Source organism: Elephas maximus, chromosome 16, assembly GCF_024166365.1.
Source record: "Elephas maximus indicus isolate mEleMax1 chromosome 16, mEleMax1 primary haplotype, whole genome shotgun sequence".
Classification (NCBI taxonomy): domain Eukaryota; kingdom Metazoa; phylum Chordata; class Mammalia; order Proboscidea; family Elephantidae; genus Elephas; species Elephas maximus.
The window spans coordinates 45083960-45156048 of record NC_064834.1 but is presented as its reverse complement, the minus strand read 5'-3'; the positions used below and the strand labels follow the sequence as shown (position 1 = coordinate 45156048).

General features: G+C 40.1%; 1 protein-coding gene across 2 annotated transcripts; it reads right to left on the bottom strand.

The window, feature by feature from the left end:
* Positions 1–41923: 41923 nt before the first annotated feature.
* On the bottom strand, positions 41924–52774 carry SLC35G1 (solute carrier family 35 member G1). Of its 2 annotated transcripts, none has more exons than XM_049855324.1 (3): positions 52516–52774; positions 47271–47451; positions 41924–44869 (listed from the first exon to the last, which is right to left on the bottom strand). In XM_049855324.1, the coding sequence occupies exons 1-3, from the start codon at positions 52727–52729 to the stop codon at positions 44128–44130; spliced, it is 1137 nt and encodes a 378-aa protein (XP_049711281.1). In that variant the 5' UTR covers positions 52730–52774; the 3' UTR covers positions 41924–44127. The 2 variants fall into 2 exon arrangements, with proteins under 2 accessions (XP_049711281.1, XP_049711282.1); XM_049855325.1 differs by having other exon boundaries at positions 47271–47448.
* Positions 52775–72089: the final 19315 nt, after the last annotated feature.

Genomic DNA, 72089 nt, shown 5'->3' with positions numbered 1-72089 from the left:
TTGAGCACCATTCCCTTCTGCATGGACCTGTGTGGGCCTATTTCAGAAGAATAGGCTCCTGTTGGAAGACTCCAACCATTTCAGCTGTGCAGCGGAGAGGTGGGTGTTTGATGTTTTTGACGTTGCTTTGCCTATTAAACAAGGTCCTCACCTACCCACATCAGGGACTTAAGGACTGGTAGCTCCACTCAGGTTACCCAGCAACCTGTGACAGGGGTCCAAAGATAACCGGTATCTCCCAGTCCTTACAACCAAAACCTTTGGGTGCCCATGGTCCTTCTGCAGAACCCACCCACCTGCACACTCTAGGAAACAGGGACGCACTTTCCTCAGAGACACTCGGGGATCGGTTCTCAGCTCCCTGCCTTGTTCAGAGTGTGACTCCCTGCTGCAATCAGATACCGGTATATACCCCAATCACCCCTGCCCCTCTAAGACTGTAGGACAGAGCCTGTACCACACACTTGATGATCAGCTACCTAGAAACCTGAGTTGAATTCATACAAGAAAAGTGAATGGACTCCTAGACTGATATACCGGATAACAGCTCTAGCCATCTGGGGACAGGACGTCAGACCTCCAAAGGCGAAAATAATCAAGCTAGCTTACTCAAGCAAACCATAGGGGTATACCAAAATAAAACAAAGCAAGAAGCTACAACACAGTAAGCAAGCATAAACTAATACAATAACTTATAGATGGCTCGGAGACAACAGTCAATATCAAGTCAGATAAAGACAGAGACCATGATCACCTCAACCGGCTCTCAAAACAAAGAATCCAGGGATCTTCTAGATGAAAGTGCGTTCCTGGAGTTACCAGAGCCAGAATACAAAAGTTTAATATACAGAACCCTTCAAGACATCAGGAAGGAAATGAGGCAATACGCAGAACAAGCCAAGGAACACACAGATAAAGCAATTGAAGAAATTAGAAAGATTATTCAGGAACATAATGAAAAGTTTAATAAGCTGGAAAAATCCATAGACAGACAGCATTCAGAAATTCAGAAGATTAACAATGTAATTACAGAAGTAGGCAACTCAATAGAAAGTCAGAGGAGCAGAATTGAGGAAGTAGAAGCTAGAATTTCTGAACTCAAAGATAAATCACTTGGCACTAATATATTTGAAGAAAAACAAGATAAAAGAATTAAAAAAAAAATGAAGAAACCTTAATAATCATATTGGACTCTATGAACAGAAATAACCTACGAGTGATTGGAGTGCCAGAACAGGGAGGCATAACAAAAAATACTGGGAGAATTGTTGAAGATTTGTTGGCAGAAAACTTCCCTGATATCGTGAAAGATGAGAAGATATCTATCCAAGATGCTTATTGAACTCCACATAAAGTAGATCTTAAAAGAAAGTCACCAAGACATATTATAATCAAACTTGCCAAAACCAAAGATAAAGAGAGCATTATAAGAGCAGCAAAAGATAAATGAAAACTCACCTACAAAGGAGAGCCAAAAAGAATAAGCTCAGACTACTCGGCAGAAACCACACAGGCAAGAAGGCAATGGGATGACATATTTTAAAAATTGAAGGAAAAAAATTGTCTGCCAAGAATCGTATATCCAGCAAAACCGTCCCTTAAATATGAAGGTGAAATTAAGACATTTCCAGATAAACACAAGTTTCGGGAATTCGTAAAAACCAAATCAAAACTGCAAGACGTACTAAAGGGAGTTCTTTGGTTAGAAAATCAATAATATCAGGTATCAACCCAAGATTAGAACACTGGGCAGAGCAACCAGAAGTCAGCCCAGACAGGGAAATCCAAAAACACAAAGCAAGATTATTAAAAAAAAAAAGCTCAAAACACAGTAACAGCGATGTTATTATATAAAAGAAGACAACATTAAAATAATAAAGAAGGACTAAGAAATGTAATCATATGCCTTCCATGTGGAGAGGAAGATACCTCTGTACAAAGAAATGAAAGTTAGTTTTAAATTTAGAAAAATAGGGGTAAATAATAACGTAACCACAAAGGAGACAAACTATCCTACTCATCAAAATAAAATACAATGGAAAAATAGAGACTAAGCAGAAACAAAATCAACAACAACAAATATGAGGAAAGGACAATATATATAAAGATAATTTACTCAGCACATAAAATTAAGTGGGAAAAAGAAACTGTCAACAACACACAAAAAAAGACATCAAAATGATAGCACTAAATTCACACCTATCCATAATTACCCTGAATGTAAGTGGACAAAATGCACCAATAAAGAGAATGGCAGAATGGATTAAAAAACAGGATCTGTCTATATGCTGCCTACAAGAGACACACCTTAGACTTAGAGACACAAACAGACTAAAACTCAAAGGATAGGAAAAAACATATTACACAAACAGCAATCAAAAAAGAGCAGGGGTGGCAATATTAATTTCTGACAAAATAACCTTTCAATTTAAATCCATCAGAAAGGATAAGGAAGGACAAGGGACAATACACCAGGAAGACATAACCATATTAAATATTTATGCACCCAATGACAGGGCTGCAAGACATGCAAGACATTAGTCAAAACAAACTCTATCAGCATGAAAAGTGAGATAGACAGCCCCACAATAACAGTAGGAGACTTCAACACACTACTTTTGGTGAAGGACAGGACATCCAGAAAGAAGATCAATAAAGACACGGAAGATCTAAATGCCACAATCAACCAACTTGACCTCATAGACATCTACAGAACACTCCACCCAATAGCAACCAAGTATACTTTCTTTTCTAGTGCACACGGAACATTCTCTAGAATAGACCACATATTAGGTCATAAAGCAAGCCTTAGCAGAATCCAAAACATTGAAATATTACGAACCATCTTCTCTGACCATAAGGCCATAAAAGTGGAAATCAATAACAGGAAAAGCAGGGAAAAGAAATCAAACACGTGGAAACTGAACAATACCCTGCTCAAAAAAAGACAGGATTACAGAAGACTTTAAGGATGGAATAAAGAAATTCAGAGAATCCAATGAGAATGAAAACACTTCCTATTAGAGCCTTTGGGACACAGCAAAAGAGGTGCTCAGAGGCCAATTTCTATGAATAAATGCACACATCCAAAAAGAAGAATGGGCCAAAATCAAAGAATTATCCCTACAACTTGAACAAATAGAAAGAGACCAACAAAAGAAACCCAAAGACACCAGAAGAAAACAAATCATAAAAATTAGAGCTGAACTAAATGAAATAGAAAACAGAAAAAGAACTGAAAGAATTAACAAGATCAAAAGCTGGTTTTTTGAAAAAATCAACAAATTGATAAACCACTAGCCAAACTGACAAAAAAAAAACGGGAGAGGAACCAAATAACCCAAATAAGAAATGAGACGGGCGAGATTACAACACACCCAAGTGAAATTAAAAGAATCATATCAGATTATTACGAAAAATTGTACTCTAACAAATTTGCAAACCTAGAAGAAATGGATGAATTCCTAGAAACACACTACCTACCTAAACTAACACAAACAGAGGTAGAACAACTAAATAGACCCAAAACAAAAGAAGATATTGAAAAGGTAATCAAAAAACTCCCAACAAAAAAAAGCCCTGGTCCGGATGGCTTCACTGCAGAAATCTACCAAACTTTCAGAGAAGAGTTAACACCACTACTACTAAAGGTATTTCAGAGCATAAAAAAGGATGGAATACTGCCAAACTCATTCTATGAAGCCACCATATCCCTGATACCAAAATGAGGTAAAGACACCACAAGAAAAGAAAATTATACACCTATATCCCTCATGAATGTAGATGCAAAAATCCTCAAAAAAATTCTAGCCAACAGAATTCAACAACATACCAAAAAAAAAAAAAAAAATTCACCATGACCAAGTGGGATTCATACCAGGTATGCAGGGATGGTTCAACATTAGAAAAACAATTAATGTAACCCACCACATAAATAAAACAAAAGACAAGAATCACATGATTTATCAATTGATGCAGAAAAGGCATTTGACAAAGTTCAACACCCATTCATGATAAAACCTCTGAGCAAAATAGGAATAGAAGGAAAATTCCTCAACCTAATAAAGGGCATTTACACAAAGCCAACAGCCAACATCACCCTAAATGGAGAGAGTCTAAAAGCATTCCCATTGAGATTGGGAACCAGACAAGGGTGCCCTTTATCACCACTCTTATTCAACATTGTGTTGGAGGTCCTAGCCAGAGCAATTAGGCTAGATAAAGAAATAAAGGGCATCCAAAAAATTGGCAAGGGAGAAGTCAAAGTATCTCTATTTGCAGATGACATGATCTTATACACAGAAAACCCTAAGGAATCCTCCAGAAAACTACTGAAACTAATAGGAGAGTTCAGCAGAGTATCGGGGTACAAGATAAACATACCAAAATCAGTTGGATTCCTCTACACCAACAAAAAGAACATCGAAGAAGAAATCACCAAATCAATGCCATTTACAGTAGCCCCCAAGAAGGTAAAATACTTAGGAATAAATCTTACCAGAGATGTAAAAGACTTATACAAAGAAAACTACAGTACACTTCTGCAAGAAACCAAAAGAGACTTACATAAGTGGAAAAACATACGTTGCTCATGGATAGGAAGACTTAATATTATAAAAATGTCTATTCTACAAAAAGCGATCTATATATTTAATGCAATTCTGATCCAAATCCCAACAACATTCTTTAATGAGATGGAGAAAAAAATCACCAACTTCATATGGAAGGGAAAGAGGTCCCGATAAATAAGGCATTACTGAAAAAGAAGAACGAAGTTGGAGGCCTTACTTTACCTGATTTTAGAATATGTTATACCTCCACATTAGTCAAAACAGCCTGATACTGGTACAACAACAGACGTACAGACCAGTGGAACAGAACTGAGAATCCAGACATAAACCCATCCCCATATGAGCAACTGATATTTGACAAAGGTCCCAAAGCAGTTAAATGGGGAAAAGACAGTCTTTTTAACAAATGGTGCTGGCATAACTGGATAACGATCAGCAAAAAAATGAAACAAGACCCGTTCCTCGCTCCATGCACAAAAACGAGCTCAAAATGGATCAAAGACCTAAATATAAAACCTAAAACGATAAAGATCATGGAAGAAAAAATAGGGACAACACTAGGAGCCCTAATACATGGCATAAACAGTATACAAAACATTATTAAGAATGCAGAAGAAAAACTAGATAACCGGGAACTCCTAAAAATCAAACACCTATGCTCATCCAAAGACTTCACTAAAAGAGTAAAAAGACTACCTACAGACTGGGAAAAAGTTTTTAGCTATGACATTTCTGATCAGCGCCTGATCTCTAAAATCTACGTGATAATGCAAAAACTCAACTACAAAAAGACAAATAACCCAGTTAAACAATGGGCAAAAGATATGAATAGACACTTCACTAAAGAAGACATTCAGGTAGCTAACAGATACATAAGGAAATGTTCACGATCATCAGCCATTAGAGAAATGCAGATCAAAACTACAATGAGATTTTATCTCACTCCAACAAGGCTGGCATTAATCCAAAAAACACAAAATAATAGATGTTGGAGAGGCTGTGGAGAGATTGGAATACCTCTACACTGCTGGTGGGAATGTCAAGTGGTACAACCACTTTGGAAATCGATTTGGCGCTTCCTTAAAAAGCTAGAAATAGAACTACCATACCATCCAGCAATCCCACTCCTTGGAATATATCCTAGAGAAATAAGAGCCTTTACATGAGCAGATATATGCACATCAATGTTTATTGCAGCACTGTTTACAATAGCAAAAAGATGGAAGCAACCAAGGTGCCCATCAACGGATGAATGGATAAATAAATTATGGTATATTCACACAATGGAATACTACACATTGATAAAGAACAGTGAGAAATCTGTGAAACATTTCATAACATGGAGGAACCTGGAAGGCATTATGATGAGTGAAATTAGTCAGTTGCAAAAGGACAAATATTGTATAAGACCACTATTATAAGAACTTGAGAAATAGTTTAAACTGAGAAGAAAACATTCTTTTGTGGTTACAAGAGGAGGGAGGGTGGGAGAGGGGTATTCGCTAATTAGATAGTAGATAAGAACTACTTTAGGTAAAGGGAAAGACAACACACAATACAGGGGAGGTCAGCACAACTGGACTAAACCAAAAGCAAAGAAGTTTCCTGAATAAACTGGATGCTTCGAAGGCCAGTGTAGCATGGGCGGGGGTTTGGGGACCATGGTTTCAGGGGACATCTAAGTCAATCGGCATAATAAAATCTATTAAGAAAACATTCTGCATCCCACTTTGAAGAGTGGCGTCTGGAGTCTTAAAAGCTAGCAAGCGGCCATCTAAGATGCATCAATTGGTCTCAACCCACCTGGATCAAAGGAGAAGGAAGAACACCAACACACAAGGTAATTATGAGCCCAAGAAACAGAAAGGCCCCATGAACCAGGGACTACATCATCCTGAGACCGGAAGAACTAGATGGTGCCTGGCTACAACTGATGACTGCCCTGACAGGGAACACAACAGAGAACCCCTGAGGGAGCAGGAGAACAGTGGATGCAGACCCCAGATTGTCATAAAAAGACCAGACTTAATGGTCTGACTGAGCCTGGAAGGACCCTGGTGGTCCTGGCCTCCAGACCTTCTGCCCAGGACAGGAACCATTCCCAAAGCCAGCTCATCAGACATGGGTTGGACTGGACAATGGGTTGGCAAGGGATGCTGGTGAGGAGTGAGCTTCTTGGATCAGGTGAACACTTGAGACTATGTTGGCATGCCCTCCCTGGAGGGAAGATGAGAGGGTAGAGGGGGCTAGAAGCTGGCAAAATGGACATGAAAAGAGAGAGTGGAGGGAGAGAGTGGGCTGTCTCATCAGGGGGAGAGTAATTGGAAGTATGTAGCAAGGTATATATAAATTTTTGTGTGAGAGACTGACTTGATTTGTAAACTTTCACCTAAAGCACAATAAAAATTATAAATAATGAAAAAAATAGGAACAGAAGGGAAATTCCTCAACATAATTAAGGGCATATATATAAAACCAATAGCCAACATTATTCTCAATGGAAATAGATTGAAGGCATTCCCCTTGAAAATAGGAACAAGAAAGGATACCCGTTATCACCACTCTTATTCAGTACTGTACTGGAAGTCCTAGCCAGAGTGATAAGGCAGAAAAGGGAAATAAACGACATTCAAATTGGTAAGGGAAAAGTAAAACTACCCCTATTCACAGATGACATGATCCTACAGATATTTGAAAACCCTGGAGATTCCACAAAAAAAGTTATTGGAACTAATAGAAGGGTTCAGCAAAACGGCAGGGTACATCAACGTACAAAAATCAGTCAGATTCCTCTACACTAAGAAGGAGAACTCTGAAAAGAAAATCAAGGAAACAATACCATTTACGACAGCCCCTAAATGGATAAAATATCTAGGAATAAATCTAACCAGGGATGTAAAAGACTTATACTAGGAAAACTACAAAACACTACTGCAAGAAACCAAAAGAGACCTACGTAAGTGGAAAAACATACCATGCTCATGGATTGGAAGACTTAACATTGTGAAAATGTCAAAATTACCCAAAGCCATCTATAGGTATAATGTGATCCCAATCCAAATCCCAACAACATTCTTTAATGAAAAGGAAAAACTAATTTCCAACTTTATATGGAAAGATGCCCTTGACCGAAGAAGAGCAAAATAGGAGGCCTCACATTTCCTGGTCTCAGAACTTACTATACAGCCCTGGTAGTCAAAACAGCCTGTTACCGGTACAATGACAGCCACATAGATCAATGGAACAGGATTGAGAACCCAGAAGTAAATCCATTCAGCTATGGACAGCTGATCTTCAACAAAGGATCGAAACCCATTCAATGGGGAAGGGAGAGTCTCTTTAGCAACTGGCGCCAGTAAAACTGGATATCCATTCGCAGAAAAATGAAAAAGGATCCATACCTCATACCTTCCACAAAAACTAACTCAAAATAGACCAAAGACCTAAATGTTTAACCTAAAACTATAAAGTTTCTGGAAGATAACACAGGGACAAAGCTAGGAGTCCTAATTTATGGCATAAATACATTATCAAACATAACTAAAAATATACAAAGAGCAGAGTATAAACTAGGTAACTGGGACCTCCTAAAAATTAAATACTTGTGCTCATCAAAAGACTTCACCAAAAGAGTAAAAAAAGATCCTATGGACTGGGGAAAAAAATTGGCAATGACATATCTGAAAAGGTTCTAATCTATAAAATATATAGAGAACTTCGACATCTTAACAGAAAGACAAATAACCCAAACAAAAAATGGGCAAAGGACATGAACAGACATTTCACCAAAGAAGACATTCAGGTGGCTAACAAATACATGAAGAGATGCTCGTGGTCATTAGAGAGATGCAAATCAAAACTACAATGAGATATCATCTCACCCCTGCAAAAATGGCACTGATCAGAAAAACAGAAGACTACAAATACTGGCTAGGTTGTGGGGAGATTGAAACTATTATACATGGCTAGTGGGATTGTAAAATAGAACAACCACTATGGAAAATGGCACTTCCTCAAAAAGCTAGAAATATAAATACCATATGATCCAGCAATCCCACTTCTAGGTATATATCCTAGAGAAACAAGAGCAGTGACATCAATAGACGTGCACACCCGTGTTCATTGCAGCATTATTTACAATAGCAAAAAAAAATGGAAACAACGTGTGTCCATCAACAGATGAATGGATAAACAAAATGTAATACATATATACAATGGAATACTACACAACAGTAAAGAATAATGATGAGTCTGTGAAATGGCTCATAACATGGATAAAGCTAGAGGACATTGTGCTGAGTGAAATAAGTCAATTACGAAAGAGTTATCACAGAACTGTATGATATCACTATTATAAAAAGTCAGGAATACATTTACCTATAACCCACCAACCCAGTGCCAGGAGGTAACATTTTTGATGGTTACCAGGAATGGGAGGTAAAGAGAATCATTTACTAGATAGTAGACACATGCTAATTCTGGTGAAAGGAAAGGTAATGCACAATATGGGGGAGATCAGCACAATGTGACCAAGGTAAATGAAGACAGTAAGGGGTACACAAGAATAAACGACCACTACTGTAAGTGCTATAACATATACAATTCTGTAACAACAGTAATAACCAAAAATCTGTGAGTGGTTACATAGGTAGATACGTATACTACTATACAGGTATGAGAGGTCATATGCACTTATAGGTATAACCAAAAAACCGAATCCATTGCTGTCGAGTCAATTCCAATTCACAGCGACCCTATAGGACAGAGCAGAACTGCCCCATACAGTTTCCAAGGAGGACCTGGTGGATTCAAACTGCCAACCTGTTGGTTAGCAGCCATAGCTGTAACCACTATGCCACCAGGTATAACTGTGGGCATGTGTATATATTTGTATATAGCAATGGGTTTGTTATGTATATATTTGTATGTACTGGATATATATTCATATATATAATAAAGCCCATAGGCGGCACGGAGATGAAACTTCTTAGACATATCCAAACACCTTATGGGACAGATTTACTGGGCTTGAGGGCTACGGACCATAGTCTCGGGGTGGGGTTTCATCTAGGTAAACTGGAATAACATAGTTCATAAAGATAATGCTCTACATTCAGTTTGGTGAGTAGTGTCAGGCCATCTAAGATACAACTATTGGCCTTTTCCCATCTGGAGCAAAGGAGAGTGAAGGAAAACAAAGACTCACGGAAGGAATTAGTCCATAAGACTAAAGGCCCACACAAACCACAGCCTCCTCTACCCTGAGACCTGAACTAAATGGCACTGGGCTACAACTACCTACCACTCTACAGGAGGATGCAATAGAAGGTCCCGGTTAGGATGGGAGAAAAATGTAGAACAAAACTCAAATTAATAAAAAAGATGAGACTTACTGGACTGATAGACACTGGAGGAACCCCCGAGACTCTCACCCTAAGAAGTGCCCTTTTAACCTGGAACTGAAGCCACTCCTGGAGGTCACCTATCAAATAAACAATGACACCCTTGTGGAATATGCTCCTCAGAACAATCAACTATACGAAACAGGCAACATTTGCCCAAAAGCAAAAATGAGAAGACAAGGTGGGGCAGGGAAACTGGAAGGATGGGAAGAGAGGAGGCAGGGTGGAAATGGGGAGATACTGACACATGGCAGGGATAGCAACCAATGCCACGGAACAATTCGTGTATGAATTGTTGGATGGGAATGACTAATTTGCTGTGTAAACTTTCACATAAAACACAATAAAATGTTCAAAAACAAAACAAAAAAATGATACTGAGGCCAGAGTGTCTGACCATGGACTGCTTTTTATTTTCAGACATGGGTGGAAATGCAAGTCAGATTGCTGCAGGTTGGTGGAAGAGCACATGCACGTTCAGACCTGCACGTTCACTTCCAAAGAGGGTGCGGTGGGCCTCAGAGGTTGAGGAGAACGGTGGAGAGGTCTTCCAGTTTGGAAATGAGAAGAAACGCTGTTTTACTCCCACAGTGATGTGGCTGGGCCAAGACTGGCCATGGCAACCAAACCAGGAAGGCTGGGTTTAGATGCCTCCCCTTTGTTGTGCTGATCTTTGATGCCATGGAATTCACACATTTCTCATAACATGAGGACCAGGAGTCATTTTTCATGAATGACTTAGTTATCTAGTGCTGCTATAACAGAAATACTACAAGTGGAGGCTTTAACAAAGAGAAATTTAATCTCTCACAGTCTGGCAGGTTACAAGTCCAAATTCAGGATGTCAGCTCCAGGGGATGGCTTTCTTTCTCTGTCGGCTCTGGAGGAAGACTCCTTGTCATCAATCTTCCTGTGGTCAAGGACCTTCTCAGGTGCAGGGACCCCAGGACCAAAGGACGTCCTCTGCTCCCGGTGCTGCTTTCTTGGTGGTATGAGGTGTCCAACTTTCTGCTTGCTTCTCTTTTCCTTTTTATCTCTTGAGAGAGAAAAGGTGGTGCAGGCCACACCCCGGGGAAACTCTCTTTACATTGGATCAGGAGTGTGACCTGGGTAATGATATTACAATCCTACCCTAATCCTCTTTAACATAAATCACAAAACGGAGGACAACCATGCAATACTGGAAATTATGGCCCAGCCAAATTGATACACACATTTTTGGGAGGACATAATTCAATCCTTGACAGTACTATTATACATTCAGTAGACAACTTTTGACCATTATTATCCTGTTGAGAAACATTTCCTGACTCTAGCTTCTGGGACTGAATGTCCTCTCTACAGCCTGTGATGGTTAAGGTTATGTGTCAGCTTGGCTGGGCCATGATTCTCAGTAGTTTGGCAGTTATGATGTAGTTTGACAGTCATGTTATGATGTAATCACTTCCATGATGAGATCTGATATAATGCAATCACCTCCATGATGAGATCTGCTTTGAGCAGCCAATCAGTTGAAAGGGAGTTTCCTGCACCCACTATATATGGATTTTCTGGCAGAGCTCACTGGCTTTTGCTCTGCTCTGGATCCTGCATTCTGCTCATCATCATCTGACCTCTGCTTCTTGGGACTTGAGCCAGTTGCCTACTGTCCTAGCTGCAGATCTTGGATTCATCAGCCTCCACAACCTGTAAGCCAGCAGTTTGCAGTCTGACCTGCTGATCTTGGATTTGTCAGCCCCTGCAGCTACATAAGTCAGAAGAAGCCTCTAGCCTGACACCTGACACACAGACTTAGGACTTTCCAGCCTCTACAACCAAGTGAGCCATTTCTTCGCTACAAATCTCTCTCTATATATATTTATATACACATGCTTCTCCAGCCTAAGACACAGCCCAGGAAGCTAGTTAAGGTAAGAGAGATGGGAATGGATGCAGGGCCACTAGGAGGTCTGGAGGCTGACGAATATTATTTGGTCCACGCAGCCAACCGACAGTTGATATCCTTACTTGTGAATTATGGATATGCAGGATGGAGGCCCTATGTTGCCAGCTGCCTAGACTGAAATACTTCTCCTTGTGCCACACCTGGGACCTTACACAGAAGCTGGAGGGTTAGGAAACATGGCTGCAGGCCAAGGATACGCAGTTCCCCTTCTGTTCTCTAGGACACTCCCTTCCTCTACATTTTAAATCAAGTTACTTTTTAAAAAAACACACCTTCTAAAGCATCCTATTTTTTGTGCGTGAAGCTTAAGGAATCATTTTTTTCTCTAAGGCTTACTCTGCTTAGCTAAATTCACAGTTGACAACCTGAATTTACTTAAAGAAATAATAGGGCTGCATACAAAATATTTAGACAGAATTGCTAACGGTCTAATTACTAGAGAATTATGTTGTGGGAATATGAAATGCCCTCTTGAATCCAGTCTTTCTCAGCATCTCAGATGACATTCAATAGGAAATCAGGGAATGCTACTTGAATGGAGGAGTTTAAAAAGTGCTGGGTAACGACTCCTATAAATGAGATATTCACAATGCAGCCAGCAAAACTGTGCACTCTAGAAAGAGACCTGATTAAGTAAAATGAAGAACTATCATAGGGAGATTTCTACCCTGAGTATGCTTGAGGGAGTTGAAACAAGTTTGGGGAAAGCAGAATCTGTGGCTGGTTTTATCAGGGTGGCCCAGGGGATGAATTCAGGGCATCAGTGACTAAATAGATTTGGTGTACCAGAGGGTCACAGAGTCAGAAGAGGGATGACATTTGCATGGATGTAAGATCAGTTTAGGGACTAAGGTTGTTTGGAGCCTGGGGAGTGAGCTGAATGAGGGAGTGGCTTTTAGACTTTCCCTTCCCACCTTTGACTGTACTTCTCGCTTTCTTTCCTGTTTATTCCTCTTTTCCTCTTTCTCATTTCCCTCCCTCTCACCCCATCCTATTTTCTGTCTCTCTTTCTCTGTGTATCCTATTACACTAATCTGAAGCCTATTTTCTATTGACTGTTGTATTTACTGAATAACAAACAAAAAACAGTAAGCTCTATGCTTACCTTAAAGGGTGGGCAACTTAAAATTTTTATTTTCTGAAGTGGATTCCTTCTTTTCAGTGGGTCAACAGTCTTTGACAGGAAACAAACAAGCATTGACTCTAAATCTACATGCAAGTACTAAAAAAAGCTTCCTGGGTTTGGTCAAGAAGAAAAGTAGTGAATTAGAAGAGGGGCAAGGCTAGCTTATTTATATAATAGATAGAAATTGATTTTTGATAAGGAAGTAAGCAGCTGCAAATGCTGAAGTTCAGCTTTCATAAGAAATGTCTTCTCTATTTTAGGGTATATGCCAAAGCTGGAACAGGTGCTTTTTTTTTTGAATCACTCATAGCTCACAGGGGTTTAACTGCCTAGAGGAAGACCGACATTCAATGGACATATGCCCAAATGAGCTGTTGTTCAGACAGCACAATGCTCCAACCAGCTTGATGCCCTGATACAATTCCCAAAGCCTTTCTGAAATAGTTGACTAGGCGGACTCCCACCCACATTAAAATTAGAATCACACCTGCCACATCCAGCATGTGCTAAGTTTCTGAAAATACTAGAGAAGGAAGATGGCAAAAATATTCATACCAAAGTCCTTAAAGAGACTGTAGTTCCAGGACGTTGAGCAGGAGGGGTAAAAGGGAAGGGAGTGGAATCATCAATTGACTTTGCTTCTGTTCTGATTAATGCAGGTCTACGGGAACTCTAGGGATTCTGGGTAGGACAAGCAGACTGGCCATTTGACTCCAACCAGAGGTTCTTTTGAAGGAAGTCCTGGTGAATTGGTTCTGTAAAGATTACAGACAAGAAAATCCAATGGAGCATTTCTACTCTGTAATACATGGGGTTGCCATGAATCAGAATTGACTTGATGGCAATAGGTTTGGTTTTTGGCTTGAAGGGAATTCTTTGAGGTGAATTGTGGTAAAACATCTTTCTCATCTCTATTTTATAGTTTTCAAACTTAAGCTTAGTTTCACCAAACTTTTTACTTCTTTATAGAAACTCACTTAAATGTTTTATTAAAGTTCTGCTGAGAATAGGAAGCTATGCAGAAAAATGGAAAGAGGAAGGTAGAGACCAAGAAGAGCTAAGGAAGGAGGAGCTAAGTGGGTTTTCAGAGGTAAATGTAGAAATTCAAGACCTGTAACTTGTCACAAGCTCAAATGCCTACAGAACCCAGCAGGTCATGTAAACGAGTGACCTGGGTGGAGTGTATGAAAATTGGGAGTGGTGGGGGCTGTGGTGAGCTGAAGAGAATGTTCTTTTTCTTACGCTACTCAGCTCCAACCAAATGTCGCCATGTGAGAATGTGGGCTCAGTGTTGCCAAATCTTCTGATTTTTTCAAGAGAAGCCAGAAATCTGGATGCTACTCGATGTCAGTGGGTATATAAAATTTCCCCATTTTTTAAAACATTGTGGAGGTCAAACAAAATAAATCTGTTGGTTGTATTTGGCCTGTGGGCTGATGTTTTATGGCTACTGTCCTATACATTTGTACCATCTGCTACTCACCAAGCTCCCCAAATTAGCTTCCCTTCTGTCCCAGTATGAATCACTGGTTCCAATCTGGCTTTGGCTTCGACCCATCCCTAGCCACTCCATGTCTACTCAGGCCTGCAGTGTACCTCCTTCTTCCCCTAAGCCTCTCCCTACCACCAGCCCTCCTTGCTAAGTCTTACTCAGTCTTCAAATCCTCTCCCACTTCCTCTGATGGCCTTTTCCGGGCTCCTCAGTCCATTCTTTCATTCAACACGTATTTATTGGTTCTTATTATGTGGCATGGAGTCTTTGGGTAGTGCAAATGGTTGACGTGTTTGTCTGGTACTTAAAGGTTGGAGGTTCGAGTCCACCCAGATGTATCTCGGAGGAAGGCCCTGGCAATCTACTTCCAAAAAATCAGCAATTGAAAATCCTATGGAGCACAGTTATACTCTGACACACATGGGGTTACTATAAGTTGGGATTGACTCGATAGCAACTTTTTTTTTTTTTAATGTGTCAGGCACTCTTTTAGGCATAGGGACATACCAGCAAACGTTGTTGTTAGGTGCTGTCAAGTTGATTTCGACTCATGGCAATCCCATGTGACAGAGTAGAACTGCCTCATAGTTTTTCTAGGCTGTGATCTTTAGAGGAACAGATTGCCAGCAACCTTAGGTTAGTAGCTGAGTTCTTAACCATTGTGCCACAAAAATCTCCACCCTTATAGAGCTAACATTCTACTCTTCCTTGATCTCTTTCCCTTGAATTTGCTAAATTGCAGGGACACATAGATCTTATCACTCCTTTGGCACCTAGAGACAATAGGTCCTTAGTAAAACTCTCCAGTGTGTAAATTCTTCCCCTGACTGAAATGGAGAGCTTCTTGATGGCAGAGAACCTGTTTTCTACTTCTTAGATAGAATTTCACAGCACTCCTCCAAATGATTTAAAAATGTCCACTGTTTGATTTATTAAACCGATTTTCTCAAACTGATGAAATGCAGCGCATAAGAGTAAGTAATCATTTCTCATTACTGTTCTTTGAAAAGAAAACTAAAGGGCTTTACTTTTTCACATTACAACTTTTTCGGGGAGGGGCACAGATTAATAATTGACCCCAGGGAAGAAATAGCCTGAATTTCAGAAATTCACTTTGGAAAGTTTGTGGTGTCTATTGATTTTCAGGAAACTCTGGTGGCGTAGTGGTTAAGTGCTACGGCTGCAAACCAAAAGTTTGGCAGTTCGAATCTGCCAGGCATTCCTTGGAAACTCTATGGGGCAGTTCTACTCTGTCCTATAGGGTTGCTATGAGTCGGAATCGACTCGACAGCAGTGGCTTTGTTTTTGGTTGTTTTTTTTTGTTTTGTTTTTTGATTGATTTTCAGGTAGTGAGGCTCATGGAATAGATAAAGGGTAGAAGAGAGAACCCAGCCGTACTTCTGCAGTCAGTGATAGTGCTCCCAGACTGAGCATGAGTTTGTCTTTCTGCTTTTAAAGATTTAAGGCTGCCGATTTTACAAGACATGTAGATCACACTTGAAAACACTATCCCCTCAGGATGTCCTTGGAGAATGAAATTAAGTGAAGAGCAGGTCTGGCCTTGGAGCTGGTGACTGTCTACTTTTGATTTGCCTTGGCCTGACCCAAAGATAGCTCAGAAGAACCAAGAGAGTGTTGGACTTCTTGTGTCTTGGTTCACACAGTGATTCAGTAGTGGACATCTGTGGTTTTTACTGGCCCAGCTTCCAGTCCCTGGAAGAGCACCCTGATCTTCCTTGGAGAATTGCTTTCACCTTACTCTTTTTTTTTTATATATAATTTTTATTGTGCTTTAAGTGAAAGTTTACAAATCAAGTCAGTCTCTCACATAAAAACTTATATATACCTTGCTACATACTCCCAATTACTCTCCCCCTAATGAGACAGCACCCTCTCTCCCTCCACTATCTCTTTTCATGTCCATTTCGCCAGCTTCTGACTCCCTCTGCCTTCTCATCTCCGTTCCACATAGGAGATGCCAACGCAGTCTCAAGTGTCTACTTGATCCCAGAAGCTCACTCTTCACCAGCATCTTTTTCTATCCCATTGTCCAGTCCAATCCCTGTCTGAAGAGTTGGCTTTGGGAATAATTGCTGTCTTGGGCTAACAGAAGGTCTGGGGACATGACCTCCAGGGTCCTTCTAGTCTCAGTCTGACCATTAAGTCTGGTCTTATTATGGGAATCTGAGGTCTGCATGCCACTGCTCTCCTGCTTCCTCAGGGGTTCTCTGTTGTGTTCCCTGTCAGGGCAGTCATCGGTTGTGGCCAGGCAACATCTAGTTCTTCTGGTCTCAGGATGATGTAGTCTCTGGTTTATGTGGTCCTTTCTGTCTCTTGGGCTCATAATTACCTTGTGTCCTTGGCGTTCTTCATTCTCCTTTGATCCAGGTTGGCTGAGACCAATTGATGCATCTTAGATGGCCGCTGGCTAGCATTTAAGACCCCAGATGCCACTCTCCAAAGTGGGATGCAAAATGTTTTCTTAATAGATTTTATTATGCCAATTGACTTAGATGTCCCCTGAAACCATGGTCCCCAAACCCCCGCCCATGCTGCGCTGGCCTTCGAAGCATCCAGTTTATTCAGGAAACTTCTTTGCTTTTGTTTTAGTCCAGTTGTGCTGACCTCCCCTGTATTGTGTGTTGTCTTTCCCTTTACCTAAAGTAGTTCTTATCTACTATCTAATTAGTGAATACCCCTCTCCCACCCTCCCTCCTCTTGTAACCACAAAAGAATGTTTTCTTCTCAGTTTAAACTATTTCTCAAGTTCTTATAATAGTGGTCTTATACAATATTTGTCCTTTTGCAACTGACTAATTTCACTCATCATAATACCTTCCAGGTTCCTCCATGTTATGAAATGTTTCACAGATTTCTCACTGTTCTTTATTGATGTGTAGTATTCCATTGTGTGAATATACCATAATTTATTTATCCATTCATCCATTGATGGGCACCTTGGTTGCTTCCATCTTTTTGCTATTGTAAACAGTGCGGCAATAAACATAGATGTGCATATATCTGCTCATGTAAAGGCTCTTATTTCTCTAGGATATATTCCAAGGAGTGGGATTGCTGGATAGTATGGTAGTTCTAGTTCTAGCTTTTTAAGGAAGCTCCAAATCGATTTCCAAAGTGGTTGTACCACTTGACATTCCCACCAGCAGTGTAGAGGTATTCCAATCTCTCCACAGCCTCTCCAACATCTATTATTTTGTGTTTTTTGGATTAATGCCAGCCTTGTTGGAGTGAGATAAAATCTCATTGTAGTTTTGATCTGCATTTCTCTAATGGCTGATGATCGTGAACATTTCCTCGTGTATCTGTTAGCTACCTGAATGTCTTCTTTAGTGAAGTGTCTATTCATATCTTTTGCCCATTGTTTAATTGGGTTATTTGTCTTTTTGTAGTTGAGTTTTTGCAGTATCACGTAGATTTTAGAGATCAGGCGCTGATCAGAAATGTCATAGCTGAAAACTTTTTCCCAGTCTGTGGGTAGTCCTTTTACTCTTTTAGTGAAGTCTTTGGATGAGCATAGGTGTTTGATTTTTAGGAGCTCCCAGTTACCTAGTTTTTCTTCTGCATTCTTAATAATGTTTTGTATACTGTTTATGCCATGTATTAGGGCTCCTAACGTTGTCCCTATTTTTTCTTCCATGGTCTCTATCGTTTTAGATTTTATATTTAGGTCTTTGATCCATTTTGAGTTAGTTTTTGTGCATGGAGTAAGGTATGGGTCTTGTTTCATTTTTTTTGCAGATGGATATCCAGTTATGCCAGCACCATTTGTTAAAAAGACTGTCTTTTCCCCATTTAACTGTTTTGGGGCCTTTGTCAAATATCAATGTTCACCTTACTTTTGTATAGTTTAGGGAACAGCAGTTTTCATCCTCTCTGACCACTCTAATCAGTTCAGTAAGATTTGGAGGTAGAAGTTTATGGAAGAAAGAATCTCCAATTCTGCTGGGTGAAGCCACCATATGGAGATAGCCAGCCTGACAGAGCGAGAGTAAAACCAACACAGAATAAAGCAGGGCTGAGAGAAAGAGAGAATGACTCCATATCCTGATGAATTGAACCCCTGGATCCAACTATACCTGTAGTTAAGCACGCCCTTTAACTTTACAGTTAAACTTATTGGCCTTTTCTTTATCACTTAGTGTGAATTGGATTTCCTATCATTTGCAATTAAAGGAGTTCAGAATGGACTTTGACATTTAATTTTAACATTTAATAAAAAATTATTGGGCACCTATTCTTTTCAGGAGTTATGCTGGGGAGTGGTGGGGATACAGAATTGGATAAAATTTCTTTATAAATTAAAAATGTTTTGAAAACATTTCAAGTCTTCAGAAAAGTTGCAAAAATATTACAATGAACTGTCAGTTATCTTTTATCCAGGTTCACCTTTTATTTCAAATACCAGCAGGGTCACTCAAGGTGGACAGGTTTCAGCTGAGATTCCAGATTAAGACAGACTAGGAAGAATGACCTAGCAGTCTACTTCTGAAAAAACTGGCAAATGAAAACCTTATGAATAGCAGTGGAATATTGTCTGGTATAGTGCTGGAAGATGAGCCCCTGAGGTTGGAAGGCACTCAAAATACCACTGGGGAAGAGCTGCCTGTTCAGACTAGAGTTGATCTTAATGAGGTGGGTGAAGTAAAGCTTTTGGAATTATCACTGCTCTTGTGGCACGACTCATACATAATGAGAAGAAACAGCTGTAAACATCCATTAGTAATCAGAATGTGGAATGTACGAAGTATGAATCCAGGAAAATTGGAAGTTGTCAAAAATGAAATTGTATAAAGATCCATAGCCTAGGCATTGATAAACTGAAATTAACTGGTATTGGCCATTCTGAATCAGATAACCATATGGTCTTCTATGCTGGGAATAACAAATTGAAGAGGAATGGCGTCACATTCATCATCGAAAAGAACATTTCAAGATCTGTTTTGAAGTAAATTGCTATCAGCGGTAGGATATATCCATACGCCTACTTTTTTTCTCTACAAGGAAGACCAGTTAATACAACTAGTATTCAAATTTACCCACCAAACACTAATGCCAAAGACGAGGAAATTGGAAATTTTTACCAACCTCTGCAGTCTGAAATTGATCAAACATGAAATCAAGATGCATTGATAATTATTGGTGATTGGAATGTGAAAGTTGGAACGAAGAAGGATCCGTGGTTGGAAAATATGGCACTGGTGACAGGATGCCAGAGATCGCATGAAAGCATTTTGCAAGACCAACAATTTATTCATTGCAAACACCTTTTTTCAACAACATAAAAGGCCACTATACACGTGGACCTCACTAAATGGAAAACACAGCAATCAAATTTACTATATCTGTGGAAAGAGATGAGAGAAAAGCTCAATATCATCAGATAAAAAAAGGCCAAGGGCTGGCTGTGGAATAAGCCATCAATTGCTCATTGCAAGTTCAAGTTGTTGAAGCTGAAGAAAATTAAAACAAGTCCACTAGATTAACCAGTGTCTTAAAACAATATGTGTAGTAACTATTTAATGAGAAACTAGTTTATTCTGTAAAACTTCATCTAAACTACAATAAAAATAATATTAAAAAAAGGTAAAAAAAAAAATCCACTAGAACCAAAATATGACCTTGTGTATATCCCATCTGAATTTGGAGACCATCTCAAGAATAGACTTGAGACGTTAAACACTAATGACCAAAGACCAGAGAAGTTGTGGAATGACATCAAGGACATCGTACATGAAGAAAGCAAGAGCTCATTAAAGAGACAGGAAAGAAAGAAAAGACCAAAATGGATGCCAGAAGAGATTCTGAAACTTGCTCTTAAACATAGAGTAGCTAAAGCAAATGGAAGAAATGATGAAGTAAAAGAGGTAAACAGAAAATTTCAAATGGTAGCTCGAGAAGATAACGTATTTTCATGAAATGTGCAAAGACCTAGAGTTAGAAAACCAAAAAGGAAAAGCACGCTCAGCATTTCTCACGCTGAAAGAACCAAAGAAAAAACTCAAGCCTCAAGTTGCAACATTGAAGGATTCTATGGGCAAAAAATTGAATGACACAGGAAGCATCAAAAGAAGATAGAGGGAATACATAGGGCCACTGTACCAAAAAGACTTGGTCAGTGTTCAACTGTTTCAGGAGGTAGCATAGGATCAAGAACCAATGGTACTGAAGGAAGAAGTCTAAATTGCACTGAAGGCACTGGCAAAAAGCAAAGCTTCAGGAGTTGATGGAATACCAATTGTAATGTTTTAACAAACGGATGCAGCACTGGAGGTGTTCACTAATCTATGCCAAAAAATTCAGAAGAGAGCTACCTGGCCAACCGACTGGAAGAGATCCATGTATGTACCCATTCTTGTCTTGGAAGAAGTACAACCAGAATGCTCCTTTGAAGCAAGGATGGCAAGACTGTGTCTTACAGTCTTTGGACATGTCAGGAGGGATCAGTCTCCAGAGAAGGACATCATGCTTGGCAAAGTACAAGGTCAGCAGAAAAGAGGAAGACCCTCAATGAGGTGGATTGACCCAGTGGCTACAACAACGGGCTCAAGCATAATGATTGTAAGGATGGCGCAGGACTGGGCAGTGTTTCATTCTGTTGTGAATAGGGTTGCCATGAGTCAGAACTGACTTGACGGCACCTAACAACAACACCCATTCCAAAGAAAGGTGATCCAATAGAATGTGGAAGTTATCAAACAATATCATTAATATTACATACAAGTAAAAGTTTGCTGAAGGTCATTCAAAGGCAGTTGCAGCAGTACGTCAACAGGGAACTGCTAGAAATTCAAGCTGGATTCAGAAGAGGATGTGGAACAAGGTTATCATTGCTGATGTCAGATGGATCCTAGCTGAAAGCAGAGAATACCAGAAAGATGATTACTGGTGTTCTATTGACTGTGCAAAGGCATTCAACTGTGTGGATCATAACAAATTATGGATAACATTGCGAAGAATGGAAATTTCAGCACGCTTACTTGTGCTCATGAGGCAACTGTACCTAGACCAAGAGGCAGTCGTTCAAACAAAACAAGGGAATACTTTGTGGTTTAAAATCAGGAAAGGTGTGCGCCAGGGACGTATTTTCTCACCATACTTATTCAATCTGTATGCTGAGCAAATAATCCAAGAAGCTGAATTATATGAATAAGAACCTGGCATCCGGATTGGTGGAAGACTCAAAAACCTGTGATATGCAGATGACACAACTTTGCTCACTGAAAACGAAGAGGACTTGAAGCAGTTACCGATAAAAATCAAAGACTTTAGCTTTTAGTATGGATTGCATTTCTACAAAAATGAAAACAAAAATCCTTACAACTGGGCCAATAAGCAACATTATGATAAATGGACAAAATATTGAAGTTGTCATTTTACTTGGCTCCACAATCAATGCCCGAGAAAACAGCGGTCAAGAAACAAAATGATGTGTTGCATTGGGCAAATCTGCTGCAAAAGGCCTCATTAAAGTATTGAAAAGCAAAGATGTTGCTTTGAGGACTAAGTTCCCCTGACCCAACCCGTAGTGTTTTCAGTTGACTTGTATGCATGTGAAAGCTGGACAACGAATAAGGAAGACCAAGAAAGAGTTGATGTCTTTGAATTATGGTGTTGGCAAAGAATATTCAATATACCATGGACTGCCAGAAGAATGAGAAACTCTGTCTTGGAAGAAATACAGCCAGAGTGTTCCTTGGAAGCAAGGATGGTGAGACTTTGTTCCATGTGCTTTGGACGTTATCAGGAAGGACTAATCCCTGGAGAAGAACATCATGCTTGGTTAAGGTGGAGGGTCATCAAAAAACAGGAAGGCCCTCAATGCAATGGAGTGGCTGCAACAATGGGCTCAAACATTGCAACGATTGTGAGGATGGCGCAGGACTGGGCAGTGTTTTGTTCTGTTATACGTAAGGCCACTATGAGTCAGAATCAACTCGATGGCACCTTACAACACACCTTTTATTAGTATTTTGATATATTTGTGGTTTGTTTCTCTCTCTCTCTCACAGGCACACACATTCTTTTTCATAATGAAAAATTTGAGAGTAAGTTGGAGAGATCAAGGCTCTTTTTTTATGGTAAATATATAGGTAAAAAAAAATTTTGCCATTTCAACAATCTTTACATGTACAGTTCAGTGACATTAAATATATTCAAACATCACCATTAACTGTTCCCAAATTTTCCATCACCTTTAACAGTAACTCAGAGATCAAGATTCTTCAACCCTAATGTGGATCTCCTTAGAATTAGAACAGTCCTTTATTACTGAATTTAAGAAATTTAACATTGATACATTATTATTATCCAATATACGGTCCTTACTGATTTTGGCTTACTTGTCCCAATATTGAGTATAGGATTTCCTCCCCTCTAATCCAGGATCTGGAAACCCTGGTGGCATAGTGGTTAAGTACTTTGGCTGCCACCCAAGAGGTCAGCAGTTTGAATCTGCCAGGCACTCCTTGGAAACTCTATGGGGCAGTTCTACGCTGTCTTGTAGGGTCGCTATGAGTAGGAATTGACTCGACGGCAGTGGATTTTTTTTTTTTTAATCCAGGATCTAATCCAGGATCACACATTGCATTTAGTTGTTCTGTCTCTTTGGTCTCCTTTAATCTGCAATGATTTTTCAATCTCTCACTATATTTTCATGGCATTAATATGTTTAAAGAGTACTTGCTCATTATTTTATAGAGTGTTCCTTACTTTAGGTTTTTCTGAATGAATTCTTATGATTTGATTAAGGTTATGCATTTTGGGCAGGAATGCCACACAAATCGTATATGTCTCTTTCAGTGCATCACAGCAGGAATCATCTAATATTCGCTTTTCCCATTATTGGTGATGTTAACTTTGATCACTTGGCTAAAGTGGAGTCAATCAGATTTTGGTACAGGAATCATTTTCCCCTTTGTAATTAATACAAAATCTGTGAGAAGATAACTTTAAGTCTGTATGAGGTTCCTGTTCCCCAACAAATTTTCATCCAATAATTTTAGCACCCATCGATAATTCTTGCATGAATCAATTAATAATACGGTGGTGGCAAAATTGTAATTGAAAAAAAAAAACTCTATCATCCCTTTACCACCACCTGTCTGACAGTTTGTTGTACTGTGGTGGCTTGCTTGTTGTTGTGATGCTGGAAGCTATGCCACTGGTCACAACAGAACATTGTGCAATTTGCTTGCTTTGGACATATCATCAGGAGGGATCAGTTGCCAAAGGAGGACATCATGTTTGATGAAGTAGAGGGTCTACAAGGGCAAGAGAGACCCTTCATGAGATGGACTGCACAGTAGCGACAAAGATAGACTCAAACATGCTGGCAATCATGAGGATGACACAGGACCAGACAATGTTCTGTTCTGTTGCCCATAGGGTTGCCATGAGTCAGGGCCTACTCAACGGAGGCTATCTGTCTATCTTTCTTTCTATATGTTTAGTTGGCAATGTACTGTAAATACGAGCTTTTTCTCTCCTATTTTTTTGTTTCTCTGTCCTTAGTAAAATTCTGGACTCATCCACAGACCACGTTCATGTTTCTCCAATTGTTCCTTTAATGTCCTCCAACCCATGAACATATGTTACATTTAATTGCCACATCTGTTTAATCTTTCTTTGATTTTTATGACATTGACACTTTTGAAAGTCAGTTATTTTATCCCTCAGATTGACTTTGTCTTATGTTTCCTCATGACCAGATTCAGGTTATACATTTTGTCAGGGATATCATAGAAGTGATGCTGTGTTATTCTCAGTGCATCTTGTCAAGTGGCGTACAATTTCAGTTTATCCTGTTATGGCGATAGTAACCATTGTTACTTGATTAAGGTGATGTCTGCCAGGTTTCTCTACTAGAAAGTTATTCTTTTTCTCTTTGTACTTAAAAAGTATTTTGTGGGAAGTTATTTTGTGACCATGTGAGTATCCTGTTCTTCATCAAACATTTAATCACAAATTTTAGCATTCATTGGTATTTTTTGGCTGAATTGTTTACTGTGATGGTTGCTGAATAGTGATTTTCTAATTCTATCTATATTCATCAGTTGACTTTCCAATGTAAGGAAAAGTTTCCTTCCTTCCTTTTTCTTTCTTTATGAGTATATGTTTAGGCATTTATTCTATCTTACAATACTCAGAAAACACTTTCAGAATTGTTACACCCATACCACTGCCAATAACAAATTCGCTAAGCAAAGTTCAAGATTTGTTTGCAGTTCTATTTATCTTTAGACTGTGTTTATACATTCACAGTCCTAATAATATTTTTTTTCCTATGTGGTTATATTATTCATTTGGTATACAACTCAATTCATTGTTTTTGTTTGTGTTCTATTTTAGTTTTTTTCTCCTCAACTTTGTTGATTTAATTTTTAAAATATGTAAAAACATTAATGTGGTCCCAAAAGTCTAAACTATATGAAAATATTTCCTCAGTGGCACTACTTCTCCTATACCTTTAACCTCTTTCTCGTGCACCCTCTGTAGAGAACGTTATCGTTAATTTTTGGCTTATGGTTTCTGTTTTTTTTTTTTTTTTTGCAAAAAAATAAGCTGACATATGCTGATTTCTTATTTACTCTCTTTTTCACAAGTGCAATATAAATTATACTCTTGCATATTACATTTTCTTTTTTTGCCTAACTTTATATACCAGGAGTCACACCTTTTAGTTTTCAAAAAAACTCTTCCTTATTATCATTATTTTTAAATAACAGTTTTATGGAGATGTAATTCACATACTGCAAATTCACTCACTTAAAATGTAAAATTCAATGGCTTTTGGTATCTCCACAGAGTTTTGCAACTTTCAATATAATCTCAGAACATTTTCATTGCCCCAAAAAGAAACTCCATACCCATTAGTAGTCACTCATCATTTCCCCCACTTCACCAGCCCTAGGCAACCACCAATCTACTTTCCGTCTCTATGGATTTATCCAATCTGGGTATTCCATACAAATGGAATCATACACTATGTAGTTCTTTGCGTCTGGCTTCTTTCACTTAGCCTAATGTCTTCAAGGTCTATCCACATGGTGGCATGTATCAGCACTTCATTCCTTTCTATTGCTGAATAATATTCCTTTGTATGGATATACCACATTTTATTTCTCCATTCATCAGTTGATGGACATTTGGGTTGTTTCCACTATTATAAATAATGCTACTATGAATACTTATGCACAAGTTTTGTGTGAATGTATGTTTTCAGTTTTCATGGATATATATCTAGGAGTTGACGTGCTGCATCATACGGTAAAAAAAAAAATATGGTAACTCTATGTTTAATTTTTTAAGTAATTGCTAGACTGTTTTCCGAAGTGGTGACATCATTTTACATTCCCACCAGCAATGCCTGAGCGTTTCAATTTCCCCACATGGGCTCCAACACTTGTTATTATCTGACTTTTTGATTCTAGCCATCCTAGTGGGTTTGAAGTGGTATCTCATTATGGCTTTGATTTGTATATGTCTGGTGCCTGATGAGTCTTTATTCTTTTTTTTTTTTTACTGCTACATAGTCCTCCTTTGTGTGGATGTACCATAGCAAATAAAGCAATTTTTTGCTTTTTGGGCAGCTCAGTGACCAGTAGGAGAGACAGTTAAACTACTAGTAGAATACTTCACAAATACATCTATATAAATATGAATGGAGCACTCCTAAAGTAGGGGGGAGGGAGTAATTCACCGTGTCTTGGAAGTGAAAGGCTTCATAGAGCGGTGAGTCTCTAAGGATAATGTGGAGGGAGGAAGAAAAACCTCTGCAAATGTAGAGAAGTTTGAAAGAGCTTGTGTGCTTGGGGAGCTAAATATTTCCTCCTCTACTTTGACTACTTATGAAAATACCTATGAAACTAGAATCTTTTTGTTTCCTGTACAGCTAATTTTTATTTATCCCAATCATACAGGAGGTTAGTGAAAGATTGGCAGGGACTTTGAATTTTCTGTGGTCATGTTGGCATGTCAATAAATGAAAACAAAATGAAACAAAACATTGAATGCTATAATATGTCTAAATTATAATTAAATACCTTGCAATTCATGCAAAGTTGTTCTCTTTGTGGGCATTATTACATAATGATAATCTAGATTTATTTTGCTGGCCTCTGACCATAATGAAATAAACTTGGATTGCTTTCATTTCCATAATCAGCTTCCAAATCCCTGCTAGGTAAGTCAGAAGCTGGCTACTATGTTTATGGCAAGAGGTTATAGGGTCCTGGTTTGTTCCCAGTTTGTATGTAGCAAGCTTGGCTGAGGGAATCACGTATCTCACCCTGATAGACCCTCTCCTGTTTTCTCAGAGGATCTGTCTGGGTGCCAGATGTGGGCCATTCAGAGCTTAGTTCATTCTACCATCCCAGGTGTCTGGTTGTGATAGGAAGAGATCTGGTTCCGGGTCTGGTTTCCAAGCCTTGCTCCTTGGACTAGCTGTGGGCATTTGTCCAGTTTATGATAGTTCTCTGTTTGGCTCTATCCAGGCGCTCTGGGAATGGTTGAAGTAAGACATAAACAGAAAAGCTATCACTCAGTCCCTCTGGCCCTACTGGGCCTTTTCACCATGGTTTGCTCATTTATTCCAGAATTTCATTTTCAAATTGTGTTAGAATGATGTCTGCTATTTCCTAGTCCTGACATTGGCCTCACCCAGAAGGAGGAAGAATACTTTTGTTCTCTTTAGCTCAGCATATTCTGACCTCAGATTTTACTAACGCTTTGCTGAGATTGTTCCATCGAAATCTGATGGAGGTGACTCCCAGAAAACCCAAAAAAAGTTGTTAAAACAGAGCAAGAAACCAGGACTGGAAGTAGTTGGAAATAGGAGACTCAACGTTTCGTTTCTCTGTTCTGTACAATTTTTTTTCTTTAACAAGTACACATATTACTTTTATGAAAAAGAAAGCCAAATAAATTCACCCTGAATTCTCAGCCTTTACACTAAGTCCTGCATTCCAATCAAGTTAGCATCAAAGCCCCTCTGGGTGGCTTTCCTCAGAGGCAGCAGCAGGAGTCTTTCCTCCAACTGTTATGCTTGCCTTTTCCGTTTTCCACGCAGATGTCAGTACAAGTGAGGTCATGCAGCGAAAGGGCTAAGAACTTAGGACACAGGAGTTAGGCAGACACAACAAGGAGATCCTGACAAGCTACTTGTGGTTCAGTGAGACCTCAGAGAAGAGCGTCTTTCACTGTGACATGGGTGGCCTTTGTTTCTCCTTTGTTTAAAACAATAATAATCCCTAAGGCTTATTCAATTAAGCATTGTGCTAAGCTCTTTACCTCCATCATCTCATTTGTTTCTAACAAGATCCCTGTAATATGGGGGCTAATAAACCCATTTCACAGATGAACAAACTGAGGCTCAGAAAGGTGATATTCCTTGCCCAAGGTCACATAGCTTGCTAGTGACGGTCTGACTCCAGAGCTGGAACTGTTAACCGCCATGCTGTACTGCTCTTCACTGTTTGGAGTAACATACTTTTCAGATGTGTATGCACCCTCACTTGAACAATTTCATATGAAAAGTCCTAAATAGTTCCTGAATTTTTTTTTTTTAACAACGCAGACCTACAATCTCCATAATCAGTTCACAGGAAGTTCGGATAATTGCTTCAAGATGGCAGAAATTTTGTTCCACATTGTTCACAAACTACTTAACCTGGCATTCAAATTAACAGATGGATGGCGTCTAATATATGCACACACACACACACAAAAACCAAAACTGTTGCCACCGAGTTGATACCGACTAATAGCGACCCTATAGGACAAAGTAGAACTGCCCCACAGAGTTTCCAAGGAGTGCCTGGTGGATTTGAACTGCTGACTTTCTGGTTAGCAGATGTAGCTCTTAAACACTATGCCACCAGGGTTTCCTACATGCACAGGTTGTTTAAATTACGGTTTTTAAATGAATGAGGCACCTCTTTATCTTCTGACAGGGAAAACGCTCATGATATACTGTCCAGTGGAACAGTAGGTACAGAGCACGACGTATAATATGGTTCTATTTTTTGTAAAAAAATCAATCATCAATCAAACAAAGAAACATATCTGTATGCATTACAAAAGAGGGGATCCACTACAGTCTGGAGCGATAAATTGGGCTATTGAGCCTTCTGGTTATACTTCATACATTTCTGTATTGCTGAAGTTTTAAAGTATCATTTCAAAACAGAAAAAGGCATATTAAAAATAATAAGAATATTTCAAGAGTTCCCAAGGACCTTTGAAGTCATTGATTTTCACAGCAAGTCTTAACCACCTAGATCCAAACCACAAGGGGGTGCTGTTGAACTTTTGCTGAGTCATATCATCTGGACCTCAGTTTACTTGGTTGTAAAATGAAGATAACACCCACTTCACACATTTGTGGTGAAGATGAAAAGATAGCAATGTGAAAGTGAGTAGATGTGTCCTGGGGTCTGCCTTTAATTTTCCTAAGTCTGAAAGAGGAGGGCAGGGCATGGAAGTAGAAGGAGACCAAAGAAATGCTGTTCTAACAGACTGTATTTACAAAACCAGAACAAGGAATTCAGTGCTGAATTTCTTCCTTTGACCCAAGTTTCTTCCCACCCTCATAATCACAGAGTGCTGTAGTGGGAGGAAGCTTGGAGGTCAGTTTTCTTGAGTCACTCTCTCTGTAAGAAATTGGACAAAGGTTATGCATCTTAATTGGAAAACTGCATGGAAGTCTGAATTTTGGATACAATTCCAGGAGACTCCCAGACCCAAGTTTAGGACACTTTCTTGAGCTCATTCAATCACCTTATTTCACCAAGTAAGAAACCGCGGTGCAGATAGATCAAGGCCATCCAGCCAACAGTGAGGGCTCAATCCTGTTTTCTCACTCCTGCCCTGGGACCCTCCCTCCCTTCTTTCCTCTGGTCCTTCCTCCTTCCCTGTTTCCTTCCTCCCTCCCTCCCTTCCATCCTTCCTTCCTCTTTTCTGTCCTTCTTTTCTTCATTCCTTTCTTAGTTATCTAGTGCTGCTGTAACAGAAATACCATAAGTGGATGACTTTAACAAAGAGAAATTTATTCTCTCACAGTTTAACAGGCTAGAAGTCTGAATTCAGGATGCCAGTTCCCGGGGAAAGCTTTTTCTCTCTGTCGGCTCTGGCAGAAGTTCCTTGTCATCAGTCTTCCTCTGGGTTGGGAGCTTCTCAACGTAGGGAACGTGGGTCTAAAGGACAAGCTCTGCTCTTGGCTCTTCTTTCTTGGTGGTAATGCGGTCCCTAGCTCTCTGCTTCTCTCTCCTTTTATCTCTTGTAAGATAAAAGGTGATGCAGGCCACGCCCCAGAGAGACTCCCCACATTGGACCAGGGCTGTGACCAGAGTAAGGGTGTTGCATCCCACCCTAATCCTCTTTAATGTAACCTAATCTTGCCTCATTAACCAGTCAGAGATTAGAATTTACAACACACAGAAAAATTACATCAAGTCACAAAATGGAGAACAACCACATAATACTGAGAATCATGGCCTAGCCAAGTTAACACACATTTTGAGGGATCACAATTCAATCAGTAACAACTCTTCTCCCTCCTTCCTTCTATCCTTCTTTCCTTCCCCTTCCTCCCTCCTTCCCCCTCCCTCTCTTCCACTCTCCCTCGCTTTCCCTGCCTCCCTTCATCCTTCCTCCTCCCTCTCTTCATCCTTCCTCCTCCCTCTCTTCCTTCCATCACACTTCAATTTTATTAAAAACATTGTAGTGACCATCTTTGTACTCACAGATTTGCACGTCCCTAGGATATAATCTTAGTCAAAGGATGCACACACTTATAATTTTAATGCATTTTGTCAAAACAACACCCTTCAGGAAGATTATATCAATTTATACTTATATGAAGAAATATTTAGGAAAGAAGCCTCTGTTTCCACATGTCCTGGTTATCACTGATTGTACTTTTTTTTAATATTTATTTTATTTTTTGGTGAAAATATATGCAGCAGATCATACACCCATTCAGCAATTTCTACATGTCCAGTTTAATGACATCGGTTACATTCTTCATATTCTGTCACCATTCTCGCTATCTCTTCCCATATTGTTTCACCAGTACTGACTTAGACCCATTGCCTCCCAAACTACTCACCTATGCTTTAGATTTATGCTTGTCAATTTGCTCTGATACATCCAAGACTCTTTCTGACAAAACTGGGCATCTCAGCTGCATTTGGGCTTTTTCGCATATCCACATCCAGGCTCTTGGTGGGCTCTGGCGGTACCTCAAACTCAGCTCCTCTGTGGGGGGTGGGGACACTCTCTAAGCTGAAGTTCTGAGTTTGACTAAAGGGCAGACAGTGACTGATGGAGAGGCAGCAGATGGCATCCTCACCTACTCAGGGAGTCAGATTTATCTATGTATTTATAACTAGGTGTGGTCTTTTGTCTTAATTATCTAGTGCTGCTATAACAAATACCTAGATGAGTGGCTTTAACAAACAGAAATTTATTTTCTCACAGTTCAGGAGGCTAGAAGCCCAAATTCAGGGCTCTAGGGGATAGCTTTCTGTCTCTGTCAGCTCTGAAGGAAGGTCCTTGTCTCTTCTGAGCTTCTGTTCCTGGGCGATCTTCATGTGGCTTGGCATGTGTCGTCCCCATCTCTGCTTGCTTGTCCTGATCTCTTTTATATCTCAAAAAAGATTGACTTAAAATACACCCTGCGCTAATCCTGCCTCATTAACATAACAAAGACACCCATTCCCAAATGGGATTATAATTATGGGTACAGAGACTAAGATTTACAACACATATTTTGGGGGGACATAATTCAATCCCTAACATCTTTAAAAATCAGTAGTCAACATTAAGAGTAACCAAAACTGGTGTTCATTGATGGTTCTTACGGAGTCAGGCATCCTTTACAACCGTGACCTCATTTAATCCTCACAATGGCCCTAGGTGGCTTAGTGGACATGATGGGACCAGCTCAGATCCTCTTTGCAGAGCTGCTGTGAACATTGGCAGTTAATGGCTCACAGATGTCTCCCAACCCCTATCCCCATCCCCAGCCAAAAACTGCCCTCAGGGAACTGGAACCTCCTACAATTCAATGGTGTGACTTAGGGTTTCAGAGCATACTCACCTGTCACCCAGTCAGGCCAAGAATATTTACCCGGGAGCATGTCCTCGTTCAGCTCTCCTCTCTCCCCTCCCTAGCATGCTTCTCTTAGGCTCTCGCAGGGTGTTTCTGAAGAGCGCACCCTCAGTAAATCACACACATCTGAATGCTTGTCTCAGGCTCCGTTTCTAAGGGACTCTAACTCAGTACAAGTGGTAAGTGTCATTGGTACCATTTTACAGTTTCCAGACAGGAAAAACTTATTGGAGACAATGCACCGGTAAGATACTAACAGCTCTCTTCACTTTATAGAATCAAACAGGGGCTCAGGGATCACTTAGTCATTTTATAGATGAGGAAATAGTGTCAGAGAGAAGTGACTTACCTAGAGTCATACTGCCTGGTAGTGGCCCTGCTCATTTTACACACACACACACACACACACACACACACACACACGATATATTCCCTCCTTTTTTCCACTTAATTATTATTTCATAATTATTTTCCTCTTTCTAAATATAATTTTGAAAAGATACATAATTCTCTAATATGAATGTCTGTGAATATGAATATGCGTGAATAGGAGAATATGAATATATGTGACTAGGAGAAGTTATTTACATTTTTACCATTGTAAATTATAAATACGAATATCTTCATGTAAAGGTTTTTTTCTGTGTTTCAGACTGTTTTCTTAGGAAAGAGTCCTAGAACCAGAGTTACAGGCCACAAGGTATGATACGTATTGAAAATTTATTTTCACAAAGGTTTTACCAATTCATATGCCCAACCATACCTACTGCAATCTGGCAATTGACCCTCTTGCAAATATTGAGCATCATCATTTAGAAAAAAAAAAAAAAAAAACCTGATCAAAAATGAAAAGATGAAATTATTACCCCATTCATTTACCTTTATTTGTAGTAAGATTGAATTTTTCTCATATAGTTATTAGCCATTTATGTTTCCTATTTTGTGAGCTGTCCCCCTTTGTTGACAGCTTTAAAAGTGAATTTATACCATTTTGAAGGTGACTCTGGAAAAATATAATTTACTAGCTATGGACTTGTTATTAAGCCCTTGATCTAGAGCTACGTCTCCCGTGATAACTCCAGACTTATCCCTTGATATCTCCAGAGCAACATTTTCTCCCTGCTCTGAATGTGTATGGGGGAAGGAAGATTTGAGCCTGAAGAAATTCCATTAGTAATTAATACTCAACCAAATTTATCTCCCACTCCAGAGGCAAGATGGAACATCTCAAAGAGGGGATTGCTAAACATAAGACACAATGAGATAATTAAAAAAACAATTTAAGTGGGGTGGAGGCAGAGACGAAAACATCCTGGTAGAGCAAGAAAATGTGTACACATTTATAAAGAAACACAAATTAGGCAGATGGCATTGTTCAAAATGCAAAGATTAGGGCTATCCAGCCCATGCACCTCAAAGATATTAACAAATACAGATGTCCCAAAAGGGTTAGGTTTGTCTTAGGATTTCAACGTGTGGTTTTGAAAATGTTTCTCACTTAGTTGTTTTCCTTACTTCAGGGGTTAAAAAAAAAAACAGTTGCCGTGCGGTTGATTCTGACTCATAGTGACCCCATGTGTTTCAGAGCAGAACTACACTCCATAGGGTTTTCATGGCTGAGACCTTTCAGAAGCAGATTGCCAGACCTTTCTTCCTTCCTTTTGGTTGATAGCCCGGCACGTACCCATTTGTGCCACCCAGGGATTCCTCTTCAGAAGTGACTGATTACTTATTGCCGTCAAGTTGATTCTGATTCACAGCGACCCTAGTCAGGTGACATTAAAAAAATGAAATCAAATAGATAATTAACACTGGAAGTCAATCAGCGTTTCAGCCTCGTCTTAATGTACTGGTATCGTTTATCCGTTTTCATGATACAAAATTCGTCAAGAGACAAGGCTAAATTCTGTACTAAAATTCTTTAATCTTGAGCTCTAGCCAGAGGTGAACTTTATTTTGGAAAAAGCTGAGACAATAAGCTCAACTAATTCTACGGAGTGGAAAGAAGGATCCTGAAATACCCCCTTGCTTCTGTAGACATGTTATTTAACCTAGTACATTCCTGGCTGCAGCTGGTCCAAATCTTCTCCACTTTCCCCAGGCCCTCCTAAGCTGTACAGAGAAGACCAAGGCTGAGTGACCTTCCTACCAAGCGCCTCCTCATCTCAAAATATCCCCGTCTCTTTTCTTCCAGTTGCTGTCAGTTGATTCCAGTTTATGGCGACACCATGTGTATCAGAGTAGAATTGTGCTCTATAGGGTTTTCGATGGCCGATTTTTCAGCAGGAGAAGCCAGGCCTTTCTTCCAAGGTACCTGTGGGTGGACTTCAACCGCCAAACTTTTCAGTTAACAGCAGAGCGCTCAGCCGTTTGCGCCACCCAGGGACTCTACCTCTACCCCTTCTCAATTAAAAGTTCTCTTAGGGTGGCCAGCTTTCTTGTTTTTATATTTCCTTTCTCCTACACAACAGGAATTTGTTTGTAGGAATGGATCCATAATTAAGATTTTAAAAATGATTGAGGCAAAACCAACTTCAATAACATGGACTTTTAGATTTTATCTGTGGTAAGTCCCTGGTGAAAGCCAGTTGCCCTGGAATGATGAACTAAGAAAGGAGCTTTATGTAGGCCTGGGTTTGAGCCTGGTTCTACCACTCTATCTGGGTGATCTTGGAGAAGTTGTTTAACCCCCCAAAGCCCCTCAGATACCTCATCTCTAAAATGGGGATAATAAAATTCCTCATTGAATTGTACATGTAAAATGTGCTTTGTTATATATAGTTTTACCACATACACACACACACACACACACAAATCCCTCCTCATAGAGTTCTTGGGAGCGTTAAAGGGAGCGTTAAATAGGATAAGGGACACGGCACAGCATGCCACTTAGTAAGTGCTCAAAAAAAATGTAAAGAGACCTCCAGTAACCTAAAAGTTGACATATAGAATTAGTATCAAATACCTCCACCACCCATCTGTCAGTTTGTTGTATTGTGATGGTTTGTGTGTTGCTATGATGCTGGAAGCTATGCTACCAGTATTTTAAATACCAGCAGGGTCACTCATTGAGGCAGAATTGACTCGATAGCAGTGGGTTGTGGTGGGGAGGGTCACTCATGGTGGACAGGTTTCAGCGGAGCTTCCAGACTAAGACAGACTAGGAAGAAAGGCCTGGCAATCTACTTCCCCAAATTAGCCAATGAAAATCTCACGCATCACAACAGAATATTGTCCAATATAGTGCTATAAGATGAGTCCTTTAGGTTGAAAGCTCCTCAAAGTACATAGTGGCCACAACAATGGACCAAGCATACCAAGGATTGTGAAGATGGCGCAGGCTCATGCCTGACCTAGGGCAGGATGCATTTGGTGTATAGGAAATTGAATTGCTTGAATCCTCATGCCCCTCTTCATGAATGGACTCAAACAAACACTTGTATGTCTAAACACTGTATTGTTCATTTTAAGAAAACACAATAGTCATCTAATAAATGTTCATTGAGTGATTAATAAACACTTAATAATTGATGTATATTAATTATTTTGCTTTGGAATCTTTGTGATTGAATTATGTTCTTTTGGGAATATCAGGGGAAAGCTTTAGTGTTTGCAAATAAAAATGATCTCTAAAGATATGAGCAGACAAGTTTAGAGGACACAGCTGTGGCCTGAGCCTATTCATTGCTTTTTTTTTTTTTCCCCCTTTATTTTTGTCCCCTGATATTCCTTAAACACCAATGAGGTCACTGTTTTCTTTGATTTTCTAAAATTTTTAGATGGCTATGGTGACATCTACTGGCAAAATTGAGCTCTACACCAAGGGAATCATAAGCATATAGACTCAAAGTTATTTTGACATTTCTTCTTTCCTTAAGGAAACCCTGGTGGCATAGTGGTTAAATGCTACGGCTGCTAACAAAAGGTCATCAGTTCAAATCCACCGGGCGCCCCTTGGAAACTCTGTGGGGCAGTTCTACTCTGTCCTATAGGGTCACTATGAGTTGGAATTGACTCGATGACAATGGGCGTTGGGTTTCTTTCCTTAAACAGTAGTGCAGGCAGATGTCCAAATTAGCATTCTTTAACAATGAGAACTCCTAAACTACTTCATTTAAATCACCTTCCTGTTAATGATTTTTGAATCTTAAAAGCTTTTCTGTTTGAAGTGAAGTAGCACTGCTGTCTTTGGGAGAATCTGAAACATTTGTACATCAGATAACAGCATTGTGTTAATGTTAATGTCCTGATTTTGCTAATTTTATTGTGGTTACTAACAGAATATTCTTTCAAAGGAATTATGCACTGTAATTCTTTAGGTGTAAAGAGCCATCATGTCTGCCGCTTACTCTCAAATGTGAATTCCTATTTTCTTGGCTGCAATTTTTTAATCTTTACAGAAACAGACCACTAGGTCTTTCTCCTGCTGTGCAGTTGAAAGGGTTCCAACTGCCAACCTTTTGGTTAGCAGCTGAGTGCTTAATCATTGCACTATCAGGACTCCTCTAGGGAATCTAGGGGAAAGGAAACGGGAATTCTTTGTACAATTCTTGCAATGTTTCTGTATTTCTGAATCATGTCAAAATAAAAGTTAAGTTTCTTTGAAAGTCAGTTTGAAACATGGCTTTTCTCTTGTACACAAGCATGTTAGGTTGGCTAAGTTCCCAACATAGCCGACAAAGGCCCCATAGAGTTTCCAAGGAGTGGCTGGTGGATTCAAACTGCTGACCTTTTGGTTAACAGTCAAGCTCTTAACCACCAGACCACCAGGGCTCCAAATAACACTTAGTGTAGCCAAACTGGAAACGTTGGTGGCATAGTGGTTAAGAGCTACATCTGCTAACCTAAAGGTCGGCAGTTCAAATCCACCAGGCGCTCCTTGGAAACACTATGCGGCAGTTCCACTCTGTCCTATAGGGTCGACGTGAGTTGGAATCGAATCGATGGTTTGGTAGCTAAATTGGAACTGGATGGCAAAGTAGTTAAGAACTTGGCTGCTTAACAAAAAGGTTGGCAGTTCGAATCCACCAGCTGCTCCTTGGAAACCCTGTGGGGCAGCTCTACTGTGCCCTATAGGGTCACTGTAAGTCGAAATTGACTCAACCGCAACTGTAGTTTTTTTTGGTAGCTAAATTACTTTGCCCTCCGAAATGAAAGCAAAACCCGTTGCCACTGAGTCAATTCTGACTCATGCCCTCCCAAGGGAAAGAAAGCAATACTTACTGTTTGAATACTAGTGATTCAACCAGAAGGGAAAACATTAAAATTGAATAATAGATTTTCATTCATCTTTACTTTGGTGTGGAGGAACTATTGCACAATTATTTAAGATTCAATTGCCAGTTTGAAAAATTGGGAGGAAAAACAGTTGAGGAAAAAATTGTAGTTAAAGAAAGGAAAACTTAGAATGTATTTAGGGAGGAAGGGAGGAGAGTTTAAGGAAAGTTTTATTTGCTTTAACTGGAAGAAATTTGAACCATTAGTATGCTTAGGGGATAGAGTTGGGGGAGAGCGAGTAGTTTAAATTACAGACAGAAACAGAAATTATAGACAGAAACGAAACTAAATGTATCTGAGAAAGGGTAAGATCTGAAAGAGTATTTTTTAAATTATTATTTTATATGACACTAACATTTTAAAGGAAACCCTGACGGTATAGTGGTTAAGTGCCACGGCTGCTAACGAAATGGTTGGCAGTTCGAATCCACCAGATACTCCTTGGAAACCCTATAGGGCAGTTCTACTCTGTCCTATAGGGTTGCTATGAGTTGGAATCAACTTGACAGCAATGGGTTTGTTTGTTTTTTTTTTTTTCCTAACATTTTAAAAAGAATAAAACTGGAGGACCAATATAAGGCTGTCAAGTTTTATATTTGCCATATGAGGACATTAAAAAACAAAGACAAAACCAACCAATGATGATCCATTACCATCATTTCATAAATAAAAGGTTTTTTAAACAGGAAATATGGAAAAGGAATAATGTACACATATACTAAATTTAGCATGATGCCTTCATTTCTTTGAGGACTGTTTATATGGACTCTAGCTTTTGGGGTTAGTCCTGTTATTGTGCATTATTGAGTCGATTCCAACTCATAGCAACCATATGTCACAGAGTAGAACTGCCCCACAGGGTTTTCTAGGTTATAATCTTTATGGGAGCAGATCACCACTTGGGTCAGCAGTGGATTGCATAGGGTTTCCGAGGCTGTAATCCTTACAGGAGCAGATTGCCACATCTTTCTCCCTTGGGGAAGCTAGCAGGTTCCATCTGCTGACCTTTTGGTAAGAAGCGGAGCTCTTAACCACCCCACCACCAAAGCTTTTTAAGTTAGTCATAGCTGAGTACATATAAATAAGCAATTGTCTCTCCTGGAATCCCATGCTGGGCACTCCAGAAAGGGCTGTTCTCATATACACACTTGAGATGCCTGCACATTCTGTCTCCTTCATTGAAACCTTGGCTCTTCCTTTGAATCTAGCTTCTCCTTATCTCCATAGTCTATCCTGGTCAACTTTGACCTGGCTCCAGACTCCATTTCCTCCTCTTCCTAAAGGCAACCTCATAGGTAGGACCTGTGGCACCCACTTCTATTCACTTTATTGAGATTGTATGTTTATCTGCCAAGTCTATGATAATTTTTTTATCTCACCAACTCTGCCCTTTGTTAATGTTCAAACATCTCTCTTTCCTTTTGTTTCACCTTGCTCATCACCTCATCATTGCTTCTCGTTGCTTTTTTTGTTGTTGTTGTTGAGGGGATGCTAGGGAAGTTCTTTAGTACATGGTTTCTGCTTCATGCATTACGTGCCTTTTGCCCTCACAGGGAATAGCCTGTTTGGCTACCCACTTTACCTGTGGGATTGGTGCTGTTCCTGTGAGCCTTGTTGAGGCCTTTCCCTTCTCCAAGGTCTTTAGGGTGAAGTCCAGAGCAATTCATTTCCTCATATCTCCAGATAGGAAGCATGAGGTTAATAACAAAGTGCTTTGGGTCGAATGACTCATGTGAGGTCTGCTCTGTCCTTTGTTGGCTATATGACTTGACGCAAGTCTCTTAAACTCTCTCTTATTTTTCTCATGGTTTTTGTTTGTTTAAGGGGGAAAATAACATCAACCTCATAAGGCTATTCCAAGGATCAAATAAAATAAATGCAAAGAGCTTTGCATGTACTGGCATATGACAGAGCTCAAGAGATAGTGGCTGTTATCATAACTCTCTTACCAGCAGTTTGTAGAACTGCGTTGCCCAATGTGGAAGCCCTGGTAGCACAGTGATTAAGAGCTTGGCTGCCAACCAAAAGGTTGGCAGTTCAAATCCGCCAGCCACTCCTTGGAAACCCTATGGGACAGTTCCCTCTGTCCTGTAGGGTCACTATGAGTCAGAATCAACTCGACAGCAAAGGGTTTTTTGGTTTAGTTCCACATGTGACTATTGAGTACTTGAAATACTGCTGATCCAAACTGAGATGTGCTGAAAGTATAAACACATGCCAGACTTTGAAGGTTTAATATGGCAAAAATAATGTAAAAGATCTCACTAATAATTTGTAATATTGATTACATCGTGAGATATTTTGAATATTGAGTTAAATAAAATATATTATTAAAATCGATTTCACCTAGTTCTTTTTAATTGTTTAATATGGATGCTAGAAGATTCAAACTTACATATGTAGCTTTCATTATATTTCTATTGAACAACACTACTATAGATTTCTGATTTTTGTCTGTGAAACAGAAAAGGTGGATAAATTATTGTCTGGGATTTTTAGACATCACTCCCCAATGTGATTCCATTGCCCACCTGACATCCCTGCTGAGGATGTCATGTTGTCTTTACCACTTATGTGGCCTTAAATATATGCTTTGTATTGCTAATTGCTTTTTTCATGTATGTTGAAAAGCAAAGACAGCAGATAATGACAGAGAGACGTGCCATCTGGAAAAGGTTGGTCAAAAACACAGACAGATCCTCAAAGGGAGGCAGCATCTCAGTGAAATGATCACAGTTTAGGGCCAAGTTCCCAGTCTTGAGAGGATGAGAAATTTGACTGGTAAGTTTATAGGCAGCAAATACTGGGTATTGATTAAGGTACAGGCATACCTCATTTCATTGTGCCTTGAAGATATTGTTTTTTACAGACTGAAGTTCTGTGGCAACCCTGCAGCGAGCAAGTCTATTAAAATATTTTTTTAATTAAGGTATGTATATTTTTTAAGACAAAATGTTATTGCACACTTAATATACTACTGTATAGTGTGAACATAACTTTTATATGCACTGGGAAGCCAAAAAATTTGCGCGACTCACTTTATTGCAGTCGTTTGGAACTGAACCTGCGCTATCTCTGAGGTATACCTGTAAAGTAAAACTTGGAATGGGTCTGTCTTTAGGGATCACAGAGCATCTCTGATAGGGCATCTTGCAGAATTCTAGGTGAACATGGTGGCTAAATTAGATTTGATGTAAGAAACCAAGGGGGCCACGTAACAGTATTCTTGGGGTAGTGCTCAGCCTTCACATGCCTAACTTATACCTCAATAACCAACTTCTAATATTTTATTTAATGCCCGCTACTTTTTTTACTGAGTGTAGGCTCCCTACACACCCAGATCAGAGGTCAGCACGTCATCATGCTTATTGGGTGAACAGATAAGAGGCTAGAAGAGCAAAGCTGGGTATAGGGAATTGGACATGGGAAACACACAGAAATCAGGCCCATTCCCCTAGCCAGAACGAAGTGCAATACCCACAGAGGACCAGAGCTGGAACTGGAAAGATGGCAACATCTCTGCATAACATAAAAGGACTGGTGACCATTGGCAGCCCTGTACATGCGGATTAGTGAGGAAATGAGAGGAGTTCAACGACAGAATACTGTGCTCTCAGAAGGGCACCAAATGGGATTTGCATCCTGGTCTGTCTGCTCAGGAGTAAAGATCCTGGGGTAGGCATAATTTTGAAGAGGAGAGTGAATGCTCAACTCTAGAGTATTAACCACAGTTCAATGTTTTTATCCTTAACGTTTTTATCCTTTTTTAGTTTACAAGTCCTTCTGTTGCACCCATTTGTCAGATGGGTTGGGCAAGTAATATTCTATTTAAAAAGCAAGAAAAACAGGCCAGTAAGTTAAGTGACTTGCCCAGTTGGCAAGTGCTAAACCACACTCAGATCTTCAGACTCCTAGTCCAGTGCTTTAACCACTCTTCAAGGTGGATTAGTGTGGGTGGGAGAAACAAAATATAATGGAAGAAACAAAACCTTAAGCTAAGCCACTGGAGACTAACAGGCTTTAGAGAACAAAGAAAAGAAGGCACTTAAAGCAGGTGAAATAGAGGGAGATATTCCTTGGCACATATGGGAGTTGGTGGGAAGATGGACCTGAGTATTGAATTCGTGTAGCGACATGGGAAATCAGGTTGGGAAAGCAGGAATAGGACCAGATAATGAAGAATTCGGATGTGAAGTGGTATGTAATAAGGCAGCATTGTGGATTCATGGGTACCAGATTAACAGTGAAAGCAGAACTTTGGGAAGATTAGTCTGGAACTGGGGTAAGGATCAGGGTAGAAGAGTCTAGAAGCAGATAACCCAATTTGGATACTGTTGTGGCAATTCAGGTGTGAGGTGGTAAATCGTGCACTAAGGTGGTAGCAGTGGAAGTGGCAAGGGAAGAGTGAATCCACAAGAGAAGAAGAAGACATTGCAGGACTTAGTAATGGAGTACACCCATTGCCGTCGAGTCAACTCCGACTCTTAGCAACCCTATAGGACAGAGTAGAATTGCCCCATAGGGCTTTCAAGGTGTGGTTGGTGGATTCGAACTTTTGATTAGTAGCCAACCTTTTGATTAGTAGCCATAGCTCTTAACCACTGTGCCACCAGGGCTCCAGTAATAGAACAGCTATGGAAAAAGTACAGAATTCAAAGCTACTCCAAGGTCTGGGGGTCTAGAAGAATGAAGGCCTCAGTGGAACAGAAGAGTAGTGCCTTCATTTTGGAGGTGTTGGATATGAAGTGAAAGTATCAGAAGGACAGATAGACAATTTAAAATTTGAGACAGCATCACAGCTGAATAGCTAGGTCAATCTCCAATAAAAAATGAAATTTGAAGCCCATGGATAAGAAGGCTGATGAGCCATATTAGTCTGAATGGTTGGTATAATCATAAAACCAAAATATAGCTTTCTTTCAAATTAATTTTATTAGTACTTATAAAATAAAAATGATTTTTAAAAATACTTTCCTTTTCAAGATATAGAAACTATACAATCTTTGCAAAATATAACCACGCAAAATTATTGCAATACATATCCACGTATACACCTTGGACATTATAAAAGTGTTTAAGAGTCACACCCTGTAAAAGTTGGGAGAAGAAACATCTTCTCCAAACTTGGTCATATATTGTGATATTCAAGTATTTAAACCACACTGTTGAAATAAAGCATGTCTCTAGTGCACAGGCCCAAAGGAAATTTAACTTTCAAGGACCCAGAGGTTCCTTTATTGTGCAAGGTAAAGAATTGGGAGAGGGTTCCCTGAGAGTTAATTCACCTTGGTAGCTGAAGTAGTGATTTACTTTTCATACTTTATCATGGGACTGAGGGAGGGAGAAGGGTATGGAACCCATCTTGGGCAGGTCTCCTCTCTAGCATCCCCATCTGTGGAGCATGGCTTCAGTTTTCTAATTATCTAAGACACTTGCAAAATGATTCTTTTGAAACTGTCGATTCCAATACTGTGGGTTAGGCTAAAGTTATAATGATATAGATAATTCTCTAAAGAGATTTCATTTAGGATTTGTCAGATGGGAAAGGTCTGTGAAGATCAGCAAGCCAAAAATTCCTTCCTGGAACTATTGGAAACACTCCTTTTACACCAAGGCATAAATTCCAGAAGCCAAGTTCCTCATTACTTCAGAAGAACTGTGATGAGAGGGTGGGGAAGAGCCTATAATCTTTCGGCTCTGCAGGCTTAAGATAATAACAGATGCTATGTCCGACACTGTAAGAACTGGAGGCCGTTATAGCCTCACCAATGAAGGGTTCACTGCGACAAAGGAAAGAATCATTTGTATGTACTCCCCACTTCCTGATTCACCTCCCAAGCTTTTCTAGATATTAATTCTCTTCTCTTTACTGCAGAGTATCGGCCTGAAGAAGTTCCAAATATAAAATGTGTTGAATTCATAATGTTAGTATCACGTAGTATCACGGTGCAGCACTGACACTGCATGTCACGCTGGTATATGAGAATTTAACAATAATTATTTTTTTCTATTCAAGAAACTACAAAAATCCACCAACCATGGAGTCACAGGTCTTTACATTTAACATGTAACATGAAGCGTTATCACACACAATACCATAAAGGAAAAAAGACTATAAAAATAAGTTTAATGGCATTATCATGCTTTAAAAAGTTACTTAAAAAAATATATATATATTTTCCAAAGTCCTCTAAGTATTTGGTCTAGCGTTTGAGAGAGGTGTCTATTAGGGTGAACCACATCAAACTGTAGTTTCTGTAACTTAAAAATGGTCAAATGTTGGCAATTTCATATGGCTCAACCTAATAAAAGCCTGAGGAAATTTTATTTGGCATCACACTATAAAGTCAAAGAGAATTTATAGAAAATTATATTTCTAACGAGGGGAAAACACTTTAGGATAGAAACATACACGTGGCCATGCCAAGATTTCTCTTATTATTTAAAAATCCTAAATCTTAGAATGTTAAGAAAAATTTAGTGTAGTTTCAAAAACACAGAGGACAATTAAAATTATAGAATGATAGCTGCAGTGACCAACACCACTGAAACGAACCATTCGCCAACTTTGGCAATGTAAAGACTTTTTTAAAGGTTGCATATAAAAATTCCAGCATTAAAATGGAAAGGCACAAATCCAGGCTAAGTAAACGATAATAACTTACAAAAACCTGAAAATAGGGTAAATTCATTTGTATCATTAAAATCTTAAGTAGATACCTATTGTAAGTTTCAACTTCGGCCTCCTAAATGGAATTATATTGCAAATGAACTACCAACATAATACTAATTATAGCAGCACTATTATCAGTAAGTTTAACTTCTACACTTCTAAAAGAGCATCTAAAATTTCCTCCCATTCATATCCCATCAGTACCAAAAATATACTTAAAAAATATTTCATATTAGTCGTAAAACATTTTTGCAGTTTTTTCGTCAAGTAATGAGCTCTCCTCTGATCATGCCACCCCATCAAAAAACAAAAACAAAAGCTATAAAAAAAAAAAATTTGCTAGACTACACTGACTATTCTTAATTAAAGACATACCATATTCAAAAATGATACTTTAATTATAAAATTTATTAAATATAATCAATGAAGTAAAAGATTTTGCAGGGGGTGTGCGTGTGTAGTGTGTTTGAATTGAGTAATGGTGTGCTTGAAAAAAATATATTTCAGCAATTATGCTTCATTTGAACTCTGGCATTTACGAATGGCTGCTCCAGTACTACTGGCTACTACGCAGAGTGCGCCCCCCACTGTCCACCACGTTGGCACATCATTAAAGAAAATAATCTGAAAGACAAAAGCAAAAACCACATCCATAGTCCTCATTATTGCTACCAGCCCTGCTTTTTCAATTTGAACTGCTTTTGTGAGAAATACTTGACCCCCCAACCCAAACAGCCCGATGAGTATGAGAAATAACCTATCCAATCCACAGTAAGGCAGACTCCATTCTCCTAATATAAACAGGACGATGACACATTCCACGAGGCCAAGTATTACATAATACCAAATGCTCAAAAAGTAGTCCACAGATTTTCCCATTTTTCTTAGGATAACTAAAGTCAATGCAGCAAACACAGCATGTCCAATTGCTGCGAATGTTCCCTTAAGGTGGACTGAATAGCCTTCTTCCATCCTCCCAGTGTTGACACCAAACAAAAATGGTGGGCGCACAATAAGGATCACTCCAGTGATTGTGAACAGGGTGAAGAAAGCATCCCAAAGGCTGTATTTTTCTTTGAGAAATATCCAGGCAAATAAAGATGTAAACACTGGGCTGCTGAACGTGATAACCGTGGCATCTGCAAGAGATGTCGTCTGGAAAGCATAGTATATGAGGATCATGGCAACAGAACCAATGACTCCTCTGAGAAAGAGGAAAATTCGTTGACCTTTTGGGCCTATGAACCCAGTTCTGTAAATTCAAATGAAGAGATACATATTAAATAAATTCGGTAATTGTCTTTAAATTACACTTTTTAATTAAAATTATTTTTTTTAAGTCCTAAACATAATAAATAAAGGAATGATAAATTCTGGTAATATCCACAACTGAATATTATATACCTTTTAAAAATATTTTCTAAATACAACTAATGATATTAAAATGTTCACACTATAAGCAAAAAATAGTACAATAGAGAACTACGTAATTACTGTAATTGTAATTCAGTAAATACAGGTATCATTTCCCCCATATATACGAATATATGTTGCTGTCATTATGTGCTGTCAAATCGATCCCAACTCATAGTGACCCTATATGACAGAGTAGAACTGCTCCACAGAGTTTCCTTGGCTGTAATCTTTACGGAAACAGATTGCTAGGTCTTTCTTCCACGGAGCCACACATAGGCTTGCGAAAAAGAAAAGAAAATATGCTGAACCATTAATAATTGTTATGCCTCACAGGTAGATGCATAGCAATTTTCCTTCATATTTATTTCCCCCCAAATTTCTACAATGAAAATGTGTTATTTTTATGGTAAATGCAATTTTAAGATTTAGTTGTCCTGTGTAAGGAAACTTAGTCCTGGCTAGTTTGCCTTCCCAATCTATGAACGCTGAAGCAGTGATAAAATTTATTTTAGTCACTGAAGGTGAGACAGCTTTTCATGGGTTTAATGAGAAAGAGTTAAAACACACTGAAAAAGAACATGTAGCATATGGTTAAGTATAATTAATGCTACTCAATTGTTTTTTTTTTTTCAATTAGATATTTACTAAGAACCAACTGTTTATTAGTTCCTATCTGGGTGCAACTCACAGACCAGGGCAGCACCTGGGCCTGACACGGAAACCCCTGGGTATCTAGTTAGACATGAAAGCATTATCTTGCTTGGCACATAGTCTGAGGGGCTAAGATTCTTACATGATAGTGAAACATAAAACAGGTCAAAATGGATTAACCCACTGCCATCACTTCTGACTCATAGTTACCCTAAAGGACAGAGTAGAACTTCCCCATTGGGTTTCCAAGGAGCAGCTGGTGGATTTGAACTGCCGACCTTTTTTGGTTAGCAGCCAAGCTCTTAACTGCTGTGCCACTAAAAAAAAAAAAAAGTGCCACTAGGGCTCCCAAAACAGATTAGGGCCAAGGATTTAAGGAAATTCTTCTGGTGCCCCTACCCTGACAACACCTTTATTCTAAAGCAGAGGTGATTATTATCATCAGTTAGCATCAGTTCTGCTGCCACTGCTAGAAATTTCTGAAGCCTTACCATCATCTCCTAAACTAGTGTGACTTGTCTATACTTGCACAGGAAATTCTGGCAATATTCATCTTAGCAGATTTTCACCTTTTCCACCAAATCCCTGAAATATGGAGTGAGACTCTTCTAAGTGAATCTGTACCATATTATAAGACAAAAGGACACTTTGGTGGCAAGTGACTGAAAAGGGATGTTTGCCTTTATAATTTTCTCTCTAGCTTGTAATATGGGGTATCAGCACCTTTGCTCAAAGAGAGAATGTGCCAGACAGACACCAGGGATCCAGCTGGTCTCTCCTTCCAGGGTTCTAAGCACAGACAGACATGTGGAGGTTATGATGATGTGTGGGAAGCATAATTTTAACCCAGGGAGTGGGGGGGGGGCGGGGGTCCATACGGTAGGGGAAGAAGGATTGGGTAGGGAGAGTACAGTGAGGACAAGGGAATATTTCATACACCCTTGCATTCTACACTAAGTGATTTCACATGTAATTAATCTTATTTGATCATTGCAACCACCTTTCTGGGTAGAGAAAGCAGAAGTACCATTCTCTCCAGTTTAGATGAGGAAACAGAATATGAAAGTAGTTAAAAAGGCCTTCTTAAGGTTACCTCTCCCCTTCCCTACATCACCCCCCCACCCCGACCCCAGGAAGACCTATACTGTTACTTTAACCCGCTGTTTGCTCCAGAAAGAGACCAGCCTGTTCTTCTAAAGAAACCACGGACACCAGGAGACACTACTGCTTCATTTCATTTACTGTTTTTTTTTTTTTCCCCCAAATATTGGTTATGCCAAAGGAAGAAAGGGAGGGTGGTAGAAGATGGGGGTAATTAGCACACAAGAAAGCATTGTTTTCAAAATGTAAGGCGGTGATTAACTAAATCTCTTTCTCCCTCCTTGTTGGGCCCGTGGTTTGTGCTTGTGAGACAGTCTTCTGTGGGTGGATCCTTGTGACTTTCCACTAATCAGAGCCAACAGGTATAGGAGCTGGTACATCTATGAGTGGGACAGAGCAGATACTGTAGAGTAAATAATTTAGGCGGCTCAAAAGATTTACAAACATTTATTAGTATCTTCTATTATCCATTAAGAAATACTTACTTTCTGTATATTAAGCAAGGGATAACGACCAGCATTTGGAACACGCACCGAAATGCGCTAATTTCTACAGCATGGACGTCTTGTACTTTTTTAACAAATAAAGAGCCCACTGAGAAAAGGAAGGCAGACAGTAACGTGTAAAACAAGCCAAGTCCAGGGCAGGGTGCTTTCTTCTTGGCTTCTGAAAAAGATTAAATTCTGGTTAGTTCTTGCTCCCAAGTGTACGTTTTACCGCTTTTCACTTAGAAATTGAGAAAAATGAACAGTGCCAATAGCTAACTGTCTACAAACACTACCTTCTAAGTAAACCCATTCTCTAGACCTGTACCATTTCCCCCCGACAATTATAAAGGGTACTAAGTGGCAGTCTGGCCCTAGAAAATGGGTATCTTTTCGTTCACGGAAGGATCATCCCTCACTTACATGCCAACAAGAAATAGAAAGCTTGTCAGGACAGCAAGAGATATCTTTAAGAAATACTTGTCAAGATGGCAAGTGAAAATGCGTCCAAATGGTAACAAAATTTTACACCAACTTACTGGTGAACTCGGCTTTAAGAGCTTAAGAAAGCGTTATTTTCTGGAAAACAGTTTATAACTGTGTTACATGGTTACTTGTTGATGCTCTGACTTCCCCCACAAGCCTGTGAGCTCCTCCAGGGCTGGGACCTTATCGAGTTTATTCATGCTTGGCACATGGCAGACCCTTAGTATCTGCCAAAGGAAAGAATATGAGAACTTCATGAAAAGACTCAGACTCTAACAATACTGGCAACAGCATAATATGAGATTATGCTCTCAATTTTCTTATCTTGACCTGTTAATCAAATCTTTATTCAACTTTTTATGGTTTACAACTTATTTTCCCATTTAGAGCATAAACTCTTCAAGGGCAAGGGCCTGGTCTTTGCTCCCCTGACCCCAAAGTGCCTATCACATGACTGGCATCTAATATCTACTTCCTGGCTCGATCTGGTAGTCCCTGCATGGACCAAATGCTTGGCTATTAACAGAAAGGCTGGCAGTTCAAATCTGTCCACAGGCTCCTTGGAAGAAAGGCCTGACAATCTACTTCTGAAAGGTTACAGTCATTGAAAATCCTGTGGAGCACAGTTCTACTCTGACACACAGAGGGTTGCCATAAGTCGGGATTGATACCATAGCAACTATTTTTTTTGGAGGGGGGGAGGTGTGTGGGGGGGGCCTTGATCTAAACCAGGAGACAGCTTTCTCTAAACCAAAAAACCCATTGCCATCGAGTCGATTCTGACTCATAGGGACCCTATAGGACAGAGTAGAACTGCCCCACAGAGCTTCCGAGGAGCGCCTGGTGGATTGGAACTGCCAATCCTTTGGTTAGCAGCCATAGCACTTAACTACTACACTACCAGGGTTTCTCTGTTCAATCCATTAATGACAGTTTATGTGAGCTTTAAACTTTTTTTAACCACTAAGCTTTCTCTGTCTTCGTTTCCTGTGATAGGAGGAGTAGACCCTCTTTTCCATCTTACTCCCTCGACACCCAGAGGAGAGCAAAATGGAACAGGATCAGCAGAGAACTCTCTAAAAGAAAGGCCACATACTGAGACATATATTCCTTTTTTTGAAAACTTCTTTGAAGCTAACATAAAAACAAGAAGGAAAAAAAAGAAGGAAACACAACTGGCCCTCATCGGTTAAGAGCAAGAATGCAGCTGAAGGATGTGTGGACACGTGCAATTTGTAGTAAAACCAGAATTATCATTCCAATCTGGGAATTTACAATGTGTTACTCAGCTACTGAACAGTATTGCATAATAATGTTTTCAAAAAAAGTCTTTCTCTGATAAATGCAATCACCTAGTAGTGCATTTCAACATCATCATGCTAGCTAAATAACTTCTGCCCACAAGTGACACTTCACAAATCAGGACCAATGCATGACAATGTGCAGTCTTTCCAAGGCATTCTACAGACTGACCTTTGCAGTTAAAGACACCATTGCTCTCCAGAGGCCTCTCCTATTCTAGGGGTAGAGCTGAAGAGACTGACTTGGAGCTAGCAGTCTCCACGATATGGGTTATATGTTATAGGTGCCCAGAATCCCCCACCTTGTGTTCTGAACCTATGTGCTCAGATACCGCAGAAGTAACTGCACAGACCAACTCAGCCCATGAGAAAGAAGCTTTAGACGACTTCCAACGTAAGTACCACAAAATACACGCCTTGGGTGTGGTCAGCCTTCCAGTTTAGCTTCTGAAATTTCAGAATTCAGGTCCAAATAAAACAGTTTTTCTTAAAAGAAACCCAACCCATACATAGAACCTACACCCTCACACAGAACAGAATGAGAAGATCAGGGACAGAAAACATCTCCCTGGTCTATGTTTCAAGGATCTTCTCCAATCTAAACTTGCTAATTTTTCTCCAGGAATATTTTAATTTAGCACAATATTTTATCTCTTTTAAGACTTAACTTTATGCCCTTGGCTCTGATTATCTTTTCCCTTAAAAAATATGTGCTTGTATATATATATTTTATCACCTGTAAACATTTAAAGGCTTTGCCTCCTGACTGGGACAGGCTAAATGTTAAAAGGCCTAGTTGATCTTGACTACTTGTTAATTTGAATTCTTTCGAGTTGCCCAGTTATTAGATATACTTGTAGCGGCATATGAACATGGAAGCACACCACAAAAGCAAATGGCACTTAATTATTCTACTTTTGCTCATCTCCACTGACAGACAGAATTGAAATACACTTATTATTCAGTAAGAGACAGGACTGTCTAAATAGAACCAGTCCTCACCCTCATTAAACAGGCAGCCACAGTGTAATTTCCTGACATAGAAGAAAACTGAAAAGTTGCTCAGCTTCTCTATCCTCTGCTTTTAAACTCATGATTCACAGCCCTGTGGGAACTAGAATCACTTGAGTAACATTTAAAAATTCAATTCCCAAGCCCCACCAGACTCAAAAGAGAATTTCTGTCACTGTAAAAAAGCTCTACTAGCTTGGGCCCCAAGCTCAACTCTTCCTCTTGCTTAAATCTAAGACCCACATTGTCCCTAAAGAAAGTAATTAAGTGTCTTAGGACAGTGGTACACTGTCAGTTAAGATCATCCAAAAACGTAAGAAATATGGGAAATAATTTCAACCTGAGCTTGAAAATGGGCTTTGCTGAGATAAGCAATTAGATCATGGGGCTAAAAGCATACGGTCACAAAGTTCAATGAGAATAATACAGCTGTTTAAAGTACTTCTATGGCAATCCTGTTTTTGGAATATTACCTGATTGCTTTACAAGCGCTTATTATTAAGTCTTACTGTCAGCAACTTTCTTAGAAAGTAAAAGACTCCACAAGATTCTTTTTTTTTTGTTCTGTTGTTGCTGTTTTTTATTTATTAAAATTTTTTTTAGTACTATAGATGAAGGTTTACAGAACAAACTAGTTCCTTATCAAATAGTTAGTACACACACGCCTTGTTCTATGGCGTTGGTTAACAACTCCACGACATGTCAACACTCTTCCTTCTCAAACCTGGGTTCCCTATTATCAGCTTTCCTGTTCCCTCCTGCCTTCCAGTCCCTGCCCCAGGGCTGATGTGTCCCTTTAGTCTTGTTTTGTTCCAGTCTTTGGCTGAAGGGTGAACCTCGGGAGTAACCTCATCACTGGGCTGAAACGGTGCCCGGGCGCCATACTCTCAGAGTCCACAAGATTCTTGCAGTGCAATCACTTACATAGGTTTGTCATTTTTCCATGTGGAGCCTGAGTGTACAGTATTCCTTCTCAGTTCACAAACAGGAAACTTTTATTAAAGTTTGCAAGGGCTGACTCAGCATTCCACCACAATGACATTCAACAGGAAGGTAGTAAGCTGCGAAACTACCTCTTCAAAGGCCACACATCTGATCAACCCTGCTTTGGGTAACTCCTGCTCTGGGAGCACCAGCCACGGAGCAGAGTACTCACAGCCCATAAATAAAAGATCAGAAATTTCATAATGTCTATCAGTCTTTCGGGGAAACCCTCGTGGCGTAGTGGTTAAGAGCTACGGTTGCTAACCAAAAGGTCGGCAGTTCAAATCTACCAGGTGCTCCTTGGAAACCCTAGTGGGCAGTTCTTCCCTGTCCTATAGGGTCGCTATCGGTTGGAATCGACTCGACTGCAACGGACAGAAGTGGAGAAGAATCATCTTTTTAGGGTTTGCCTCTCTAAATCGGGGGAAGTGTATGCACAGACAAGAGACATCTCAGGTCACACTGATGGGAGGAGACTCAGAGGAGGAGGTGCAGTGGTGGTGGTGTTAGTTGCTCTCGACTGGATTCAGACCCATGGAAGATCCGCAGACAGCATAACTGTCTTCAAAGGAGATTTACCTATTTCCTTCTTCTTCCAGGAACAGACTTCTATCCCAGGAAGCCGCTCCATGTGGGTAGTAAGCTTTCTGGGAGAATGTGCATAAGCAGCGCTAGTGGGCAGTAGAAAAGGCCCTTGACTGGGATCCTAACCGTGGTGCTGCCTAGACTTGTGCCCTCATATTCCCTCCCCTCCCGGCTAGATACTGGGCAAAACCAAAAACAAAACCCTGACTTTCCTGGGCCTCACTTTGCTCAATTGTCGAATGAGGGGTATGAACATGATCAAGGGTTCTCCAAGTGGTGTCGCTGGGTTTAGGGATTGGTCTATGAACCCCTTAACAATGTACGTAAGATTATGCCTCTGTCTAGTTTATGCATCAGTTGTCAAAAAGTCCTCGTACTCCAAAAAGGTTAAGAACCAGCGGTCCCACTCAACTCTGCCTTTCCAAGAATCGAAGACTCTGGGACACACATTTTTCAACGTCCTCTTCGGGGACGGGGAACACCGTTTAGCATCGAGATCAGTCTTCACAATCACCTTCCTCCCGACCTGGGCTCGACTGCCCTTTCTCGCTGACCCCGGACTTCGGGCAGGGCACACCGATCGGCAATCTGACTCCAGGGTCCTGCCCGCAACACTTTAATCACAGGCGCAGGCTCAGAATGCAAAAAGGGTTCCAAACACACAAACTTTCTTCCTGCTCCTCGCGGCGGGGGGTGTAGGGAGCTTCTGTTTTGCAGCACCCCCGGGTGACAACTCGAGGGTTTTCCCGGAGCACCGGGCAGAGAGTGGGCGCGCGGTCCGCTCTGCGCGCGGCCACGGCGGTGAGCACCCTAGCCCGCCAGCACCCGCCCGGGCCCCTAGGAGGCGAGTCCCACGCCCCGCCGCACCCCGCACTCACCCGACTCCGCGCACCAGCCGCACGGCGAGGAGCTGCAGAGGCAGCACCTGCCGGGACCGGGCGCCACCGCTACCTCAGCGGCCGCGGGCTTCTCGCCCGCGTCCGGGGGCACTGCGTCCGGGGGCGCTGCGTCCCGCGGCGCGGCGTCCGGCGGCAGCTGCGACGGCCCGGGCTCCAGCGGCTCCGCGGCCCCAGTACTGTCCAGGGGCCGCATATCTCCGCTAGCAGTCTCCTCGCGGCCGTCGCGGCGTGTGGCCCCAGCGGCAGCCGCTCGGCTGCCCAGCTCTTCCGGCCGGCGTGGCGCGCATGCGCGCGGCCTCCTCCTCCTCCGGGGATCGTACCCTCGACCTCTGCTGCCCTCTTACCTTCAGCTCCGGCGCCTCCTACCCAGGGGAGCTCGCATTAGGTTACAGTGCCCACAGCTGGCCCGAAGGCGTCCATCCCTCCGATGCTCCAGGCCAGACAGACCGGTGGCTTGGAGCCAGCCTTCCCAAGACACAGGGGACCCCTCTCTGCCTGTGACCATCTCTGTCATTGCACCGACAGGGAGGGACGCTAGGTTCCCAGCCACAGAGCCCACAGGTCCTGTGGCCTTCTCTTGCGGGAGGCCCAGGAGGTTAGGAGACTGAATATTTATTCGTGTGGTGTTGCTTTCAGAACCTCTGGGATACCGTGGAGAGCTGGCAAAGCACTGTGCCTGTCTTTAAATGACCAAGGGTTTTTCCACTGTTGTCTTGTTTCTCCTTGTCCGAGAAGGAGAGTAGAATTTTGCTGGTTTTAGAAGGTTAAAAAAAAAAAAAAAAAAAAGGGAGGTCAGCATGTAATCATGAGGAAAACATATTCATAAGACTGGAGCAGAACCCGTTTATATGCTCTTTACAACAATATTGTTGTTAGCTGACCTGGAGGTGGTCCCCAGTCATGGCACCCCTTGTGTTTACAACAATAGGCATTCGTTATTGATTTCTGGTTTCCCCTTTTTGTTAACTGAGACACCTAATTTGTCCAGATGTGAGATTCAAAAAAATCAACGGTATATGTCTTTTGGCTCCAGGATTGACTAATAGCTCTTTATGTAATTCTTCTCTTACCTGGTCACTTGCTTTATAAATGGAAAGACAGTCTCTGGGCCAGGCTGAACGTGTCTAAACTGTTCTACATCAAGCGCCAAGCAGATTGCCCAACAAGAGAATATAGAGGGAAAATTTATTCTCTTGTTTGGCAATCTGCTTGGCACTCGGACCTAGAACGGTTTAGACACGTTTAGTCCGGCCCAGTTTGCCATACTTATATAGGAACTCTGGTGGAACAGTGGTTAAGAGCTCAGGCTGCTGACCAAATAGATCAGCAGTTCAAATCCACCAACCAGCTTGTTGGAAACCCTAGGGGGCAGTTTTACTCTAACCTATAGGGTTTTTTTTTTTTTTTTTTTTTATAGGGTTGGAATTGACTTGATGGCAATGTTGGATTTTTTTTATTCATATATTTGCACAAAGTTATTCATAACTGAAACACTATTAAAGTCAGGAGCCTCAGGCTCTGGACTTGACTCTGTTCCTCACATGGGTGACCTCATCCAAGTTTGGGAGAAAAGACCTGGCGATATGCTCCCATAAAGATTACTGCCCTCTGGGGCAGTTCTGCTCTGCCCTATAGGGTAGCTATAGTCAGATTCAACTCACAACAACAACATCCCTAATAGAGAGTATGAACTTGGAACTCAACTTTCAACTCTAGGGACAGAGTTTAGAGCCTTTATCAGAAGTATAGAAACCCTGGTGGCATAATGGTTAAGAACTAAGGCTGCTAACCAAAAGGTCGGCAGTTCAAATCCACCAGGTGCTTCTTGGAAACTTTATGAGGCAGTTCTGCTCTGTCATATAGGGTCACTATGAGTCGGAATCGACTAGACAGCAACAGGTATCAATCAGAAATATTGTTTTTTATCAAGTTTATTTGAAGTCCTGTATTACATCTTAAAAACTCATGCTAATTTTCCATTCTATTTCTTAATATTCTTATATTTATCAATACCATTTTTCATGTATCTCATTCAACTAATGTTATTTGAGTGCCTATACTGGACTGTGGCACAGTGGTTAAAAGCTTGGCTGCTAACCAAAGGACTGGCAGTTCAAATCTACCAGCCAATCCTCGGAAACCCTATGGGGCAGTTCTACTATGTCATACAGGTCACTATGTGAGGGAATCAACTGGATGGCAACGGGTTGGTTTTTTTTTTTTTTTTAAGCACTGGACCATAGGAGCCCTGGTGGCGCAGTGGTCAAGAGCTCAGGCTGCTAACCAAAAGATTGGCGGTTCAAATCTACCAGCTGCTCCTTGGAAACCCTATGGGGCAGTTCTACCCTGTCCTATAGGGTTGCTATGAGTCAGAATGTACTCAACGGCAATGGGTCTCATTTGGTTTTGGTTTACTGGACCATTTAGAGTTTTTAACCAGAGGTAGAGTGGGGAACAAAAGAGACAAGTCTTCTAACCTCAAGGGGACTGGGGTGGAGGAGGATGATGAGGGAATGAAAAACTGATACTGGCATAACCTAGCATCATGTGAAACTGATGCTCCAGGGTTGTGTGTCTGGTATAGCTACAGGCTTTCTGTTTTCTTCTAGTTTGACAGAACTGGCCTGGGAGTTAGGGCACCAGGTTCTGTGTGGATGTGTATCTCTGCACAAATCCACTTAGCTCTCTCAGCCAGCATTTCCTCAGCTTCATTGCTGGGGCTGGATTCCCAAACAGTCACTATTGGGTAAAGGAGCACCCCAACAGGCCTGGGCAGCTCCTTTATAAGGGAGCTCTGAGGGCACGGTTGGGACCTTTTCCAGCTCTTCCTTGCTTTCCACGCTGAAAAGGGCAACTCTTGTATCAGTGATTTCTGGCATCCCAGAGAAACTTATCCTCCTTTGGGAACTTGCTTTCCAGCTTCCAGATTTTCTGAGTGAGTATGCCTGAGCTTTAAGGCTTGGTTCTAAGTGATGAAAGTACAACATAATCCACTTTAACCCCAAGTTTGTTATAATTTGGACTTGGATTCCACTCAGCACTGATTTTAATAATTACCTACTTTTGTGAAATGATCCGTCTATGCCAAGCATTATTAAATGCATCATTTCACTTAGAGCTTAGGTGAAATGTATCAAACAGTTTAGCATAATCGTTAAGAGCCAGTTTTAGAGTCAGACGACCTGGGCTGCCATCCTGGCTGCGCCACTTACTAGCTGTGCCACCAGACAAGTGATTTACCCCTTCTCTCTGAGTCTCTATTTTTATATCCATGAAATGGGAATAATAGTAGGATCTAGCTGCTGTGATGATGAAATGAGATAATACACGTAAAGCACCTGATAGTGTTATCCCATTTTACAGATGAAAAAATTGATGATGAGTGATGTTAAACAACTTGCCCAATGTCACACTGATAGGGAAGGGCAGAAGTAAAATTTGAACCCAGAACTGTCAGAAACTTAATTCGGGTTTGGATCATTCTGTTCTACTATTCATCCAGGGGGCTTAAGTTCTGAGAGGACCTCTTTAGAGAACAAAAATTTTCATGTGATATCCTGGCTTGGCCCCTGAGGCCATTACCATGGCAACATCCCATAACTACTTTCAGTGCTACAGTGATGCCATGTGATTTGCACTAGGTTTATGGTGTCTCTCCAGCATCTTAACTTATTGGAATAAAATGCTATGCAACAAAGAAGACAAGCAATTGTTATTTATAATGACATTAACAGAAGCCAATCTGTTTCCTCCTCTGCTATAAGAGCAGTCACACCAGATCTGATCTCTTCCTAACTCACTTCTGTTGTCCAAAGCTTGGGTCTGAGCTGGGTCCCAAAGTGGGAGTGGGGGTGGGGGTGGGGGGTGGGGAGGGAAGGGAGAGTTCATAGGTAATTTGCAAAGTGAATGCCAAAAAATAAAAACCAAACTCATTGGTATCACAGACTGCTACATCTTTCTCCAGTGGAGCTTCTGGGTTGGAACAGGCAGCCTTCAGGTCAGCAGCCCAGTACTTTAACCACTGCACCACCAGGGCTCCTTCATATACACAAAGAGAACAAAAACCATCACATTCAAGTCCATTGTGACTCATAGGACAGAGTAGAACTGCCCCATACGGTTTCCAAGGAGCAGCTGGTGGATTCAAACTGTTAGCCTTTTGGTTAGTAGCTATAGTTCTTAACTACTGGGCCACCAGGGATCCATAGCCACCTGAGGGTTACTTATGGGTATATAATAGAGCCACTTTCCAACCTGTTCCAGTCGAGTTGATTCTGACTCATAGCGACCCTATAGGACAGAGTAGAGCTGCCCCATAGGGTTTCCAAGGAGCACCTTTTGGATTTGAACTGCTGACCTTTTGGTTAACAGCCACCCTCTTAACCACTACACCACCAGGGTTCCAAAGCAGTACTAAACCAAAACCAAACCAAACCCACTGCCGTCCAGTTGATTCCAACTCATAGCAAACTGCCCCGTAGAGTTTCCAAGGAGTGCCTGGCATATCCCAACTGCGGACCTTTTGGTTAGCAGCCATTGTACTTAACCACTAGGCCACCAGGGTTTCCATAAATAACTCAGACCTGCTTTTAGTCCTTGAATCTTCTGCCTACCTCAGGCACCTAAGTATTCCTCCGCCCCACCCTTGTCATCTGCTCCACTTCTGCTTTCCCGTCACTGCATTTTCTTCCAAATTTTCACATTATAAACAAAAAGGACAAATATTAATTTCTATTTTTTTTATTAATATGAGACTTAAAGAGGAAGAAGGCTTAACCAAAATGTCAATGAGCAGAGAATTCTAAGGTTAAACTACAAAGCATTATTTACTGCACAGATGTGCGTGTATGCACATACACAGGCATGCATGCCATGCATACACGCACGTGTGCGTCACGCATGCGCGCGCGCGCACGCACGCACGGACACACACACACACACACACACACACGCGCGGTTTTGGCCTCCATAACCCAGTCAGTAAGGCCAGCTGTAGCCTTGGGAAGCAGGCGTGATTTCACCTTTAGTGGTGGTAAGGATTAAAAAAACACTGAAGAAGTTCCATTTTTATACAAATCAGGTAAATTTGTTTGACTTTCTACTTGCTCTACCTATGCTTAAAAAAAAAGATACTTTTATTTGGAACATAAGTTTTCCTTCAGACGAGTGAAAATGGGGTTAATAGAAAGACAAGATGAGCTATAGATATTGTCCAAGGAAACATGTGGCATATCCCAGTTGTAGTTCATCAAATTAAACCTTACCATTCAACTTTAAAATCCTGTGCAAGGGGCGGGGGGACAAACAAACCCAAAACCTTTGCGAAAACAATAGAAGTATTGACCTACCACAAATTTACCAAGAGAGTAGTAACCCGTATGGTAGAAATTTGGATAAACTTGCTATATAATGACTATTCTTAGTTTTTGTGATTGTGCCGTTATATTTCAATAGAAGCTTATGAACATTGATTTACTCTTAATCTTGCTCCATTATTGTCGGACTTCATTGTAAACTTTTCATGCTTAGTTTGTAGTACAGTGTCAAATTCCATATCAATATAATGGACCCCAACCTTTTCATTCATTCTTACCAACAAGAATTATAAATATAATCACATAATGAATAGAATAGTGTTCCTTACCACTGTCTAGTTTACCTTTTGAACGATTCACAGCAATACAATTTATCTCTACAATTGAATAATAACAGTTTCAAATACTATAGCACTGGAGATTTGGAGTTTTTTTTGGAGATTTGTGAATATCTAAAAATGACTAAAAGTATTAACGTCATTAAAAAAAATTGCTAAATGCACCATTGTTTTCTCATAGCATTAAGGGATTTCTCTTTTAATACTGCAACCAAAAACCAAACCAAATCCGTTGCCGTCAAGCCGATTCACACTCATAGTGACAGAGTAGAACTGCTCCATAGGGTTTACAAGGCTGTAATCTTTCTTCTTTTTTTTTTTTTTTAGAATTTTATTTAATTTGTCGTTGTTGGGAAGATACACATCAACACATTCACCAATTCAACTGTTTCTACACGTACCATTTAGTGACATTGTTAAATTCTTTGAGTTGCGCAGCCATTCACACCCGCCTTTTGAGTTGTTCCTCCCCCATTAACCTAAATTCACTGCCCCCTAAAACCAGAACCAAACCCATTAACCCAAATTCGCTGGCCCCCAAAACCAAACCCGTTGCCGTCGAGTCAATTCCAGTTCATAACGACCCTATAGGACAGAGTAGAACTGGCCCCATAGACTTTACAAGGAGTGCCTGGTGGATTGGAACTGCTGAACTCTTGGTTAGCAGCCGTAGCTCTTAACCACTATACCACCAGGGTTTCCATTGCCCCCTAAGGATCCTATCTAATTTTTGAGTTGCTGTTATGAATTTGATCCTGCATAGATAGTTCTTAAAGAGCATAATGCTCAAGGTAGACATTTTTTTACTAGTTAATCCCCCTTTCCCTTTCACTCCTGCCCCTGGTAACCACTAATAAACTTTGGTCTCTGTACATTCGCCTTTTCTTGTCTTTATATGTAAGTGAGGTCATATGATATTTGTCCTTTTGCGATTGGCTTATTTTGCTCAGCATAATGTCTTCAAGCTGCATCCACACTGTAGCTCGTATCAAGGCTTCGTTTCTCCTACTGGCTGAGTAGTATTCCATTGTATGTGTGTGCCACATTTTGTTTATCTATTCATCAGTTGATGGACATTTAGGTTGTTTCCACCTTTGGGCTATTGTGAAGAGTGCTGCAATGAACACTGGTATACCAGTCTCTCTTGGAGTCTCTGCTTTTAAGTCTTTTGGGTATATACCTAGGAGTGGAATTCCTGGGTCATATAGGAGTTCTATTTTTAGTTTCTTAGGAACCGCCACACTGTTTTCCACAGTGGCTGTACCGTTTTGCATTCCCACCAGCAATAGATAAGGGCTCCAACTCCCCACATCCTCGTGACATTTATTATATTCCTTTTTTTTTTTTTTAAACCTACCCATCCTACTGGAAGTAAAATGGTATCTCATTGTGATCTTGATTTGCATCTCTTTGGTGACTAATGACATTGAGTATCTTTTCATGTGTTCGGTGACCATTTGAATGTCCTCTTTGGTGAAATGTCTAATTAAGTCCTTTGCCCATTTTATGTTTGGTTTATTTGTCTTTGTGTTAAATTGTCAAAGTTTTATATATATTTTGGTTATTAGAGTCTTGTTGGATATATGGTTTCTGAAGATATTCTCCCAGTTATTAGCTTGTCTTTTCACTGTTTTGGTAAAGTCTTTTGATGAACAAAATTTTTTAATTTTTATGAGGTCCCATTTATTTATTTTGTCTTTTGCTGTTTGTGCTTTTGTTATTATATTAGATAAGCCATTGTTCAAAGTTAGGCCTGACAGCATTGCCTCTGCTTGTTCTAAGAGTTTTATGGTTTTACTTTGCACATTTAGTTCATTAATCTGTTTTGAATTTGTTTTTATACATGGTGTAAGGCATGTGGAAATCCAGTTTTTCCAGCACCATTTATTGAAGAGATTCTTCTTTCCCTATCGAATGGACCTAACACCTTTGTGAAAAATCAGTTGGCCATAGCTGTGTGGATTTATTTCTTGACTCTCAATTCTATTCTATTGGCCTATGTGTCTACTGTTATACCACTGCCAGGCTGTTTTGATCACTGTAGCTGTATGTAAAAAAAAAAAAACAAACCCAAACCCATTGCCGTCAAGTCAATTCTGACTCGTAGCAACCCTACAGGACAGAGTAGAAGCAACCGTCAGGGTTTCTGAGAAGCAGTTGGTAGATTCAAACTGCAGACTTTTTGGTTAACAGCTGAGCTCTTAGCCACTGCACCACCAGGGCTCCAGGCTGTTTTGATTACTGCAGCTGCGTGGTATGCTTTAAAATCAGGAAGTGTGAGCCATCCTGCTTTGTTCTTCTCTTTCAACACTGTTTTAGCTATTCAGAGCCTCTTGCCATTCCATATAAAGTTGAGGATTGTTTTTTCTACTTCTGTAAAGAATGGTGTTGGAATTTTGATTGACATTGCACTGAATCTATAAATCATTTTGGATAGTATTAACATCTTAAAATATTAAGCCTTCCAATCCACGAGCATGAAACATCTATACATTTAAGTCTTCTTTAATCTCTTTCAGCAGTGTTTATAGTTTTCATTGTACAAGTCCTTCACGTCCCTGGTTAGATTTATTCCTGGGTATTTTATTCTCTTAGATGATACTGTAAATGGAATTGTTTCCCTAATTTCCCTTTCAGATTTCTCATTGCAGGTGTAGTCACCCAACTGATTTTTGTTTCTTGAATTTATACCCTGCAACTTTGCTAAATTCCTCTATTGGCTCTGGACGTTTTCTTGTGTACTCTTTCAGTTTTCTATATATAGGGTCATGTCATCCATGAATACAGATAATTTTACTTCTTCTTTTCCAATTTTCTGGTCTTATTGCTCTGGCTAGGACTTCTAATACAATATTAAATAGACGTGGGGAGAGGGGAATTCGCTAACTAGATAATAGACATGAATTGTCTTAGGTGAAGGGAAGGACGGCATACAATACAGGGGAAGTCAGCACAACTGGACTAAACCAAAAGCTAAGAAGTTTCTTGAACACAACCAAACACTTCAAGGGACAGAGTAGGGGCAGGGGCCTGGGGACCATGGTTTTGGGAGACATGTAGGTCAATTGGCATGAAAAAGTTTGTTAAGAAAATATTCTGCCTCCTACTTTGGTGAGCGGCGTCTGGGGTCTTAAAAGCTAGCAAGCAGCCATCTAAGATGCATCAATTGGTCCCAGCCCACCTGAAAAAATGGAGAATGAAGAACACCAAAGACACAAGGAAAAAATGTTAGCCTGAGAAACAAAAGGGCCACATAAACCGGAGACCCATCAGCTGGAGGCCAGAAGAACTAGATGGTGCCTGGCTACCACCAATGACCACCCTGACAGGGAACATTACAGAGAGTCCCTGATGGAGCAGGAGAAGAGGGTGGTGTAGAACTCAAATTCACGTAAAAAGACCAGACTTAATGGTTTGACTGAAACTAGAGGGACCCCAGGAGACATGGCCCCCGGACTCTCTGTTAACCCAGGACTATAACCATTCTGGAAGCCAACTCTTCAGACAAAGATTAGACTGGACTATAATATAACATAAAATAATATTTGTGAGGAGTGTACTTCTTACTTCAAGTAGATACACGAGATTAAATGGGCAGCTCCTGACTGGAAGCAGGATGAGATAGCAGAAAGGGATAGGAGCTGGTTGAACGGACACAGGAAACCCGGGGTGAAAAGGGGAAGTGTGCTGGCACGTTACAGGGTTTGCAACTAGGGTCACATAATAATATGTGTATAAATTTGTATATGAGAAATTAACTTGAGCTGTAAACTTTCACCTAAAACACGTTAAAAAAAAAAAATAGAGCAGGCACTTTTGTTTTGTTCCTGATAAATACAATGTTGACTTTTCATATATACCCTGAATCATACTGAGGAACCTTCCTTCTATTCCAGTCTTCTTTCAGGGTTTCATCAAGAAAGCGTGTTGGATTTTATCAAATTCTTTTTCTACATTCATGTGTTGTTGTTGTTAGATGCCCTTGAGTTGGTTCCGACTCATAGCAACCCTATGCACAACAAAACGAAACACTGCCCGGTCCTGCGCCATCCTTATAATCTTTTTTATGCTTAAGCTCATTGTTGCAGCCACTGTGTCAATCCACCTCATTGAGGGTCTTCCTCTTTTCCGCTGACCCTGTACTCTGCCAAGCATGATGTCCTTCTCCAGGGACTGACACCTCCTGACAACATGTCCAAAGTATGTAAGACACAGTCTCGCCATCCTTGCCTCTAAGGAGCATTCTGGCCGCACTTCTTCCAAGACAGGTTTGTTCGTTTTTTTGGCAGTCCATGGTATATTCAATATTCTTCGCCAACACCACAATTCAAAAGCGTCAACTCTTCGGTCTTCCTTATTCATTGTCCAGCTTTCACATGCATAGGATGTGACTGAAAATGCCATGGCTTGGGTCAGGCACACCTTAGTCTTCAGGGTGACATCTTTGCTCTTCAACACTTTCAAGAGGTCCTTTGCAGCAGATTTGCCCAGTGCAATGCGTCTTTTGGTTTCTTGACTGCTGCTTCCATGGCTGTTGATTGTGGATCCAAGTAAAATGAAATCCTTGACAACTTCAATCTTTTCTCCATTTACCATGATGTTGCTCATTGGTCCAGTTGTGAGGATTTTTGTTTTCTTTATGTTGAGGTGTAATCCACACTGAAGGCTGTGGTCTTTGATCTTCATTAGTAAGTACTTCAAGTCCTCTTCACTTTCAGCAAGCAAGGCTGTGTCATCTGCATAACACAGGTTGTTAATGAGTCTTTCAACCTGATGCTACGTTCTTCTTCATATAGTACAGCTTCTCATATTATTTGCTCAGCATACAGATTAAATAGGTATGGTGAAAGAATACAACCCTGACGCACACCTTTCTTGACTTTAAACCAGTCAGTATCCCCTTGTTCTGTCCAAACAGCTGCCTCTTGATCTATGTAAAGGTTCCTCATGAGCACAATTAAGTGTTCTGGAATTCCCATTCTTCACAGTGTTATCCATAGTTTGTTATGATCCACACAGTCGAATACCTTTGCATAGTCAATAAAACACAGGTAAACATCTTTCTGGTATTCTCTGCTTTCAGCCAGGATCCATCTGACATCAGCAATGATATCCCTGGTTCTATGTCCTCTTGTGGAACCAGCCTGAATTTCTGGCAGTTCCGTGTCGATATATTGCTGCAGACGTTTTTGAATGATCTTCAGCAAAATTTTGCTCGCATGTGATATTGTTCTATAATTTCCACATTTAGTTGGATCACCTTTCTTGGGAATAGGCATAAATATAGATCTCTTCCAGTCAGTTGGCCAGGAAGCTGTCTTCCATATTTCTTGGCATAGACGAGTGAGCACCTCCGGCACTGCATCTGTTTGTTGAAACATCTCAATTGATATTCCGTCAATTCCTGGAGCCTTGTTTTTCTCCAATGCCTTCAGAGCAGCTTGGACTTCTTCCTTCAGTACCATCGGTTCCTGATCATATGCCACCTCTTGAAATGGTTGAATATCGACTAATTCTTTTTGGTATAATGACTCTGTGTATTCCTTCCATCTTCTTTTGATGCTTCTTGCGTCATTTAATATTTTCCCCATGGAATCCTTCACTATTGCAATTCGAGGCTTGAATTTTTTCTTCAGTTCTTTCAGCTTGAGAAACACGGAGCGTGTTCTTCCCTTTTGGTTTTCCATCTCCAGCACATGTTGTTATAATACTTTACTCTGTCTTCTCGAGAGGCCCTTTGAAATCTTCTGTTCAGTTCTTTTACTTCATCAATTCTTCCTTTTGCTTTAGCTGCTCGACGCTCAAGAGCAATTTTCAGAGTCATCATCCTTGAAGAAAGCAAGAGGTCTCTGAAAAGACAGGAAATAAAGAAAAGACCAAGATGGATGTCAGAGGAGACTCTGCATTGATGGAGACGATCATGTGGTTCATTTTCTTTGTTCTACTGATATGGTCTATTACATCGATTGATTTTCTAATGTTGAACCATCCCTGCATTCCTGGAATAAATCCCACTTGGTCATGGTGTTTGACTGTTTTAATATGCTGTTGGATTCTGTTCTCTAGCATTTTGTTGAGAATTCTTGCATCTATGTTCATAAGAGATATTGGCCTGCTTTTCTTTTGGTGTCTTTGTCTGGTTTGGGCATCAGGGTTGTGTTTGTTTCATAGAATGAATTAGGGAGCATTCCTTCCTCCTCTATCTTTTGGAAGAGTTTAAACAGTATTGGTGTCAATTCTTCTCTAAATATGTGGTAGAATTCCCTAGCGAAGCCATCTGGTCTAGGACTTTTTTGTTGTTGTTGGGAGGTTTTTGATGACCGATTTAATCTCTCCTTATGGGTCTGTTGAGACTTTCTATTTCCTCTTGAGTCAATTTGGGTAGATTGTGTGGTTCTAAGAATTTGCCCACTTCATCTTGGCTATTCAGTTTGTTGCCATACAACTGTTCATAATATTCTGTCATAATTCTCTTTATTTCTATCAGTTGTAATGTCTTCTCTCTTATTTCTTTCTTTTTTTTTTTTTTTTACATCTTTTCTCTTTGTCAATCTATTGTATGTCTTAAGCCTTCGTTGTCTTTTCCTTTACTACTGCTTGCTTTTGTGTTTTACTGGTTTATTGTTGTGAAGTTTTTTGGCTCTCTTCTTTCTTTTCGTGCATGATTTTTTATATTTTCTTAGTGATTACCATGAATATTACATTTAATTGCTTGTGTTTATAATATTCTAGGGTAAACTGGTACTTTCTTTGAGTAGAGTAAACTGGTACCAACTTAACTTTACTAACACAGAACAAATTCTATATCTACACCATTCCTTTCCCCCTTTTGTGTTATCACTAATTACATCTTTGTATTTCTTGTATGTAATTTTATTCTTGCTTTTTATCTATGTGTTATTTTATTCTTGCTTTTTATCTATGTGTTATTAAAAAACATGAAGGACAAAACAATTAGAATTATCAAGCATGAATACCTTATTACTATCCCTTATACTTATCCATGCGTATTTGTATAGTTTTGAATTACTTTCTTTTTTAAAAATTATTTTATTGTGCTTTAGATGAATGTTTACATAACAAGCTAGTTTCTCATTAAACAATTAATGCGCATATTGTTTTGTGACATTCTTTGCCAACCTCACGAGATGTCAACACTCTCCCTTCTCAACCTTGGGTTCCCTGTTACCAGGTTTCCTGTCCTCACCTGCCTTCTAGTCCTTGCCCCTGAGCTGGTGTGCCCATTTAGTCTCATTTTGTTTTATGGGCCTGTCAAATCTTTGGCTGAAGGGTGAACCTCAAAAGTGAGTTTAGTACTGAGTTAAAAGGGTGTACAGGGGCCATACTCTCAGGGTTTCTCCGGTCTCTGTCAGACCAGTAAGTCTGGTCTTTCTTTGTGAGTTAGAAATTTGATCTACATTTTTCTCCAGCTCTGTCTGGGACCCTCTGTTGTGAACCCTGTCAGAGCAGTGAGTGGTGGTAGCCAGGCACCATCCAGTTGCATTGGACTCAGTCTGGTGGAGGCTGTGGTAGTTGTGGTCCATTAATCCTTTGGACTAATCTTTCCCTCATGTCTTTGGTTTTCTTCATTCTTCCTTGCTCCAGAGGGGTGGGACCAGTGGAGTATCTTAGATAGATGCTCACAAGTTTTTAAGACCCCAGACACTACTTACCAAAGCAGGACTTAGAACATTTTCTTTATAAACTATGTTATGCCAATTGAGCTAGATGTCTCCTGAGACCATGGCGCCCAATCCTCAGCCCAGTAAAGATCTTGAAGTGTTTTTCTTGTTTTTGAAGATTACATGATTGAAACTATACAGTATGCACTCTGGCTTCTTTCACTCAGTAGCATATTTGTGAGATTTATCCATGTTACTAGTTTTAGTTGATTCCTTCTCTTTTCTGTATGATATTACACTGTATGAATATGTCACACATTATTATCGATGTTGACTATTAATAAGAAACATAGCTACATTTAGAATTATGGTGTTTGTTACTCAGTTAATGTATTTTCATAATAAAATTTTGGAGAGACTACTGGGCTTGAGTTCCAAAAATCTCATACACATCTTGTATTTAATGAACTCTAAAACAGCTACTTCCCGTTCAAATTCACATTAATTCACCAATACTTATCAACTGTGTATTATGTACCACATACCATGCTAGACACCAGGGCTGGGGACCCTTGAGGATTTCACAATCTAGTAAGAAGGGAAAGACATATAAGTAGATAACCACAGTATACTTTAGCAGTGTTAATGAGGGCCGTAAATATAACTTTGTTAAAATTACACCGTGTAACTTTTTAAACATTCAGTTTTCCCAAAAGGCCTGTGTTAGGGGACTAATCTTCTGGAATTCTCAGAGGCGCCTTTAGATATAATCTAGACAGATTTAGAAAGATTAAATAGAGTCACTCTTTTCAAAGGGTCTCCGTGTTCAGTCAATTGAGAAGATCCCATTAAGCATCAAAGAAATGCCTAATGCCATTTCCCACAGGCTTTCCTCCTTCTGTGTTCCCCTTGAATGTGCTCAGCCCTTTTCATTTCTTACTTATGCCCTCCCTCAGTTTATCCATTCCTTGGCCTTTTTTAACTACTACTCGTATCTGTCCATGACTCCTGTATTTTTAACTCTACCCCAGTCCTCTCTCTAGCCCATATTCAAATACTCTGGTATGTAACTACCTTTCAGATACCTCCACTGGCACATCAGTTCAACAAGTCCATTAACAAATAACTGCTGTCTTCACAGTCCTCCCCTTCTTTTATTCCCTGTCACAGTGGAATCAGTACCATTCACTCAGTCTGAGAGCCATTCTAGACTCTTTCTCCTCCATTACCCTTCACATCCAATCAATCATTAAGACATGTCAGTTCTACTTTGTCACTATATTTTAAGTCTGTCCACTGTCTTTATTTCCACTGCCATTATTCTGATTTAGGCTCTAGTCATCTCTTTCTGGATTATTGCCATTGCCTCTTCAAAGATCTTTCTTTATACTGCTCTGTTCAAACGAGCAACAGAATAATCTTTGAATGCAAATCTGATCATATTATTTCCTAGCTTAAAAATTTTCAATGGCTCTCTATTGTCTATAGTAGAGTTTCCTAAAAGGTGTGCCCCAATTTTGTGCTGCAAATGGATTAAGACATGTTGAGGGTGGCCAGAGTGGGCCTAGATGTGTTGCCAATCATAAGAAGCCTCAACCTTTTACCCTAGTGTGCAATATGTTTTCATTTTCCATGTGTGGCATGAATGGCAAGGTTGGAAAGTACTAGCCACAAGATTAAGTCTAAACTTTAGACTCCTGCCAGCTTCTCTAATCTCATCTCCAGCACTCACTGCCTCACATTTTATTATCTCATGATTGCCATTTCCTAACAGATTCCAAGTTGTTTCATGCCTGTTGTTCAGAGAGCAATCTCTTCCATCAACCTGAAATGAAACTCTCTCTTCTTCTAGCTGCTATACTCATACACCTCTTTTAAAATGTAGTTCAAGCTTTGCCTTCTTAGGTAGCCTTCTCTGAGCTTCCAGGATGGAATTGGCCATTCCAGCTGTTATGGATTAAATTGTGTTCCCCCAGAATATGTGTTGTAAATCCTAAACTCTATGTCTGTGGTTATAATCCCATTTGGGAATGGGTTGTCTTTGTTATGTTAATGAGACAGGATTAGTGTAGGATGTGTCTTGAGTCAATCTCTTACAAGATACAAAAAGAGCAGATTAGGACAAGCAAGCAAGCACAGATAGGGGGAAGATTGATGCCAAGCCAAGCAACCAAGAAACAGAGGCTGAAGAGACAAGGACCCTCCCCCAGAGCTGACATAGAGAGAAAACCAGCCAGTGCCCTGAATTTGGACTTCTAGCCTAAACTGTGAGAAAAATGAATTTCTGTTTCTTAAAGACACCCACTTATAGTATTTCTGTTATCGCAGAAGTAGATAACTAAGACATCAGCCTTTAATACTCCCTTTAAAACTCATAATCTACCGCTGTTATCATTCCCATCACATTGAAGATCATCTTTTGATTAGCATCTTCGAGTTTTGACTAACATCTTTTGGTTAATTAACAAGAATTTACTAGTCTGTAAACTTCTTGAGGGTTTTCATTTTTGTTTCCCCAAGAAAAGTCTAGGTGAATTGAGTGCAATATAATAGTTTATATCAGTCAGTATGAGCTGGGCTATACTGCTGTAACACGTAACTTAACACAAAGTTTATTCTCAGTCATTCTGTAATCAATCAGATTGATGGATGCTCCATATCAACTCATGCTTCTCTGGTCACCCTGGAGAATTCTGCATGCTCTTTTTTTATATTCATTTTTTTGTGTGGTATAATACACACAACCAAGAAATTTACCATTTTGAAGTGTAAAATTCAGTGGCATTAAGTACATTCACAGTGTAGTGCAACCATCACCACTATGTAGTTCCAGAACTTTTTCATCAACTTAAAAGGAAACCCCAAACCCGTTAAGCAGTTACTCCACATTGTCTTCTTCCCCCAGCTCCTAGCAACCACTAATCTTCTTTCTGTCTCTATGGATTTACCTACTCTGGAGAGCTCAAAATGGAATCATACAATATATAGCCTTCTGTATCTGGCTTCTTTCATTTAGCATAATGCTTTCAAAGTTCATCCATGTTGTAGCATGTATCAGTACTTTCTTCCTCTCATTGCCAAATAACATCCCATCGTATGTCCATGCCAAATTTTGTTTAACCATTCATGAATTGATAGACATTTGTTTCCACTTTTTGGTTATTGTGAATAGTGCTACTATAAACATTTGTGTACACATTATTGTGTGGACATATGTTCTCATTGCTCTTGGGTATATATGTAGAAGTAGAATTGCTGGGTCATGTGGTAATTCTATGTTTAACTTATCGAAGAACTGCCAAAATCTTTTCCACAGTGGCTGTACCATTTGACGTTTTTACAAGCAATGAAGGAGGGTTCCAATTTTTCCACATTCTCACAAAGATGTTATTTTCTGTTCACTTTAATATGGCCTATGCATCACTGCTGCTCATATTTTATTGGCCAAAGCCAGTCACATGATCATTCCTAGCTTCAAGAGGGGAGGGAGGTGCACTCCCACCTTGTACCATACAGCGGAATACTGGGATATTTGTGAGCAACCTTCACGACTATCCCACAGTTAAAATCAAGGAGGTGAGTGATTAGACAAAATAGACCCATCATCTCTTTTTTTCACTCCCTACAAGTTTGTATGCACAAAATCAGGCCTTTAATCTTTTACTTTAATAGTATAAAGTTACCAGAAGGAAAATAAAGAATCACTGAAAGTGGTATAGATGTGAGCAAAAACAAGAGGGGAGGATAAAGACTAGGAGGAGGAGAGAACAGAGGCAAATGAGCACAGTCTAAAGTAGAATACCTAGTTCTGTTAAGTAACTAAGTAACTATAAATACATATTTTTTAAAAAACATACAAAACCATGTTGCTTTAAAAAAAACTAGATCTCTTTTTTCTTTAGTACGATATATATTTATTTACAAAATACAGTGTCAGATTCATAGTGGATTTGATTTGCCACTCTATGGCTTCACAAGTTAACTGCTGCAGTACATTTTGTTTAAAAAAAAAAAAAAAACTATTTATGATTTTTCTGATGAAGTTACAAAATCAGTGTGAAAAATATGGAAATACAAGTTTGTGTATGAGGGTTTTTCTGACAAGGAGCACCTCCTGTAAACAAGCTACCCCTGTCACCCAGCAACCACTACTCTGGAGCTCATTGTAATGGGGCCATCTCAACTGACAGCTGGTGCAACCTTGAAATGGCTTTGTTTGCTTTTCCTGCTCCCTGATGTGGAGAGGTCATCACTGATGATAATGTGATTGTATTCATTATTACTTGGAGTGTGATAACATGGCAGAACTGCCTCAAAATGCTTTTTTTTTTTTTTTTTTTTTTAACCTTAACATTGACTCTATATAGTTGGGTCGCACTAGAAGCATGACTTCAAAGCCTGAGGATATTTATAATTTAGAAATAAAAGTGGCCAACATGGGCAAGGGAGGGGGACAAACATTATTGTACTTGTGCTGTTGTAGCTATTTATCAATCAAGGCTGTTGTTGTTCTTAGTTGTTGTTGAGTTGACCTCCTAATTCACGGCGACCCCATGCGTAATACGATCGGACTGCTGTGATCCATAGGATATTCAATGACTGATTTTTCAGAAGTGGGTCTCCAGGTCTTTCTTCCTGTTCTATCTTAGTCTGAAAGCTTTGCTGAAACTTGTTCAGCATCATAGACTCACACAAGCCGCCGCTGACAGATGAGTGGTGACTGCACTTGAGGTGGATTGGCTGGGAATCGAACCTGAGTTTCCCACGTAGAAGGCAAGAATTCTGCCACTGAACTACCACTTCCCTTTATCGATCAATAAATATTTATAATTCGAACTGCCTGGGCTTGAATTTCAGACCCACCACTACTAACAGTGTGTTCACAGACGTTTTAATTCATCTCTCTATGCTGTATTTGAATTATTTATAAGATGGGGCTAATAATATTGTTTACCACATAGACTTGTGAGGATTAAATGCTCTGTCTATAAAATGCCCAGAACAGTGCCTGGCACATAGTAAGCCATATGTATGAGTTAGGTTTGATTGTTTTGGGATGTTGTGTGCTCCTTGCAAAATCACTCTTCCTCTTCCACCACTCCCTGACCTCCTGCATTAGGGATCACCTGTCATGTGCCTCTCTGACACGCCATGTGAAATAACACTTTAAAAAAAAAAACTGAATTATAATTGTGTGTTTAATTACATGTCTCCCCCTATAACTAGAAGCTCTGGGGGGAAATTTGGTCTGTTATGTTCATCACTAAGTCTCCCATCTATTGAAAGACTTACATGTGTGTGCCCTGAGCAAAGTAATGTGAGGATGCAGAAGTAGCCAAGCAAACCTACTGGGGAAGAAGCAGAGGGTAGCAAGCAGTTTGCTGAGATTTATCAGCACTTTGCGGGAAGTGTGAGAAACTGCTGAGTCATAGGCATGCATTTTGAGCAGGGAATCTTGCAGCATTGCTTTCTTTGGATTCAGCCATGCTGTTGGATGAACATAGCAGCCCCTGGCTACCCCACCAGAAAACAAAGGCACACAAATATTCAGTATCTCATCTTAGAATGCTTTCATTGCAAGTAATGGGATTCAAGAAAAGAAAAGAGGGTGTGTATGGGGGTGTATGTAAGGATATATAGTGTGAGTCACAGTACCTGGACAGGAATGCTGCTGGGTCTCATGAAGAGCAATCAACAGGAGCTAACATGATATTACCAGCAAACCACCAAACAAACCAAACCAACAGCTGTGATCTTGCCAAGCTAGTAAGTGGAAAATGACATCTCACAATTGTTTTACTTTGCATAGCTTTGATCACTAGTGAGATTGAACTTTGTTTAATGTATTTTCTGAGTATTTATTTCTTTTTCTGAGTTGCTCATTCATGTCTTTAGCTCCTTTTTCTTTTGAAATGCTCATCTTTTTCTTTGAACCTGGAGGAACTTTTTATAAAGCAAGGGTCTTAAATGTTTATCTTTCACATATACATGTGCTGTTTGTCTTTTGTTTCTAACTTCTTTATGTGTTTGGAGACTTGGGACACAAAGAAGTTTTATATTTTTTATAGTCAAATCCACCAATCCTTTCCTTTATAGTTTCTGGCTTTGGTGGCACCTCAGAAAGTCTTTCTCCACTTAAATACTAAAGAAATACTATTTTTCCTTCTCGTTCTTTAATATACTATTAATATTCAGCTTTGTTTTTCTTTTGAGACAGAGGTCCTCCTCTCATTCCTAGGCCTCATTCCATTCTTCATCCATCACATGATTTATTATTA

Coding starts and splice junctions, on each gene's coding strand:
- SLC35G1 (XM_049855324.1), bottom strand. CDS start 52,729: ATGCGGCCCCTGGACAGTACTGGGGCCGCGGAGCCGCTGGAGCCCGGG. Junction 47,452..52,515: donor CGGCTGGTGCGCGGAGTCGG/GTGAGTGCGGGG, acceptor AATCTTTTTCAG/AAGCCAAGAAGAAAGCACCC. Junction 44,870..47,270: donor CCTTGCTTAATATACAGAAA/GTAAGTATTTCT, acceptor TTGAATTTACAG/AACTGGGTTCATAGGCCCAA.